The 72,089-nt window shown below is 40.8% G+C and overlaps 1 protein-coding gene across 25 annotated transcripts; it reads left to right on the top strand.

The window, feature by feature from the left end:
- Positions 1-37,814: 37,814 nt before the first annotated feature.
- Positions 37,815-47,444, top strand: LOC123112182 (uncharacterized). 25 transcript variants are annotated; one of them, XR_006455206.1, is made up of 15 exons: positions 37,819-38,412; positions 38,523-38,824; positions 38,933-38,977; positions 39,275-39,357; positions 39,607-39,686; positions 40,315-40,394; positions 40,709-40,723; positions 40,882-41,028; positions 42,683-42,857; positions 44,251-44,316; positions 44,492-44,689; positions 45,066-45,151; positions 45,303-45,333; positions 45,426-45,490; positions 47,137-47,444. XR_006455206.1 is itself a non-coding variant. In XM_044533114.1 (11 exons), exons 3-10 carry the CDS (start codon positions 38,940-38,942, stop codon positions 44,283-44,285), a joined length of 657 nt encoding a protein of 218 aa, XP_044389049.1. In that variant the 5' UTR covers positions 37,815-38,412; positions 38,523-38,824; positions 38,933-38,939; the 3' UTR covers positions 44,286-44,316; positions 44,492-44,814. The 25 variants fall into 25 exon arrangements, 4 of the variants coding, with proteins under 4 accessions (XP_044389049.1, XP_044389048.1, XP_044389047.1 ...); XR_006455205.1 differs by having other exon boundaries at positions 45,066-45,333; XR_006455215.1 differs by lacking the exons at positions 45,066-45,151; positions 45,303-45,333; positions 45,426-45,490 and having other exon boundaries at positions 37,816-38,412; positions 42,683-42,861.
- Positions 47,445-72,089: the final 24,645 nt, after the last annotated feature.

Below are 72,089 nucleotides of genomic sequence, written 5' to 3'. Positions count from 1 at the left end.
TGTTCATCCAGCCCTCCACACCACAGGGTCCTGTTCATCCACCCCTCCACGGGTACCCCTCCACCGTCTACTGTTCATCCAGCCCTCCACACCACGGGGTCTTGTTCATCCACCCCTCCACGGGCACCCCTCCACCGTCTATTGTTCATCCAGCCCTCCACACCACGTGGTCATGTTCATCCAGAGGCAACGCCACCGCTCACTGTTCATCCACCCCCCCTGCAACGCTCACTGTTCATCCAATCGATCGACTTTAGTTAGTAGCAGTAGTGAAGGAATCGCTCGATCGGGTTCAGTTAATAGCCATCGATCGATCGCTCGGGTTCAGTAATGCATAGCCTGCAGTGCAATCACTCGGGTTCAGTTAGAGCCCAACGCCTCGCTCGGGTTCAGTTAGAGCCAACGCCTCGCACACACGCGCATACGTGTACGAGAGAAACACGCATCGCTCGGCCCCCGACCTCCCACCGTAACCGGGAACTCCCCGAAATTTTCCTCGCCCTCGCTTCTACCATGGTTTTTTCCGTCATGGACGGCCCAAAGAATGTCATGCAGCTGCGTCTCCGGCCCGCCCAGGACGAAAAGCCCATTTTCTGTCATGATTTTTTGTCATAGAAGTAGGAGCCCACCACATCTATGATGATACCGGGTTTTGTCACAATTATCGTCATAGAAGTGTCATATGTATGACAGATTTTTTTTTCGTTCGGCCCAAAATGTCACGGATGTGTCTCTTTTTTGTAGTGTTACGTCAAGAAACTTCAACCTGAAAAGCTTGAACCCAAATCGGAAAAATGCGTCTTCATAGGATACCCTAAGGAAACTATTGGGTATACCTTCTATCTCAGATCCCACGGCAAGATCTTTGTTGCCAAGAATGAATCCTTTCTGGAGAAAGAGTTTCTCTCGAAAGAATTAAGTGGGAGGAAAGTAGAACTTGATGAGATGACACTTCTTGACCGGAAAGTAGCACAGCTCAGGAAGATTGAAAGGATCGAGAAGAGGAGTCTAGAGGGGGGTGTATAGACACTCAACACACAAAGTTGACAGTTTTTTAAGTTTCTCAAGTTTGGGTGGAGTTTAAGCACATGTTTAACCATTCACAATACATATCAAGCAAGCATGCAAAGAGTGTATGAGCAGTGAAAAGTAAAGCATGCAACTTGCAAGGAAGTAAGGGGGTGGGATTGGAGTGTGCAAACGCAATTGGAGACACGGATGTTTTTGTCGTGGTTCCGATAGGTGGTGCTATCATACATCCACGTCGATGGAGACTTCAACCCATGAAGGGTAACGGCTGCGCGAGTCCACGGAGGGCTCCACACACGAAGGGTCCATGAAGAAGCAACCTTGTCTATCCCACCATGGCCATCGCCCATGAAGGACTTGCCTCACTAGGGTAGATCTTCATGAAGTAGGCGATCTCCTTGCCCTTACAAACTCCTTGGTTCAACTCCACAATCTAGTCAGAGGCTCCCAAGTGACACCTAACCAATCTAGGAGACACCACTCTCCAAAAGGTAATAGATGGTGTGTTGTTGATGAACTCCTTGCTCTTGTGCTTCAAATGATAGTCTCCCCAACACTCAACTCACTCTCACAGGATTGGATTTGGTGGAAAGCTGATTTGAGTGGAAAGCAATTTGGGGAAGGCTAGAGATCAAGATTCATATGGTAGGAATGGAATATCTTGGTCTCAACACATGAGTAGGTGGCTCTCTCTCAAAAAATGGATAATGGAAGTGTAGGCATAATCTGATGGCTTCTCACGAATGAGGAGAGGGTGGAGGGGTATATATAGCCTCCACACAAAATCTAACCGCTACACACATTACACCAAACTCGGTTGGACCGGATCAGAAATCTCAGTCGGACCGATTCAGTTCATATGTGACTGTTAGACAATTTTGGTGGGACCGACATGTTATCTTGGTGGGACCGATATCATTAGGGTTAGGGCATAACGTAATCTTGCTTGGACTGATTACACAAACTCGGTTAGACCAACTTTGGTAATAAGCAAACCAGAGAGTTGGCCAGGCAAACTTGGTGGGACCGATTCGCTCATCTCGGGGGGACCGAAGCGTTATGAAAAGGAAACAGAGAGTTTGCATTGCAGACTCAGTGGGACCGATCGCTCATTTCGGTTGGACCGAAATGTTAGAAGGGAAACAAAGAGTTTGCAATCCCATCTCGGTTAGACCGAGATCCCTATCGGTGAGACCAAAAAGACTAGGGTTTTTGGTAGTGGCTATGTCAACTGAACTCAGTGGCGCCGAATAAATCAAATCGGTGGAGTCGAGTTTGACTTTAGGTTTAGGACATATGTGGATATGAGAAAGTGGTTGAGGGCTTTGGAGCATATCACTAAGCATTTTGAGCAAGCGAGCCATTAAGCAACACCTCATCCCCTTTTAATAGTATTGGATTTCCTATAGACTCAATGTGATCTTGGATCACTAAAATGGAAAATGTAGAGTCCAGAGATTTGAGCTTGAGCCAATCCTTTGTCCTTAGCATCTTGAAAGGGTTCCACATCCTCTTGTCTATGCCACTCCACTGTTGAACTTATCTGAAAGATACTAGGTAAAAGAGTTAGTCCAAGAAGAGATATGTTGACATGAATTACCAAGAAAAGGTACTAGCCACTCCACTTGTGCTTTCAATCTCCCCCCTTTTTTGTAATTGATCACAACATACAACAAAGCTTTAGATAGATATATAGAGAAAACCAAGTAAAGCTTTGGAAGGACATGTAACATGCACAGGCCCCCCCTACATGTATGCAATCATGTAAATATGGAACATAAGATCATGTGAGTGCATAAACATGACAGAGCAAGCAATGAGTTACATGTATCTTGGCTATATGCATCAGAGCAAATGATGTGAATATGGGAAATGTACCTTCATGCTCATGAGTCCTTCTTGCAAACAATATGTACATCAGCAATAGATTTTCATGCACATGAGTGTGATGCATATACTTTCCTTGTGGTCTTGAACTAGCTTTGGAAGAGATGAACCTGAGTAAACAAGGTTAGACAACACAGAAACATCCACTAAGCTGAGCAAGAGCAGATAACCACAAGAATACCAAGATTTGGGATGACATGTGTAGAGTGAGTACTAGGTACTCTTTTTGAGTGTAGACATGTCCCCAAGGAAAAGAAATGCAAGGAATTTGAAGATTTTCTTCCCTTAGAGGTCTTGGTCCCATGAATCTTATAATGGATATTGGGAGAAGATAGGGAAAAGAAAATCAGAGCAAAGCAAACAAAAAACACAATATGAACATGTCTTTCCCCTCTAAAGACATGTAACTTCTCTCCTCTTTGAATATCAAGCAACTGGGGTCTTTCTTTTGAAAGGAATGTCTATCTCCCTGTTGCTCTCTCTCCCTATTGGAGTAATTAAGCTTTTATGTGAACTCTCTCTCCCCCTTTGACATCAATTTCCAAGAAGGGTCTTCTGGAGTGTGAGTCAAAATAGGTTTGGTCCTGGAGTCACAGAGCAAAGCAACACATAGATCATGATGCTGATATAGGATGAGAATCATCGAGCAGAGATGGAACAAAATATGCAGAATGCAAGTGACAGAGTGGTTTCTCAGCGTTGAAGTTGGCTACAGCGAGTTGATTACTTCGGTGGCACCGAAAATTTTCTGTTTGACCAAAAGAAGCAAGTCAGTTTGTCCAGGTTCATCACAGAGAGAATGCTAGTCACCTCAGCTCACTAAGCAAGTATGATCTCTCAAGGATTTGCAATGACTTAGGATGCAGAGAAATGCAGAGCAGAAATAGAAAGATAAGAAATCTAGATGAAGTTTTTTTTGGAAGGCGGACAAATATGCATGAATCAAAATGCAATAATAAGAGGAAACACTAGAGAACTCCATCTAAAAAGGGTCGGCGACAAAGTCACCTATGTTAGAGTATATTGACTTAGGAGTCAAATGAGGACACTTGATCATAGGTCATACTCATCATTTGAGCTCAAAATGGGGTTGCCATTTTCCGTTTAAGCATCTTGATGTATTCTCATCTTGTTGAGTTGCTTTGACCCATGACTTGGGGTAAAGCTTCTCTAAGATGGAATAACATACCTTCGGTGGTGGTGTTGAACTTGATCATGTAGTTGAACTTGTGTGGGATGCTCAATGTTGTTGTAGTTCTCTTGGAGCACCACTTGTAGATGAAGTTTCTCTTCCTACATGAGTTAGCATTGCAAGGAACATCACTTGTGTATCCAAAATGTCAGTCATGTAATTTGATATAGAAATATGTCAAAGGATATATTGGAAGGGTTTCATGCTTCCTTGTCTTCAACCACCGTAAAGTAGAGACTTGGTGATGTAGAGGTTACTCAAGATGTGAGTGAGTTGCAATCTCATATATTTAGATCCATCCAAGTACCTACAAGGGTTAGATAGCATGCAAGGGTCCAAATGTATCCAAGATATATGATTATCATCATAAGAGAAATATCATGGAATAGTCATAGGCTCATGCATTGCATGTATCCAAATGGAATTCCTACTCCAAGTTTGAAGCATCAATGATGTTCAATTCACCTCTTAACCTGCAAAACACTTTCTCATCAAGTGGTTTAGTGAAAATATCAGCCAATTGCTTTTCGATGCGAACATGCTTAAGGTTAATGTCACCCTTGGCAACATGATCTCGAATGAAATGATGATGAACTTCAATGTGCTTAGTTCGAGAGTGTTGCACGGGATTGTGAGCAATCTTAATAGCACTTTCATTGTCACAAAGCAAAGGAACATGTTTCACATGTATCCCATAATCTTTAAGAGTTTGGGTCATCCAAAGTAATTGAGCACAACATGACCCAGCGGCAATGTATTCCGCTTCGGTGGTGGATAAGGATACCGAGTTTTGTTTCTTCGAGGACCAAGATACAAGAGATCTACCAAGAAATTGACAAGTACCCGAAGTGGACTTTCTATCAACCTTGTCTCCAACATAGTCCGAGTCGGAGTAGCCAACAAGATTAAAGGAGGCCCTCTTTGGATACCAAATGCCAAAGTTTGGTGTATGAATTAAGTATCTCACTATCCTTTTCACGGCCTTAAGATGACACTCTTTAGGGGCCGCTTGGAATCATGCACACATGCACACACTTAGCATGATGTCGGGATGAGAGCCACATAGATACAATAATGAACCAATCATAGAGCGATAGACCTTTTGATCAACGGGTTCACCATCCTTGGTCCAGTCAAGATGTCCACTAGTAGGCATGGGTGTACTCATATGTTTGCATTCTTGCATGTTGAACTTCTTGAACAAGTCTTTGGTGTACTTCGTTCGAGAGACAAAGGTTCCTTCCTTAGTTTTCTTGATTTTCAATCCAAGAAAGAACTTGAGTTCACTCATCATAGACATCTCAAACTTCTCCGACATTAGCTTCCCAAACTTCTCACTAAAATGAGGGTTAGTTTATCCAAATATTATATCATCAACATAAATTTGGCACACAAATAATTCTACATTAACCCTTTTAGTGAAAAGAGTAGAATCAATTTTTCCAATCTCAAAGCATTTTTCAATAAGGAACTTGGTCAAGCATTTATACCATGCTCTAGGAGCTTGTTTAAGACCATAAAGAGCTTTGTGAAGCTTGTAAACATGATTTGGTTTCTTAGGATTAACAAAGCTGGGAGGTTGTTTAACATAAACTTCCTCCTCAATTTCACCATTTAGAAAAGCACTTTTAATGTCCATTTGGTACAAAGTGATATCATGGTGATTAGCATAGGCAAGTAAGATGTGAATGGACTCGAGTCAGCAACGGGGGCATATGTCTCACCATATTCCATACCTTCGACTGGAGTGTAGCCTTGGGCAATGAGACGTGCTTTGTTGTGAACCACTTGTCCATCTTCATCTTGCTTGTTATGAAACACTCATTTGGTACTGATGATGTTGTGGTTGTTGTCGGGCTTCTTGACCAATGTCCATACTTGGTTTCTCTCAAAGTTGTGTAGTTCTTCGTGCATGGCGTTTATCCAATCTGGATCTTCCAATGCTTCTTCAACCTTCATAGGTTCAATGCTAGAGATGAATGAATAATGTTCACAAAAGTTAGCCAAACGAGATTTAGAGCGGGTGATTCTCCCGGTTTGGATATCATTGTAGATTTGCTCGACGGGATGGTCTCTAGCAACTCTTTCTCGAACTCGTGAGAGCTTTTGCTTTGATCAGGGTGGAACATCTTCTTCATCATCTTGTTCTTTTTATTGGCCTTCATTGTTGTTGACGTTGTTGTTCTCTCGTCATGGTGGAGAAGGAGGTTGATGCGGTTCATCTTGGTGCACTTCCTCGTTTTCTCCATCTTGGTGTGTCCCGCTTTTGGATGCTTCCATATCAACTCTTGGTTCACCTTGTTGTGAGGTAGAAGCTTCCACTTGGACGGACGAGGTTCTCTCCTTCACCTCCGTTGGACGAACCTTGCCAATAGACAAGTCTTGGATTGCTTCCGAAGGATCTTTATCTCCTACATCAATTGGCAATTGCTCTACTTGCTAGCCGTTAGATTCATCAAACTTCACATCTACCATCTCTTCAACCTTTCGGGTGAAATTGTTGTAGACACGGTAAGTGTGAGAGTTTGAGCCATAACCAAGTAGGAATCCCACATGAGATTTAGGAGCAAATCTAGAACGATGATGCTTATCAAGAATGTAGCACTTTGAGCCAAATACTCGAAAGTATCCAACTTGGGGTTTGTTACCGGTGAGGAGCTCGTATGTCGTCTTGCCGAGTAGCTTGTGAAGATACAAGTGATTTGTCGCATGACAAGCCGTCTCAACCGCTTCCCCCCAAAAGTGCTTTTGCGTCTTGTACTCATCAAGCATCATTCTTGCCATTTCGATGAGCGTTCGGTTCTTCCTCTCACAAGTCCATTTTGTTGAGGTGTGTACGTAGTCGAGAACTCATGTGAAATCCCTTCTTCATCAAGAAAGGTGTCCACATTCGCGTTCTTGAACTTCGTTCCGTTGTCGCTATGAACCTTCTTGATCTTCACTTCAAATTGATTTTGGGCCTTTGTAGTGAAGTTTTTGAAGATCTTTTGGACCTGCGATTTGTCATCAAGAAAGAACACCCACGTAAATATGAAAAAGTCATCAACTATAACAAGACCAAACGAGTTTCCACCGAGACTTTTGTAAGCGTTGGGACCGAAGAGATCCATGTGAAGTAGCTCGAGAGGTCTCCTTGTGGTCATGATGTTCTTCACGGGATGGCTTCATCCAACCTGTTTTCCTGCTTGGAAAGCACTGCAAAGTCTATCCTTATAGAATATGACATCTTTAACACCAAGGATATGATCACCTTTAATAAGCTTGTCAAGGTTTCTCATGCCCACATGACCTAACCGTCTATGCCACAACCAACCTTTAGAAGATTTAGCAATTAAGCAAGTTCTAGGTTGAGCCTTTTTAGTGAAATCAACAATGTATAGATCACCTTTGCGTATGCCGGTAAAGACCATTTTATGATTATCTCTACGAAACACTTGGCAGTCTGCTTTGGTAAATAGGACATTGAAGCCAAAGTCAGCTAGTCTAGAAACAAAAAGCAGATTATAGCCAAGGGATTCAACGAGCATGACATTTTGAATGGAGCTATCATGTGAGATAGCCACCTTACTGAGGCCAACCACCTTACCCTTTGAGTTATCACCAAAAGCGACAAACTTTCGAGGGACGTTGTTTTCAGCAAGCTCACCATGCATATCTTTATCTCCGGTCATGTGATCGGTAGATCCACTATAAAGGACCCATTCCTTTCCTCCTGCCATGTATCCCCGAAGATTTGCCAAAAGACCAAAGTGTCTCATTGCATCATCAAGATCATCGTCACTATCATCATCCTCATCATAGTATCCATGTTCAACATCGTCATGTGGTGGATAAATTCTTAGAGAGGGTGATTCGTTAGACAAATGAGTTTGACAATAGTCATCTTTATAAATTCTAATAGCTTCGGAAATAATATCGCTAATGATTCCAACATCTCCTTTGGCACGCATGAGATTTGTAAGCTCAAATAGACAATCACCAAACTTAGGATCATTGGAATTCATCTTTCTCAAGGCAATAGACTTATGGAGAATTTCGTCTAGATTTTGCAAGGAATAATTTGGAAATCGTTCCTCAAGAAATTTCCATATGGTGTAGGCACACTCAAGAGTAGGCAAGCAACCAATCAAGTTTCTAGGCAAACCTCTAGTGATAAGATTAACAGTTCTAAGATTGCGAATCATGTCAATTGACTCATCAAGTGTAGGATGCATAGGATCAACATGAGGAGCATAAGGGCTAGTAATGTACTTGTTCAAATGATATTCATTGAAAATCACAAGCATCTCATTTTTCCACTCATGAAAGTACTCCATCAAGTATAGGCACTCTATGTCTAAGACTCCCCAAAGTAGACTCATCCATATTCCTTCAATGGTGTTTCAACCAAGGCAATGGAGACCAATGCTCCGATACCAATTGAAAGGATCAAGAAGAGGGGTCTAGAGGGGGAGGGGGTGAATAGACACTCAACACACAAAGTTGACAGTTTTTAAGTTTCTCAAGTTCGGGTGGAGTTTAAGCACATATTTAACCATTCACAATACATATCAAGCAATCATGCAAATAGTATATGAGCAGCGGAAAGTAAAGCATGCAACTTGCAAGAAAGTAAGGGGATGGGATTGGAGTGTGCAAACGCAATTGGAGACACAGATGTTTTTGTCGTGGTTCTAAGAGGTGGTGCTATCGTACATCCACGTTGATGGAGACTTCAACCCACGAAGGGTAATGACTACGCGAGTCCACGGAGGGCTCCACCCACAAAGGGTCCACGAAGAAGCAACCTTGTCTATCCCACCATGTCCATCGCCCACGAAGGACTTGCCTCACTAGGGTAGATCTTCATGAAGTAGGCAATCTCCTTGCCCTTACAAACTCCTTGGTTCAACTCCACAATCTTGTCGGAGGCTCCCAAGTGACACCTAACCAATCTAGGAGACACCACTCTCCAAAAGGTAATAGATGGTGTGTTGTTGATGAACTCCTTGCTCTTGTGCTTCAAATGATAGTCTCCCCAACACTCAACTCACTCTCATAGGATTGGATTTGGTGGAAAGCTGGTTTCAGTGGAAAGCAATTAGGGGAAGGCTAGAGATCAAGATTCATATGGTAGGAATGGAATATCTTGGTCTAAACACATGAGAAGATGGCTCTCTCTCAGAAAATGGATAATGGAAGTGTGTGCATAATCTGATGGCTTCCTCATGAATGAGGAGAGGGTGGATGGGTATATATAGCCTCCACACAAAATCTAACCATTACACACACTACACCAAACTCGGTTGGACCGGATCAGAAATCTCGGTCGGACCGATTTAGTTCATATGTGACTGTTAGATAATTTCGGTGGGACCGACATGTCATCTCGGTGGGACGGATATCATTAGGGTTAGGGCATAACATAATCTCAGTTGGACTGATTACACAAACTCGGTTAGACCGACTTTGGTAATAAGCAAACCAAAGAGTTGGTCAGGCAAACTCAGTGGGACCGAGTCACTCGTCTCGGTGGGACCGAAGCGTTACGAAAAGCAAACAGAGAGTTTGCATTGCAGACACGGTGGGACCGATCGCTCATTTCGGTTGGACCGAAATGTTACGAAGGGAAACATAGAGTTTGCAATCCCATCTCGATTAGACCAAGATCCCTATCGGTGAGACCGAAAAGACTAGGGTTTTTGGCAGTGGCTATGTCAACTGAACTCGGTGGCGCCGGATAAATCAAATCGGTGGGGCCGAGTTTGACTTTAGGTTTAGGACATACATGGATATGAGAAAGTGGTTGAGGGATTTGGAGCATATCACTAAGCATTTTGAGCAAGCAAGCCATTAAGCAACACCTTATCCCCTTTTAATAGTATTGGCTTTCCTATGGACTCATTGTGATCTTGGATCACTAAAATGGAAAATGTAGAGTCCCGAGCTTTGAGCTTGAGCCAATCCTTTGTCCTTAGCATCTTGAAAGGGTTCCACATCCTCTTGTCCATGCCACTCCACTGTTGAACTTATCTGAAATATACTAGGTAAAAGAGTTAGTCCAACAAGAGATATGTTGACATGAATTACCAAAATCACCCAGGGAGCACTTGTGCTTTCAAAGATGTTTATGTGCTACCTGCACCGACTAGAGAGGAAGTTAATGATGATGATCATGAAACTTCAGATCAAGTTACTACTGAACTTCGTAGGTCCACAAGGACACATTCCACACCAGAATGGTATGGCAACCCTGTCCTAGAAATCATGTTGTTAGACAACGATGAACCTTCGTATTATGGAAAAGCAATGGCGGGCCCGGATTCCAACAAATGGCTTGAAGCCATGAAATGTGAGATAGGATCCATGTATGAAAACAAAGTATGGACTTTGACGGACTTGCCCGATGATCAGCAAGCCATAGAGAATAAGTGAATCTTTAAGAAGAAGACTAACGCCAGTGGTAATGTGACCGTCTATAAGGCTTAACTTGTTGCTAAGGGTTATCGACAAGTTCAAGGGGTTGACTACAATGAGACCTCCTCACCTGTAGCGAAGCTGAAATCCGTCCGAATCATGTTAGCAATTGTTGCATTCTATGATTATGAATCTGGCAAATGGACGTCAAAACGACATTCCTTAATTGTTTCCTTAAGGAAGAATTGTATATGATGCAGCCGAAAGGTTTTGTCGATCCTAAGAATGCTGACAAGGTATGCAAGCTCCAGCGCTCCATCTATGGGCTAGTGCAAGCATCTCAGAGTTGGAAAATTCGCTTTGATGAAATGATTAAAGTGTTTGGGTTTATACAGACTTATGGAGAAGCCTATATTTACGAGAAAGTGAGTAGGAGCTCTGTAGCATTTCTCATATTATATGTGGATGACATAGTATTGATGGGAAATGATATAGAACTCTTGGAAAGCATAAAGTCCTATTTGAATAAGTGTTTTTCATTGAAGGACCTTGGAGAAGCTGCTTACATATTAGGCATCAAGATCTATAGAGATAGATCGAGAGGCATCATTGGTCTTTCACAAAGAACATATCTTGACAAGATATTGAAGAAGTGCAATATGGATCAGTCCAAGAAGGGGCTATTGCCTGTATTGCAAGGTGTGAGATTGAGCACAGCTCAATGCCCGACCTCGGCAAAATATAGAGAAAAGACGAGTGTCATCCCCTATGCCTCAGCCATAGGCTCTATTATGTATGCCATGTTGTGTACCAGACTTGATGTGAACCTTGCCATGAGTTTGGTAGGGAGGTACCAAAGTGATCCTGGAATGGAACACTGGATAGCGGTCAAGAATATCCTGAAGTACCTGAAAAGGACTAAGGATATGTTTCTTGTTTATGGAGGTGCCGAAGAGCTCGTCGTAAAGGGTTATGTCAATGCCATCTTTGACACAGATCCGGATGACCCCAAGTCACAAACCGGATACATGTATATTTTGAATGGTGGGGCAGTTAGCTGGTGCAGTTGCAAGCAAAGCGTTGTGGCGGGATCTACATGTGAAGCAGAGTACATAGTGCTACCTCTTGAGCACTGCGTTGGATTTCCCCGAAGAGGAGAGGATGATGTAGTAAAGTAGCGTAAGTATTTCCCTCAGTTTTTGAGAACCAAGGTATCAATCTAGTAGGAGATCATGCACAAGTCCCTCGTACCTACACAAAACGATAGCAAATGGCAACCAACGCGATTAGGGGTTGTCAATCCCTTCACGGTCACTTATGAGGGTGAGATCTGATAGAGATGATAAATAATATTTTTGGTATTTTTGATATAGAGATGCAAAGTAAAAAGTAAAAGGCAAAGTAAAAACAAAGCAAGTAATAAAGTAATGGAGATTGATATGATGAGAATAGACTCGGGGGCCATAGGTTTCACTAGTGGCTTCTCTCAAGAGCATAAGTATTCTACGGTGGGTGAACAAATTACTGTTGAGCAATTGATAGAAAAGTGAATAATTATGAGATTATCTAGGTATGATCATGTATATAGGCATCACGTCCAAAACAAGTAGATCAAAACTATTCTGCATCTACTACTATTACTCCACTCATCGACCGCTATCCAGCATGCATCTAGAGTATTAAGTTAAAAACAGAGTAACGCCTTAAGCAAGATGACATGATGTAGAGGGATAAATTCATGCAATATGATAAAAAACCCATCTTGTTATCCTCGATGGCAACAATACAATACGTGCCTTGCAACCCTTTCTGTCACTGGGTAAGGACACCGCAAGATAGAAACCAAAGCTAAACACTTCTCCCATTGCAAGAACTACCAATCTAGTTGGCCAAACCAAAGGATAATTCGAAGAGATTTGCAAAGATAACTCAATCATACATAAAAGAATTCAGAGAAGAATCAAATATTGTTCATAGATAAGCTGGATCATAAACCCACAATTCATCGGTCTCAACAAACACACCGCAAAAAATAAGACTACATCGAATAGATCTCCACAAGAGAGGGGGAGAACATTGTATTGAGATCCAAAAAGAGAGAAGAAGCCATCTAGCTACTAGCTATGGACCCGAAGGTCTAAAGTAAACTACTCACACTTCATCGGAGAGGCTATGGTGTTGATGTAGAAGCCCTCCGTGGTAGATGCCCTCTCCGGCGGAGCTCCGGAACAGGCCCCAAGATGGGATCTCGCAGATACAGAAAGTTGCGGCGGTGGAATTAGGTTTTTGGCTCCGTTTTTGATCTGACGGAGGTACGTAGTGTTGGGGAACGTAGTAATTTCAAAACAATTCCTACGCACACGCAAGATCATGGTGATGCATAGCAACGAGAGGGGAGAGTGTTGTCCACGTACCCTCGTAGACCGTAAGCGGAAGCGTTGGAACAACGCGGTTGATGTAGTCGTACGTCTTCACGGCGCGACCGATCAAGCACTGAAACTATGGCACCTCCAAGTTCTAGCACACGTTCAGCTCGATGACGTCCCTCGAACTCCGATCCAGCCGAGTGTCGAGGGAGAGTTCCGTCAGCACGACGGCGTGGTGACGATCTTGATGTTCTATCGTCGCAGGGCTTCGCCTAAGCACCACTACAATATTATCGAGGAGGACTATGGTGGAGGGGGGCACCGCACACGGCTAGATCTCAAGGATCAATTGTTGTTGTGTCTTTGGGGTGCCCCCCTGCCCCCATATATATAGGAACAAGGGGGGAGGTGGCCGGCCTATGGAGGAGGTGCACCAAGGGGGGAGTCCTACTCCCACCGGGAGTAGGACTCCTCCTTTCCTTGTTGGAGAAGAAAAGAGGAGGAGAGGGAGAAGGAAAAGGGGGCTCCCCCCTTGTCCAATTCGGACCAGAGGGGGGGCGCAGGCCTCCTTCCTTTTGGCCTCTCTCCTCTATTCCCGTATGGTCCAATAAGGCCCATATAATTCCCGTGACTCTCCGGTACTCCAAAAAATACCCGAATCACTCGGAACCTTTCCGAACTCCGAATATAGTCGTCCAATATATCGATCTTTACGTCTCGACCATTTCGAGACTCCTCGTCATGTCCCCGATCTCATCCGGGACTCCGAACTCCTTCGGTACATCAAAACTCATAAACTCATAATATAACTGTCATCGAAACCTTAAGCGTACGGACCCTACGGGTTCGAGAACAATGTAGACATGACCTAGAACTATTCTCAGTCAATAACCAATAGCGGAACCTGGATGCTCATATTGGCTCCCACATATTCTACGAAGATCTTTATCGGTCAAACCGCATAACAACATACGTTGTTCCCTTTGTCATCGGTATGTTACTTGCCCGAGATTCGATCGTCGGTATCCAATACCTAGTTCAATCTCGTTACTGGCAAGTCTCTTTACTCGTTACGTAATGCATCATTCCGTAACTAACTCATTAGTTACATTGCTTGCAAGGCTTATAGTGATGTGCATTACCGAGAGGGCCCAGAGATACCTCTCCGACAATCGGAGTGACAAAACCTAATCTCGAAATACGCCAACCCAACATGTACCTTTGGAGACACCTGTAGTACTCCTTTATAATCACCCAGTTACGTTGTGATGTTTGGTAGCACCCAAAGTGTTCCTCTGGTAAACGGGAGTTGCATAATCTCATAGTTACAGGAACATGTATAAGTCATGAAGAAAGCAGTAGCAACATACTAAACGATCAAGTGCTAAGCTAACAGAATGGGTCAAGTCAATCACATCATTCTCCTAATGATGTGATCCCGTTAATCAAATGACAACTCTTTTGTCCATGATTAGGAAACATAACCATCTTTGATAAACGAGCTAGTCAAGTAGAGGCATACTAGTGACACTATGTTTGTCTATGTATTCACACATGTATGTTTCCGGTTAATACAATTCTAGCATGAATAATAAACATTTATCATGATATGAGGAAATAAATAATAACTTTATTATTGCCTCTAGGACATATTTCCTTCAGTCTCCCACTTGCACTAGAGTCAATAATCTAGTTCACATCATCATGTGCTTTAACACCAATATTCATATCTGTATATGATTAACACCCATAGTTCACATCGTCATGTGATCAACACCCAAAGAGTTTACTAGAGTCAATAATCTAGTTCACATCGCTATGTGATTAACACCCAAAGAGTACTACGGTATGATCATGTTTTGCTCGTGAGAGAAGTTTAGTCTATGGGCCTGTCACATTTAGAGCCGTATGTATTTTGCAAATATTCTATGTCTACAATGCTCTGCATGGAGCTACTCTAGCTAATTGCTCCCACTTTCAATATGTATCCAGATTGAGACTTAGAGTCATCTGGATCGGTGTAAAAGCTTGCACTGATGTAACTTTTTACGACGGGCTCTTTTATCACCTCCATAATCGAGAAGTATTTCCTTGGTCCTCAGTAAGGATATTCTTGATCGCTGTTCAGTGATCTACTATTAGATCAAAATTGTATTCTTTTGCCAAACACAGAGCAAGGTATACAATAGGTCTGGTTCACAGCATAGCATACTTTATAGAACCTATGACTGAGGCATAGGGAATGACTTTTCATTCTCTTTCTATCTTCTGCCGTGGTCGGGCTTTGAGTCTTACTCAATTTCACACCTTGCAGCACAGGCAAGAACTCTTTCTTTGACTGTTCCATTTTGAACTATTTCAAAATCTTGGCAAGGTATGTACTCATTGAAAATCTTATCAAGCGTCTTGATCTATCTCAATAGATCTTGATGCTTAATATGTAAGCAGCTTCACCGAGGTCTTTCATTGAATTTTTTTATTCAAGTATCCTTTTATGCTATCTAGAAATTCTATATCATTTCCAATCAACAATATGTCTTGCACATATAATATCAGAAATGCTATAGAGCTCCCACTCACTTTCTTGTAAATACAGGCCTTTCCAAAAGTCTGTATAAAACCACATGCTTTGATCAACTCATCAAAGCGTATATTCCAACTCCGAGATGCTTGCACCAGTCCATTGATGGATCGTTGGAGCTTGCACGTTTTGTTAGTACCTTTAGGATTAACAAAACCTTCTGGTTGCATCATATACAACTCTTCTTTAATAAATCCATTAAAGAATGTAGTTTTGACATCCATTTGCCAGATTTCATAACATGTGACAATTGCTAACATGATTCGGACAGACTTAAGCATCGCTATAGTTGAGAAAATCTCATTGTAGTCAACACCTTGAACTTGTCGAAAACCTTTTTGTGACAAGTCGAGCTTTGTAGATAGTAACACTACTATCAGTGTTCGTCTTCCTCTTGAAGATCCATTTATTTAACATGGCTTGCTGATCATCGAGCAAGTCAATCAAAGTCCATACTTTGTTCTCATACATGGATCCTATCTCAGATTTCATGGCCTCAAGCCATTTCGCGGAATCTGGGCCCATCATCGCTTCCTCATAGTTCGTAGGTTCATCATGGTCTAGTAACATGACTTCTAGAACGGGATTACCGTACCACTTTGGTGCGGATCTTATTCTGGAAGACCTACGAGGTTCGGTAGTAACTTGATCTGAAGCTTCATGATCATCATCATTAATTTCCTCACTAATCGGTGTAGGCATCACTGGAACTGATTTCTGTGATGAACTACTTTCCAATTTGGGAGAAGGTACAATTACCTTATCAAGTTCTACTTTCCTCCCACTCACTTCTTTCGAGAGAAACTCTTTCTCTAGAAAGGATCCATCTTAGCAACGAATCTTGCTTTCAGATCTGTGATAGAAGGTGTACCCAATAGTTACCTTTGGGTATTCTATGAAGACACACTTCTCCGATTTGGGTTCGAGCTTATCAGGTGAAAACTTTTTCACATAAGCATCGCAGCCCCAAACTTTAAGAAACGACAACTTTGGTTTCTCGCCAAACCACAGTTCATAAGGCGTCGTCTCAACGGATTTTGATGGTGCCCCTTTTTAAAGTGAATGCAACTGTCTCTAATGCATAACCCCAAAATGATAGTGGTAAGTTGGTAAGATACATCATAGATCGCACTATATCCAATAAAGTACTATTATGACGTTCGGACACACCATTAAGCTGTGGTGTTCCAGGTGGCATGAGTTTGTAAAACTATTCCACACTGTTTTAATTGAAGACCAAACTCGTAACTGAAATATTTGTCTCCGCGATCAAATTGCAGAAACTTTATTTTCTTGTTACGATCATTCTCCACTTCACTCTAAAATTCTTTGAACTTTCCAAATGTTTCAGACTTGTGCTTCATTAAGTAGATATACTCATATCTGCTCAATTCATCTTGTGAGGTCAGAAAATAACGATACCGGCCACGAGCATCAACACTCATTGGACCGTATACATCGGTATGTATTATTTCCATCAAGTCAGTAGCTCGTTCCATTGTTCCGGAGAACGGAGTTTTAGTCATCTTGCCCAAAAGGCACGGTTCGCAAGCATCAAATGATTCATAACCAAGAGATTCCAAAAATCCATCTTTATAGAGTTTCTTCATGCGCTTTACACCGATATGACCCAAATGGCAATGCCACAAATAAGTTGCACTATCATTATCAACTTTGCATCTTTTGGCATCAATATTATGAATATGTGTATTACTACGATCGAGATCCAACAAACTATTTTCATTGGGTGTATGACCATCGAAGGTTTTATTCATGTAAATGGAACAACAATTATTCTTTGACTTTAAATGAATAACCGTATCGCAATAAACATGATCAAATCATATTCATGCTCAACGCAAATGCCAAATAACATTTATTTAGGTTTAACTCTAATCCCGAAAGTATAGGGTGTGTGATGATGATCATATCAATCTTGGAACCACTTCCAACACACATCGTCACTTCACCCTCAACTAATCTCTGTTTATTCTGTAACTCCTGTTTCGAGTTACTAATATTTAGCAACCGAACAAGTATCAAATATTTAGGGGCTACTATAAACACTAGTAAGGTACACATCAATAACCTGTATATCAAATATACCCTTGTTAACTTTGCCATCCTTCTTATCCACCAAATATTCAGGGCATTTCCACTTCCAGTGACCATTTCCTTTGCAGTATAATCATTCAGTTTCAGGCTTTGGTCCAGCTTTGGGCTTCTTCGCGGGAGTGACAACTTGCTTGTCATTCTACTTGAAGTTTCCCTTTCTTTCCCTTTGCCCTTTTCTTGAAACTAGTGATCTTGTCAACCATCAACACTTGATGCTCTTTCTTGATTTCTACCTTCGTTGATTTCAACATCACGAAGAGCTCGGGAATCGTTTTCGTCATCCCTTGCATACTTTAGTTCATCACAAAGTTCTACTAACTTGGTGATGGTGGCTAGAGAACTCTGTCAATCACTATCTTATCTGGAAGATTAACTCCCACTTGATTCAAGCGATTTTAGTACCCAGACAATCTGAGCACATGCTCACTAGTTGAGCGATTCTCCTCCATCTTTTAGCCATAGAACTTGTTGGAGACTTCATATCTCTCAAATCGGGTATTTGCTTGAAATATTAACTTCAACTCCTAGAACATCTCATATGGTCCATGACGTTCAAAACGTCTTTGAAGTCCCGATTCTAAGCCGTTAAGCATGGTGCACTAAACTATCAAGTAGTCATCATATTGAGCTAGCCAAACGTTCATAACGTCTGCATCTGCTCCTGCAATAGGTCTGTCACCTAGTGGTGCATTAAGGACATAATTCTTCTGTGCAGCAATGAGGATAAACCTCAGATCACGGATCCAATCCGCATCATTGCTACTAACATCTTTCAACACAATTTTCTCTAGGAACATATGAAAATAAACATATGAAAGCAACAATGCAAGCTATTGATCTACAACATAATTTGCAAAATACTACCAGGACTAAGTTCATGATAAATTCAAGTTCAATTAATCATATTACTTAAGAACTCCCACTTAGATAGACATCCCTCTAATCCTCTAAGTGACTACGTGATCCATATCAACTACACCATGTCCGATCGTCACGTGAGATGGAGTAGTTTCAACAGTGAACATCAATATTTTGATCATATCTACTATATGATTCACGCTCAACCTTTCGGTCTCCGTGTTCCGAGGCCATATTTGTTATATGCTAGGCTCGTCAAGTTTAACCTGAGTATTCCGCGTGTGCAACTGTTTTGCACCCGTTGTATTTGAACGTAGAGCCTATCACACCCGATCATCACGTGGTGTCTTAGCACGAAGAACTTTCGCAACGGTGCATACTCAGGGAGAACACTTCTTGATAATTTAGTGAGAGATCATCTTAAAATGCTACTGTCAAACTAAGCAAAATAAGATGCATAAAAGATAAACATCACATGCAATCAATATAAGTGATATGATATGGCCATCATCATCTTGTGCTTGTGATCTCCATCTCCAAAGTACTGTCATGATCTCTATCATTACCGGCACGACACCATGATCTTCATCATCTTGATCTATATCAATGTGTCGTCACATGGTCGTCTCGCCAACTATTGCTCTTGCAACTATTGCTATCGTATAGCGATAAAGTAAAGCAATTATTTGGCACTTGCATCTTATGCAACAAAGAGACAACCATAGGGCTTCTGCCAGTTGCCGATAACTTCAAAAAAACATGATCATCTCATACAACAACTTATATCTCATCACGTCTTGACCATATCACATCACAACATGCCCTGCAAAAACAAGTTAGACGTCCTCTACTTTGTTGTTGCAAATTTTACGTGGCTGCTACGGGCTGAGCAAGAACCGTTCTTACCTACGCATCACAACCACAACGATAGTTCGTCAAGTTAGTGTTGTTTTAACCTTCTCAAGGACCGGGCGTAGCCACACTCGGTTTAACTAAAGTTGGAGAAACAGACACCCGCTAGTCACATGTGTGCGAAGCACGGCGGTAAAACCAGTCTCGTGTAAGTGTACGCGTAATGTCGGTCTGGGCCGCTTCATCCAACAATACCGTTGAACCAAAGTATGACATGCTGGTAAACAGTATGACTTGTATCGCCCACAACTCACTTGTGTTCTACTCATGCAAATAACATCAACGCATAAAACCTAGGCTCGGATGCCACTGTTGGGGAACGTAGTAATTTCAAAAAAATTCCTACGCACACGCAAGATCATGGTGATGCATAGCAACGAGAGGGGAGAGTGTTGTCCACGTACCCTCGTAGACCGTAAGCGGAAGCGTTGGAACAACGCAGTTGATGTAGTCGTACGTCTTCACGGCCCGACCGATCAAGCACCGAAACTATGGCACCTCCGAGTTCTAGCACACGTTCAGCTCGATGACGTCCCTCGAACTCCGATCCAGCCGAGTGTCGAGGGAGAGTTCCGTCAGCACGACGGCGTGGTGACGATCTTGATGTTCGATCGTCGCAGGGCTTCGCCTAAGCACCACTACAATATTATCAAGGAGGACTATGGTGGAGGGGGGCACCGCACACGGCTAATAGATCTCAAGGATCAATTGTTGTTGTGTCTTTGGGGTGCCCCCTGCCCCCATATATATAGGAGCAAGGGGGGAGGCGGCCGGCCTATGGAGGAGGCGCACCAAGGGGGGAGTCCTACTCCCACCGGGAGTAGGACTCCTCCTTTCCTTGTTGGAGAAAAAAAGAGGAGGAGAGGGAGAAGGAAAAGGGGGCTGCCCCCCTTGTCCAATTTGGACCAGAGGGGGGGCGCAGGCCTCCTTCCTTTTGGCCTCTCTCCTCTATTCCCGTATGGCCCAATAAGGCCCATATACTCCCCGGCGAATTCCCGTAACTCTCCGTTACTCCGAAAAATACCCGAATCACTCGGAACCTTTCCGAACTCCGAATATAGTCGTCCAATATATCGATCTTTACGTCTCGACCATTTCGAGACTCCTCGTCATGTCCCCGATCTCATCTGGGACTCCGAACTCCTTCGGTACATCAAAACTCATAAACTCATAATATAACTGTCATCGAAACCTTAAGCGTGCGGACCCTACGGGTTCGAGAACAATGTAGACATGACCTAGAACTATTCTCAGTCAATAACCAATAGCGGAACCTGGATGCTCATATTGGCTCCCACATATTCTACGAAGATCTTTATCGGTCAAATCGCATAACAACATACGTTGTTCCCTTTGTCATCGGTATGTTACTTGTCCGAGATTCGATCGTCGGTATCCAATACCTAGTTCAATCTCGTTACTGGCAAGTCTCTTTACTCGTTACGTAATGCATCATTCCGTAACTAACTCATTAGTTACATTGCTTGCAAGGCTTATAGTGATGTGCATTACCGAGAGGGCCCAGACATACCTCTCCGACAATCGGAGTGACAAAACCTAATCTTGAAATACGCCAACCCAACATGTACCTTTGGAGACACCTGTAGTACTCCTTTATAACCACCCAGTTACGTTGTGACGTTTGGTAGCACCCGAAGTGTTCCTCTGGTAAACGGGAGTTGCATAATCTCATAGTTATAGGAACATGTATAAGTCATGAAGAAAGCAATAGCAACATACTAAACGATCAAGTGCTAAGCTAACGGAATGGGTCAAGTCAATCACATCATTCTCCTAATGATGTGATCCCGTTAATCAAATGACAACTCTTTTGTCCATGGTTAGGAAACATAACCATCTTTGATAAACGAGCTAGTCAAGTAGAGGCATACTAGTGACACTATGTTTGCCTATGTATTCACGCATGTATTATGTTTCCGGTTAATACAATTCTAGCATGAATAATAAACATTTATCATGATATGAGGAAATAAATAATAACTTTATTATTGCCTCTAGGGCATATTTCCTTCACGTAGGTATATATAGGAGGAAGGAGTATGTCGGTGGAGCAACAGGGGGCCCACGAGGCAGGGGGCGCGCCTAGGGGGCGCCCTCCACCCTCGTGACCTCCACGGCTGTTCCTTGGAGCAGGGTCCAAGTCTCCTGGATCACGTTCGGTGAGAAAATCACGTTCCCGAAGGTTTTATTCCGTTTGGACTCCGTTTGATATTCTGTTTCTTCGAAATACTGAAATAGGCAAAAAACAGCAATTCTGGGTCGGGCCTCCGGTTAATAGGTTAGTCCCAAAAATAATATGAAAGTGGAAAATAAAGCCCAATATAGTCCAAAACAGTAGATAAAGTAGCATGGAGCAATCAAAAATTATAGATACGTTGGAGACGTATCAAGCATCCCCAAGCTTAATTCCTGCTCGTCCTCGAGTAGGTAAATGATAAAAAAGAATTTTTGATGCGGAGTGATACTTTGGCATAATTTCAATGTAAATCTTCTTAATTGTGACATGAATATTCAGATCCGAAAGATTCAAGACAAAAGTTCATATTGACATAAAAGTAATAATACTTCAAGCATACAAATTAAAGCAATCATGTCTTCTCAAAATAGCATGGTTAAAGAAAGTTATCCCTACAAAATCATATATTCTGTCTATGCTCTATCTTCATCACACAAAGTATTTAATCATGCACAACCCCGATGACGAGCCAATCAATTGTTTCATGCTTTAGAAATCTCAAACTCTTTCAACTTTCACGCAATACATGAGCGTGAGCCATGGACATAGCACTATAGGTGGAATAGAATGGTGGTTGTGGAGAAGACAAAAAGGAGAAGATAGTCTCACATCAACTAGGCGTATCAATGGGCTATGGAGATGCCCATCAATAGATATCAATGTGAGTGAGTAGGGATTGCCATGCAACGGATGCACTAGAGCTATAAGTATATGAAAGCTCAAAAAGAAACTAAGTGGGTGTGCATCCAACTTGCTTGCTCAGGAAGACCTAGGGCACTTTTGAGGAAGCCCATCATTGGAATATACAAGCCAAGTTCTATAATGAAAAATTCCCACTAGTATATGAAAGTGACAACATATGAGACTCTCTATCATGAAGATCATGGTGCTACTTTGAAGCACAAGTGTGGAAAAAGGATAGTAGCATTGTCCCTTCTCTCTTTTTCTCTCATTTTTTATTTGGCCTTTCCTTTTTTTTATATCCACTCTTTTTTATCTTTTATTTGGGCTTCTTTGGCATCTTTTATTTTTCATAAAGTCCGGAGTCTCATCCCGACTTATGGGAGAATCATAGTCTCCATCATCCTTTCCTCACTGGGACAATGCTCTAATAGTGATGATCATCACACTTTTATTTTTCTTACAACTAAACAATTACAACTCGATACTTAGAACAAAATATGACTCTATATGAATGCCTCCGGCGGTGTACCGGGATATGCAATGAATCATGAGCGACATGTATGAAAATTATGAAGGTGGCCTTGCCACAAATACAATGTCAACTACATGTTCATGCAAAAAGCAATATGATAAAAGTAATGCATGTCATATGAACGGAACGATGGAGAGTTGCATGGCAATATATATCGGAATGGCTATGGAAATGGCATGATAGGTAGGTATAGTGTCTGTTTTGAGGAAGGTATATGGTAGGTGTATGATACCAGCGAAAAGTGCGCGGTATTAGAGAGGCTAGCAATGGTGGAAGGGCGAGAGTGCGTATAATCCATGGACTCAACATTAATCAAAAGAACTCATGCACTTGTTGCAAAAATTTAGAAGTCATCAAAAACCAAAGCACTAAACGCATACTCCTAGGGGGATAGATTGGTAGGAAAAAGACCATCGCTCGTCCCCGACTGCCACTCATAAGGAAGACAATCAATAAATAAAATTGTGCTCCGACTTCATCACAAAGCGGTTCACCATACGTGCATGCTACGGGAATCACAAACTTCAACACAAGCATTCTTTAAATTCATAATTACCCCAACTAGCATTGCTTTGATATTATCACCTCCATATCTCAAAACAATTATCAAGCATCAAACTTATCTTAGTATTCAACGCACTCAAAAGAAAGTTTCACAAATCTTGAATACCAAGTATAATATATTTAAGCAAATTACCATACTATTAACAACTCTCAAAATAATCTAAGTGAAGCATGAGAGATCAATAGTTTCTTTAAAAAAAATACACCACCGTGCTCTAAAAGATCTAAGTGACGCACTAGAGCAAAAATTATTACGTTCAAAAGATATAAGTGAAGCACTATGAGCAAAACTATCAAGCTCAAAAGATATAAGTGAAGCACTATGAGCAAAACTATCAAGCTCAAAAGATATAAGTGAAGCACTATGAGCAAAACTATCAAGCTCCAAAGATATAAGTGAAGCACTATGAGCAAAACTATCAAGCTCAAAAGATATAAGTGAAGCACATGGAGTATTCTAGCAAATTCCAAATCATGTATGGCTCTCTCAAAAGGTGTGTACAGCAAGTATGATTGAGGCAAACTAACAAGCAAAGACGCAAATAATACAAGACGCTCCAAGCAAAACACATGACATGTGGTGAATAAAAATATAGCTCCAAGTAAATTACCGATGGAAGTAGACGAAAGAGGGGATGCCTTCTGGGGCATCCCCAAGCTTTGACTTTTTGGTGTCCTTGGATTATCTTGGGGGTTCCATGGGCATACCCAAGCTTAGGCCCTTGCCACTCTTTGTTCCATAATCCATCAAAAGAATTCACCCAAAACTTGAAAACTTCACAACACAAAACTCAATAGAAATCTCGTGAGCTCCGTTAGTGAAAGAAAACAAAAGACTAATTTAAGGTACTGTAATGAACTCATTCTTTATTTATATTGGTGTTAAACCTACTTTATTCCAACTTCCTTATGGTTTATAAACTAATTTATTAGCCATAGATGCATTGAAATAAGCAAACAACACACGAAAAACAGAATCTGTCAAAAACAGAACAGTCTGTAGCAATTTGTAACTAACGAAAACTTCTGGAACTCTAAAAATTCTACCAAAATAGGACGTACTGGAAAATTTGTTTATTGATCAGCATCAAAAATAATCAATGCAAAAGCACATTTATGTGATTTATTGAATTTTTTCTCGTGAGCGCAAAGTTTCTGTTTTTCAGCAGAATCAAATCAACCATCATCATAGTTTATCCTATAGGTTCTACTTGGCACAAACACTAAACAAAAGATAAAAACACATCTAAACAGAAAGTAGAAACAAAATTTATTCCTAAACAGGAGCAAAAACAAAAAAACATAAAGAAAAATTGGGTTGCCTCCCAACTAGCGCTATCGTTTAACGTCCCTAGCTAGGCATTGATATTTCAATGATGCTCACAAGAAAGACAAGAATTGAAGCACAAAGAGAGCATCATAAAACACTTGATAAACACATCTAAGTCTAACATACTTCCTATGCATAGGCATTTTATAGGCAAACAAATTATCAAGGCAAGCGAAAACTAGCATATGCAAGGAGGTGGAAAGAAACAATAGCAATCTCAACATAACGAGAGGTAATTTATTATCATAAAAATTTCTACGACCATTTTTTCCTCTCTCATAATAATTACATGTGGGATCATAAGCAAATTCAATAAAATAGCTATCACATAAAATATTTTCAACACAATCCACATGCATGCAAAGTTGACACTCTTCCGAAATAGTGGGATTAACATTAACTAAAGTCATGACCTCTCCAAACCCACTTTTATCAAAAATTTCATAAGAATGAATATTCTCCAAATATGTGGGATCTAGAGTTGACACTCTTTCAAACCCACTTTCAATATTATTGCAAACAATATTATCAATCTCATATTCATCATGGGGATTAAATAAATTTTCAAGATCATAAGAAGAATCACCCCAATCATGATCATTGCAACAAGTAGTGGACATAGCAAAACTAGCATCCCCAAGCTTAGGGTTTTGCATATTATTAGCACAATTGACATCAAGAGAATTTATAGTAAAATCATTTAAATCATGCTTTTCGTTGAGGAAGCTATCAAGCATGGGTGCAATAGCAACGATCTCATTTTTAACATAAGGAACTATAGCAAATTCGTCTTTATAAATATTGGCTTCATGGCCATAAGAATAGCAAGCATCATGTTCATCAAGGGATATTTCAATAAAATCATCGGAATCATCATTATCTATAGATTCATGCATATCATTATTTTCTTCCAAAGCAACGGTCATTCTTTCAATAAATTCTTGGACATAGACATTATGAGCAAGGTTTTCACTGCAATATTTAAGTATGACGAAATTTTCAGATTTGTTGAGAGTAAAATCATACTTTTCAATCAAAGAAGCAACTTCATGAGGACCCTTAAAAACGACAAATTCTTCAATTTGTTCGATATCATAGTAATTATAAAGACCCTTTGCATAAGAAGATAAGATTTCATTATCACTGAACTCACATAGGTAGGAAAGGTGTTTTTTAGGGTTCTTAGAGCAACAAGTAAAATCACACATTTCACAAAGATTCCAAGCATAGCATAGCAAACTATTTATATGATACCGTAAGAGTCTCCCTTTTTCAGATAAACGATGACGCACAAAATGAGCATGCTCATCTAAAGATTTCCCATCAACTAGGCTAGTTGGGGTTTCAACACGAGCGCATAAGGATCAAAGATGATCCAAGTAGAACACTTTAAGTGGATCCATATCAATAGATTTTTAGCAAGCAAAGATGCAAGCATATAGAAGGCACATGGAAACACAAACAAATATACATACGGGAAGAAGGTGAACGAAAAAGAGAGGGCGAATAAAACGGCACGGGTAAAGTGGGGGAGAGGAAAATGAGAGGCAAATAATGTAATGCGAGAGATATGGATTGTGATGGGTACTTGGTATGGTTGACTTTTGTGCAAACTCCCAGGCAACGGCGCCAGAAATTCTTCTTGCTACCTCTTGAGCACTGCGTTGGATTTCCCCGAAGAGGAGAGGATGATGCAGTAAAGTAGCGTAAGTATTTCCCTCAGTTTTTGAGAACCAAGGTATCAATTCAGTAGGAGATCACGCACGAGTCCCTCGTACCTACACAAAACGATAGCTAATCGCAACCAACACGATTAGGGGTTGTCAATCCCTTCACGGTCACTTACGAGGGTGAGATCTGATAGAGATGATAAATAATATTTTTGGTATTTTTGATATAGAGATGCAAAGTAAAAAGTAAAAGGCAAAGTAAAAACAAAGCAAGTAATAAAGTAATGGAGATTGATATGATGAGAATAGACCCGAGGGCCATAGGTTTCACTAGTGGCTTCTCTCAACATCATAAGTATTCTACGGTGGGTGAACAAATTACTATTGAGCAATTGATAGAAAAGCGAATAATTATGAGATTATCTAGGTATGATCATGTATATAGGCATCATGTCCAAAACAAGTAGATCAAAACGATTCTACATCTACTACTATTACTCCACTCATCGACCGCTATCCAGCATGCATCTAGAGTATTAAGTTAAAAATAGAGTTACGCCTTAAGCAAGATGACATGATGTAGAGGGATAAATTCATGCAATATGATAAAAAAACCCATCTTGTTATCCTCGATGGCAACAATACAATACGTGCCTTGCAACCCTTTCTGTCACTGGGTAAGGACACCACAAGATTGAACCCAAAGCTAAACACTTCTCCCATTGCAAGAACTACCAATCTAGTTGGCCAAACCAAATGGATAAATTGAAGAGACTTGCAAAGATAACTCAATCATACATAAAAGAATTCAGAGAAGAATCAAATATTGTTCATAGATAAGCTGGATCATAAACCCACAATTCATCGGTCTCAACAAACACACCGCAAAAAAGAAGATTACATCGAATAGATCTCCATAAGAGATGGGGAGAACATTGTATTGAGATCCAAAAAGAGAGAATAAGCCATCTAACTACTAGCTATGGACCCGAAGGTCTGAAGTAAACTACTCACACTTCATCGGAGAGGCTATGGTGTTGATGTAGAAGCCCTCTATGGTAGATGCCCTCTCCGGCGAAGCTCCGGAACAGGCCCCAAGATGGGATGTCGCGGATACAGAAAGTTGCGGCGGTGGAATTAGGTTTTTGGCTCCGTTTTTTGATCTGATGGGGGTACGTAGGTATATATAGGAGGAAGGAGTACGTCGGTGGAGCAACAGGGGGCCCATGAGGCAGGGGGGCGAGCCCAGGGGGGCGCCCTCCACCCTCGTGACCTCCACGGCTGTTCCTTGGAGCAGGGTCCAAGTCTCCTGGATCACGTTCGGTGAGAAAATCACATTCCCGAAGGTTTTATTCCGTTTGGACTCAGTTTGATATTCTGTTTCTTGGAAATACTGAAATAGGAAAAAAAACAGCAATTCTGGGTTGGGCCTCCGGTTAATAGGTTAGTCCCAGAAATAATATGAAAGTGGAAAATAAAGCCCAATATAGTACAAAATAGTAGATAAAGTAGCATGGAGCAATCAAAAATTATAGATACGTTGGAGACGTATCACATAGCTGCTTCACAAGCAGCATCAGAGGCAGTCTGGAGGAAGGAGTTTATCACTGACCTAGGAGTGATTCCCAATGCGTCGGGCTCGTTGACTCTCTTCTGTGACAACACTGGAGCTATTGCCCTTGCCAAGGAGCCCAGGTTTCATAAGAAGACCAGGCACATCAAGCGTCGCTTCAAATCCATTCATGAATATATTCAATATGGAGACACAGATATTTGTAAGTACATACGGATCAGAATGTCGCAGATCCGTTGACTAAACCTCTTCCATGAGAGAAACATGATTAGCACCAAAACTCTATGGGTGTTCGATTCATCACAATGTAACTAGATTATTGACTCTAGTGCAAGTGGGAGACTGTTGGAAATATGCCCTAGAGGCAATAAAAAATGGTTATTATTATATTTCCTTGTTCATGATAATTGTCTATTGTTCATGCTATAATTGTATTAACCGAAAACCGTAATACATGTGTGAATACATAGACCACAACATGTCCCTGGTGAGCCTCTAGTTGACTAGCTCGTTGATCAATAGATGGTTATGGTTTCCTGACCATGGACATTAGATGCCATTGATAATGGGATCACATCATTAGGAGAATGATGCGATGGACAAGACCCAACCCTAAGCATAGCACAAGATCGTGTAGTTCGTTTGCTAGAGCTTTTCTAATGTCAAGTATCTTTCCTTAGACCATGAGATTGTGCAACTCCCGAATACCATAGGAATGATTTGGGTGTATCAAACGTCACAACGTAACTGGGTGACTATAAAGGTGCACTACGGGCAGAGACGAAGCTAGAAAAAATGGGCACCGGTCTCAATGTTGCCCACAATAGCACCGATATTAGCAGTGCAATATGGATAACATTTTAGGGCAATATAAAGAGTCAAAATATGCAATGAGCCAATGATATAAATTTTATTATATTACAATTATTTTCATACCCGAGTACTTGTTGGGCAAAGTCAAAAAACTAGTTGTTCGCATATTCAGTAAAAAATAAGAAAAATAAAATAAAATGTAAGTTGGGAGTATTTAATTTCTAACTTAGTGAAAACAATAAATAAAAGAAATAAATTATTTTTACAATAATGTATGGAACGAATGATACATAAAATAAATACGATTAAGAAAAAATATAAAATGATGTGAGACTCACATGTTATAACTTCCTTCTCGTCCTTTAATCTTCTTTATTCAATAAATCAGTCATAGAATTATTTGTAGTGATAGTAAATATATATTTATCCACATAGCAAATCAGGGGTATCACTCATGAACTGGTCACCCATTTTGTTATGCAAAACACTCTTGACAATATTCATTTCTGAAAAGCATCTCCTCATCGATTTTGGCAACTGTCAAAATTAGCACCATTTTTAGAAGTTGATATACCAAAGGAAAAGCAAGATGTTTCTTAGTGTTAGTTAACACTTCAGCAAGATCTGCAATGTGATCCAAATTGGCAAATCCTTGGTCTATTTGGAGATTGCCAATTTACGTTTGAAGTTCATGATCAAGATCCATCAATTATGTTGAATAAAAGTCATCAGGATAAAACTCAGCTAGTTTGCATAAATACTCAAAGTTAAAAGAATCAAAAGATATTTGAAGTCTGCATTGTCTGCAAGGTCCTGTAATTAATTATCTCGGTTTGATCTCTAATTAAATATTAGTGTCTCATGTCCGCTTCAATAGAAATCTATCTATAATCTTCTAGTCCTAATTGAATCAAGGAGATAAATTAAAATTTTCAATCTTAGTATTGCACACATGTATCAGCGCCTTGGGTACCTAGGATGAACCGAAGTGGAGAATCAATAATCGCAAGACTACAGATTAGGGTGACGCGGCCGGCGGGTGGACATCACCGAACCAAAATTAGTGTCGTACACCGTTGTGGAGGATTTGGGGATCGATGTCATTGAGGAGGAAGCCAATCACTCGAGAGAGGCATGCGTCCTGACCTACTACGACCTGGCGGCCGGCTGCGTCCAGGAATTAGTAGGTTTTTTTGGCACCAGATAGATTGGGCCTTGTGGACTGTGTGCTAGGTTAGCAAACAGATCAATACTTCTTCTTTATTTTGTAATTATCTAACTGGGCTAAGACTTTGGGCTTTTGTTCTGTGGTGGGATGGGGTCAATCAATCTTTTGTGCTGGGGTCAAAGGCACAAATCGGTAAAGCTATTAGCTGAAGCATCGAATGGCATTGGTGTCAACTGACACCAGTGCCTACACATGAGCTCCGTCCCTGACTACAGGTATCTCCAAAAGTGTCTGTTGGGTTGGCACTAATCGAGACTCGGATTTGTCACTCCGTATGACGGAGAGGTACCTTGGGCCCACTCAGTAATGCATCATCATAATGAGCTCAATGTGACTAAGGAGTTAGCCACGGGATCATGCGTTATGGAACGAGTAAAGAGACTTGCCGGTAACGAGATTGAACGAGGTATGGGGATACCAACGATCGAATCTCGGGCAAGTAACATACCGATGGACAAAGGGAATTGTATACGAGGATTGATTGAATCCCCGACATAGTGGTTCATCCGATGAGATCATCATGGAACATGTGGGAGCCAATATGGGTATCCAAATCCTGCTATTGGTTATTGGCTGGAGAGGTATCTCGGTCATGTCTGCATGGTTCCTGAACCCGTAGGGTCTATACACTTAAGGTTCGGTGATGCTAGAGTTGTAATGGGAATAGTATGTGGTTACCGAAGGTTGTTCAGAGTCCCGGATGAGATTCCGGACGTGACGAGGAACTCCAGAATGGTCGGGAGGTGAAGATCGATATATTGGACGATGGGTATTGGAGTCCGGAAGTTTTCTGGAGGTACCGGGCTATGGCCAGCATAACAGAGAGGTGTTTTCGGGGGCCCTGACAAGTGTTGCAGGGCCTCATGGGCCAAGGGGAGGGGGCAAACCAGCACACTAAGGGGTTGTGCGCCCCCACACCCTTTCCCATGTTGCTTGGGGAGGTGGGGCACCTCCACCTGGCTTGGGAGGCAAGCCTCCACCTGCTTGGCTTGGGGGCAAGTCTCTCTAGGGTTTCCCTAGGGAGATCCAATTTGCCGTAGCCGCCGCCCCCTAGGGGAAACCCTAGGGCCCCTCCTCCTCCCTCTTCCCCCTATATATAGTGAGGGAGAGAGAGGATGCCGCGCCCTAAAACGCCCTGGTGATGCCCTTCCTCTCCTTCCTACACCTCTTCATCCTCCTAGTGCTTGGCGAAGTCCTACCAGAGAACCACGAGCTCCACCATCACCACGCCGTAATGCTGCCGGAGTTCTCCGTCAACTTCTCCTCCCCCTTGCTGGATCAAGGAGGAGGCGTAGTCGGGTTGTACATGTGTTAAACGCGGAGGTGCCGTCTATTCGGTGCTTGGATCAGATCTTCCATGATTTGAATCGCTGCAAGTACCACTCCATCAACCGCGTTCTTGTAACACATCTGCTTAGCGATCTTCAAGTGTATGAAGATGCACTCCCTTCTCTCTCTCGTTGCTAGCATCTCCTAGATTTATCTTGGTGACACGTAGGAAAATTTTGAATTATTACTACGTTCTCCAATAGTCCAGTGACCGTATGGTGCTTTCGCGTGAAATATAGTGTCCGTCACGCATGAATGTGTGAGGGGCATGCATACTTTTAGAGGGCCAAGAGATAGTTTGTGTTCATACGTGAAAGGTGGTGTATGAAGAGGGGGTGTCCGGTGGAGACAAGGAGAGATATGCCCTTTGTTTCTCTTTCCCGTGACTACTATTTTACCAGAAAATACAAACATTCACAATGCAGAACAAATATTGTTGGATGCACCATGCAATTAACTATCATGTATAATACTGTACTATTGTATATGCTTATTTTTATTTTCTTAGTGGCCGATTGCGTGTGGGGTGTGGTGGGCACATCATTTCTAGTTGTGGTGGGTCAACGTGAGGACTCATGGGACGGTTCCATCCTGCACCACATAGGTTGGACCGAGACGCATTATATGAAGACCCATGTGGAGGAATCGGCGTACAAAACAAAGCTACCAGAGTCGTGAAGAACTCTATCCACACTGATGATAAGCCGACTATATATGATTTGTAACCCTAGGCCCCGAGTATGTTATAGAAGCCCGGGGGCTAGTTTGTCTATAGTATACACACACACACACAATGCCTGGTATTCACGTGTACTTTGTACACACCCCTATCACAAATATATAGTACCAGGAGTAGGCTTTTTCCTCAACTACAAGGGCCCAGACTTGGGTAAAACTTTGCCTCATATTACCATCCAGCCTAACAATCATGGATGTCCTACCGAATGATCTGATGGAGTCATATCTGCCAACTACTAAGAGAGAGGTGTGTGTGGGGAGGGGGGACAATGTGTGCGAGAGAGGCCTAAAGATAATATGCGTGCCGGAGACACGTAGGAACATATATGTGCCTATAGAGGGCTAGTAGAGACCACGCGTGTGTATATATGCATGTGAGAGAAATAATGTTTTCCAACTAAGATTAGTGAAAAGAGTGGTACATAGTAGTAAGAAAGAGAGAGGGAGATATATACAGAGTGTGTGCGTGAGACACCTGACACCCTCGGAGAGATTGTGAGGATGTGTGAGAGAGAAATGTGGATGTATATAAAGTGTGTGCACTTATGCTTTAGATAGAGAGAGATATAGCGCGTGTGTGAGAACGGGTGAAGGCATAGTGCATCTACGTGTAAAAGGCGGGTCTACGCATTAAATTAGCATATTAATGGCATTATTATTTTTGGATGAGATCATGAATTTTGCAATTTGCGTATGAACGAACATCGGTCTATCAGACACCCATACTCTATTGAATTATAGCATGTGCATGTGTTTATTTCATATTATTGATCCATAGAGTGAGAGTGGTTTGAAATCTAGACAATGCATTACTTTTGCAATTCATATATAAACATTAATTAGTGCACTCCATGTTGTTAGTGTGAAGCACTTTATACATTTGTCACTTACATGGATACATTCCAAATTTCTAGCTACAAAATAGAATACATGTTGAATTCAACATAAAGGGGGTTTCGAAGATTCGAATTCATAGGAAGTGCACTCATCTATTTGAATCCAAGATAATGGCATTTGTAAATCAGATCTAAAAGGGAGCATGAATCTTTGTTGTGCGTTTGAACATGCTATATATTCATACACATATCTAGCTATTTTTTTGCAACCAAGGAGATTATATCCGGAACCATGCATGAACTGAGGTAAGATGCATATTTTTTTAATATAACCTAGTGTACAATGTATATTCAAATTCACCCCCTCCATTCCAAAATAATCGTAGTTTTAGGATTTTCAAGAGTCAAGATTTGTGAAGTTTGAGAAATCCTGAAAGTTCAATTCAAGAGAACCGAAAACGTTAATGCTTCTGCTCCCAAATATTGAATGAAGCGCCAAATAAGCCTCTGGTCACCCGAAGCCGCGCGAGATTAATGTTTGATGGTAGGAAATTACTGTCCTGACTCTGGCCCGTGTAGCCTATCGGCCCGATGTCCAAAGGTCTAAACTAGGGTGGTTTGTAACTTCACCAAGACGCCAGTCTCAACCGCCTCCAAGAAGCATTCATACGCCATGGGCGCGTAAACACCCATGCGCTCGGCCGAAATCTATGCCGCCCACCATTTGGGACACCTGAGATTACTTTCCTACCCCTAGCCCTCAACATGTCTGAAATTTTAGATGGGGGCAAAGTTTGTAACTTTCCCCAAATATCAAACAAGCGCGTCTCAAATCAAAACATTGTTCCCCCTTAGTTCCCTATGTCCTCCATTTCCCCATTTCATACTCTGTGGGCGCCAAAATGCCATCTCCACCAACCGCGAAACTCGAGCCTCCTCCGTCCTCCACCCCATCACGCCCAATCCACCGTCGCCCTCCTCCATCACACCGGAGCTGGTACCCGGACATCGTCATCCAACACAACCGCAACCGCAACACCCTTAAGGACTTAGCAGCTCAAGTCGAGGCAGAGTTGCCAGCATGATGCCGACACCGACGTGCACCGTACCAGAACCACTTCGACCACGCCGTCCTGCGCCTCACCGCTGCCGCTCCACTATTGCAACCGTCCATCATACTGGAGCTGTTCCCGCTACGCTGTTGTTTGCCGCCTTAGATCTGGTTCCCCGCCGCCGACAGACGGCCACCGCACCACACTCAACAACTTGGCCATGGGTTCGTCCAAGGCTCCATCATCCTCCACAACTTCTCATTTCCAGTGAACCACAAGAAGATAATTGGAAAAACAGAATGAGGACACATCACTGCCAGCAGAAAGAGGTACTCCTCTTCCCTTAGTCGTGCAAATCTTATGTCTCTGCTCACACCGTATTCATCCCACAAAAGAAACTAGTTGAACGCTTCTTACTGCATCTTCTCTGTGATACTAAATGTGCAAGGTTTCCTCCCATTTACTATTTCACCTTGGCTAGAGGTTAGTGCTACGTCTTGAGCTTGCCTTGGTTTTCCTTGAAGAGGAAAGGGTGATGCGGCATAGTAGTGTAAGTATTTCCCTCAGTTTTTGAGAACCAAGGTATCAATCCAGTAGGAGGCTCCTCAAAAGTCCAACGCACCTACACAAACAAACAAGAACCTCGCAACCAACGCGATAAAGGGTTGCCAATCCCTTCACGGAAACTTGCGAAAGTGAGATCTGATAGAGATAATATAATAAGATAAATATTTTTGGTATTTTTATGATATAGATTGGAAAGTAAAAGATGCAAATAAAAGTAGATGGTAAACTTATATGATAAAAGATAGACCCGGGAGTCATAGGTTTCACTAGTGGCTTCTCTCAAGATAGCATAAGTATTACGGTGGGTGAACAAATTACTGTCGAGCAATTGATAGAAAAGTGCATAGTTATGAGATTATCTAGGCATGATTATGTATATAGGCATCACGTCCAAAACAAGTAGACCGACTCCTGCGTGCATCTACTATTACTCCACACATCGACCGACTCCTGCCTGCATCTAGAGTATTAAGTTCATGAAGAACAGAGTAACACATTAAGAAAGACGACATGATGTAGAGGGATAAACTCATGCAATATGATATAAACCCCATCTTTTTATCCACGATGGCAACAATACAATACGTGCCTTGCTGCCCCTACTGTCACTAGGAAAGGACACCGCAAGATTGAACCCAAAGCTAAGCACTTCTCCCATGGCAAGAAAGATCAATCTAGTAGGCCAAACCAAACTGATAATTCGAAGAGACTTGCAAAGATAACCAATCATACATAAAAGAATTCAGAGGAGATTCAAATATTTCTCATAGATAAAATTGATCATAAACCCACAATTCATCGGATCTCGACAGACACACCGCAAAACATAGTTACATCGAATAGATCTCCAAGAAGAGGAAGGAGAACTTTGTATTGAGAATCAAAAAGAGAGAAGAAGCCATCTGCTAATAACTACGGACCCGAAGGTCTATGCTAAACTACTCACAACTCATCGGAGAGGCCTTGGAGATGATGTAGAGGCCCTCCATGGTGGATTCCCCCTCCGGCGGAGCGCCGGTGACGGCTCCAAGATGGGATCTCGCGGATATAGAAGGTTGCGGCGGTGGAATTAGGTTTTTGTGGTCGCTTCTGATGGTTTCAGGGTACGGGTGTATATATAGGAGTTAGAAGTACGTCGGTGGATGATCAAGGGGCCCACGAGGGTGGGGGCGCGCCCAAACCCAGGGGGCGCGCCGGGCACCCTCGTGGCTGCCTCGTTTGTGGCTTGACGTCCACTCCAAGTCTCCAGGTTGGCATTTGTTCCAAAAAGATTGTTTCCGAAGGTTTCATTCCGTTTTGATATTCCTTTTCTTTGATATATTGAAATAGGCAAAAGAAACAACAATTCGGGTTGGGCCTCCGGTTAGTAGGTTAGTCCCAAAAATGATATAATAATGTAAAGTAAAGCCCATAAACATCCAAAACAGGTAATATAATAGCATGGAACAATCAAAAATGATAGATACGTTGGAGACGTATCAAGCATCCCCAAGCTTAATTCATGCTCGTCCTCGAGTAGGTAAATGCTAAAAACGGAATTTTTGATGTGGAATGCTACCTAACATATTTCTCAATGTATTTCTCTTTATTGTGGCATGAATGTTCAGATCCAAATGATTCAAAATAAAAGTTCATATTGACATAAGAAATAGTAATACTTCAAGCATACTAACAAAGCAATCATGTCTTCTCAAAATAACATGGCATTAGAAGGTTCATCCCTACAAAATCATATAGTTTGGCTATGTTTCATTTTCATCACACAAAATCCTCCCATCAAAAACAACTCCAGTTTCAGCCAAGCAATTGGTTCATACTTTTTAACGCGCTTCAGCTTTTTTCAACTCTCACGCAATACATGAGCGTGAGCCATGGATATAGCACTATGGGTGGAATAGAATATGATGATGGAGGTTGTGTGGAGAAGACAAAAAAGAACAAAGTCTCATATTGACGAGGATAATCAACGAGCTATGGAGATGCCCATCAATTGATGTCAACATGAGGAGTAGGGATTGCCATGCAACGGATGCACTGGAGCTATAAATGTATGAAAGCTCAACAAAAAAAAACTAATTGAGTGTGCATCCAACTTGCTTGCTCACGAAGACCTAGGGCATTTTGAGGAAACCCATCGTTGGAATATACAAGCCAAGTTCTATAATGAAAAATTCCCACTAGTATATAAAAGAGACAACAAATGAGATTCTCTATATGAAGAACATGGTGCTACTTTGAAGCACAAGTGTGGAAAAAGATAGTTACATTGTCCCTTTTTTATTTTCTTCTCTTTTTGGGCCTTTTTTTATTTGGCCTTTTTTTCTTTGGCGTTTTTTTGCCTTTCCTTTTTTTATTAGGGACAATGCTCTAAAAATGATTATCATCACACTTCTATTTAATTACAACTCGATACTAGAAAAAAGTATGACTCTATATGAATGCCTTCGGCGGTGTACCGGGATATGCGATGACTCAAGAGCGACATGTATAAAAATTATGCATGGTGGCTTTGCCACAAATACGATGTCAACTACATCATCATGCAAAAAGCAATATGACAATGATGATGCATGTCACGATGAACGGAACGGTGGAAAGTTGCATGGCAATATATCTCGGAATGGTTATGGAAATGCCATAATAGGTAGGTATAGTGGCTGTTTTGAGAAAGATATAAGGAGGTTTATGTGTGATAGAGCATATCGTATCACGGGATTTGGATGCACCAACGAAGTTTGCACCAACTCTCAAGGTGAGAAAGGGCAATGCACGGTACCGAAGAGGCTAGCAATGATGGAAGGTGAGAGTGCGTATAATCCATGGACTCAACATTAGTCATAAAGAACTCATATACTTATTGCAAAAGTTTTATTAGCCCTTAAAGCAAAGTACTACTACGCATGCTCCTAGGGGGGAGGTTGGTAGGAGTTAACCATCGCGCGCCCCCGACCTGCACACAAGGGAAGGCAATCAAAAGAGCACTCCATGCAATAAATTTGTTACACCACTTTTACCATACGTGCATCCTACGGGACTTGCCAACTTCAACACAAGTATTCTTTAAATTCACAATTACCCAACTAGCATGACTCTAATATTACCACCTCCATATCTCAAAACAATTATCAAGTATCAAATCTAACATATAAAGCCTCAAAAAGTGCTAGGCACAACCAATGCCTCGAGCGCACGGTACCACGCGCGAGGGAAAAAAGACCACCGCACCGCGCCGCGCGTGGGGGTGCAGCGCACCACGCGAAGGAAAAAAACACCGCGCTGTGGTGAGCCCCGCGCCGGTCCGCTACTCCGCTTTCTCCTCCGTCGCTCTCGTCTTCGACCCTAATCTTTTCCCCCAGCCGCCTTTTCAAGCTCCTCATCCCCTCCACTACCTCGACAACGGTGGCGGCGGCCCCCTCTGCTGGCGAAGGAGGAGGGGGGAGATGGTGGCGCGGCGGCGACCTTCCCCTCACGCATCCCATCCCCCCTCGTCATCCCGGATCCCACCGGACCCGAGGCGTGCGGGCGCGGCGGCGATCTGCAAGGGAAGGGCGACGGTCGAATCGATCCAGTGGATCCTAGACCCCCCCCCCCCCCCCCCCCCCCCCAATCCCCTGTCCGCCCCTCTCTCCTCGCGCATCCTCTTTCCTCTCCACATCTGGCCGGAGGAGAACGCGGCGGCGGTGGCATCTCCTGGCGACGGCAGTGGGGGCGGGCGAGGTTGCAAGGTGACGGCCCGAGGTGGCGGTGGAGGACCTGCTCTTTGGGTCGAGGTGGGGCTCGCGAGGCTTCAAGGCGACGGGCCGAAACAAGGGTGCAAGGATCCGGTTGGTCTATTGTTACTGCTGGCGATGGACGGAGGAGGTGCTCTCGGATCGAGGTGGCAGCGCCGTCGGTGATGCTAAGGTGAGCTTCTCTGCATCCTTCTCCCCCTTCGCTCGTGATCTCTATCACTCTCTCTTTCTGCCCATCTATGCAATAATGTGCAAGTGTACCTCTGACGGCCAGCCCAACAGGGAGAAGGAATGGGCAAGCGAGGCCAGCAGGGGAAGGAATTGGGTGTGGCATCACACGCTGGCTTGTTGCTTGCACCTGAAGAAGACAGATACCAGCAGCCGATGGACACCATCTGGTGTTGGTTACAGTAGGCTCTGAGGCAGGATGTGATTCTTATCTTTAAAGAGTGGCAAGCTCGAGTTGTGAATCTGCTGCTATACATTGTCTGAGGAAAGCAATAGGCATACACATGACATTCAGCAATCTCTCGGATGTAAGGCCAATGAGATTTGCAGGCTTCATGCAGTAACACTCTAAATAGGTATAGATTCAGACCTCACCATAGACATGTTCATCTTATTGCTTGCTTTGCTATTCCATATTCATTTCTATTTCGTGCTAATGACGTCCTTGCTGGATTAATTACAAGGTGTGTTATGCTGGAGCAGGAGGCTGGAATGAATATAGTACCATGGTGAACATTTTCTTCACTCATACCAAAATACATTAAAAAATTAGCTTTGGCTCTTGCCCTGATTTACATGAGAAACTGCGATCTTTTATGCAGTAGACGCTGGAGAAAGTAGGAAATTACTCGAGTAATCCTATACTTATTTTTGTTTACCATCCCGGCAGAGGTATGGGATGAGTGCGGGCATCCCGTACTTTAGTGACAGCAATCCAATCTTTTTCAGTATCGATATTCCTATTGCAATAACCCCCCTATAGGATCTTTAATTTTGAGTAACCGTGTCCTTTTTCTGTTTTCCAGGAAGGTAGAAAGGCTAAGACAAAGAATGATTTTAGTGGGAGGTTCAACCTGGGAGAGGTGCGCTGAACTACTCAAGAAAAGAGGTAATCGCTATAATAAATGACATATTTCACTTTTTTATTGTGGCAACTCGCATATGAGGTCTTTTAATGTTTCTGTAAGGAACTCGACAGTTTCACATTCTAGACCCAGCCTGCTTTATTTACGAATGTGAAATTGCATTGTTACTTTATATTAGTGACAAATTCCTGACCATTCTTTGGTTCTCTGAACTTTGTTCAAAGTGCTTCTTCCGTTATCAACTATGTTGTTGAATTTTCCCGATTTTATAGTAGACTCACATCATTGGCCGATGCATATTCTACGACATGAAAAACACCTCAAGGAATTGTTGTTTCCAAGGTGGGCTGAGGTGATTACTGAATTCTCTTCTGCTGCAAAACAGATTCCGTATTCACTTATATTTGCATGGGGCCAAGGATAGTTCTCTTTATGTTGCAGTACCGCTTACACATGTATATTCTAATGAAATGAAGCGGATAATTTAAAGGGTGCAATATAACACCGAGCTTATTCATTTTGCTTCTTTTGTGTTGTTGAGTATGTGATTAAAAGGATGAGCAAGGTCCGCTTCTGATTGTTTTCAGCTATTTGTTGTAGTTTGTTTTTAGGGTTCAGTAAATTCTGCATCAATATTTAAAGTTTTCCTATCAAGCGAGAATGAGCAAGGTCCGCTTCTGATTGTTGTATGCCAACCCATGTTTTCTATTTGTAGATGGTTGTGTTTTTTCAGTTGGCCTACATCTAATAATTAGTAATTAATGTCTGGATTACTTTTGACCAAATATTTCGAAAGTTCCTTGTTCTTTTGTACGTACCTGTGTTGGATTATCAATGCATGGTCTAATTATCGTTTTCTTCATACCGATATCCTATTAATTACTACTAAATCAAGGGACATCTTCATGTTGTTGGTTTCATTACAAATCCACTCGTTGCTTGTGGACATGATGGTTTAATTTCTTTGATATTTCCTTCAGTTTAGGGACGGCAGCAGTTCTACCACCGATGGTGTTGCATGTAAGCTGGATGTTCTCATTGTTCTGTTGGCCCTGATCGGGTGAGTTCTTCCCTATTTCCTTTTTTGATGCCTCTGTATGCACAACCTATCATGGTTTTAGTTTTAGTGTGAATGTTTTACAGTTTATATATTTTTTGTGTTCTCTAGCAGTGTGGATGCTATGAAGTTAAGGTTCTTTAGATGAATGCTGTTTATAGAAGGTAGATACAGTTTTGTCATTCATTCATGATCATATTTGGCCTCTCTTAGTGGCCAGTCTATGGTAAATCTAATAGTTGCTCTTGATAGTGATGCATGATGTGAGGTACAACTATGAAAGTGACATTAATTTTGGTTTTGCTTCCTATCCGCAGCCTCTTCTACACTAGGTGAGAAACTGGTTAAAAGAGTACATTTTATTACTTTCCTAAAAATATCTTCCGTGAGATATGATTATTGTGTTCAGTAGTGTTGCTTCTCTACTCCAAAGGCACATGGAATTTTACAGGAAAAAATAATCTTACAATTGTTTTTGTTGGATCTTCAGAAAAGGAAAACACTCAACGATCTGGCTCTGTCTCGGGTATGTGCTCCCTTGCCCGCAAGATCTGCTCTCTCCCATTTACGCATCGCGGCAGCACTTCATCTCCTCTTGTGGATTCTCACCAGATCAGGCCACCTCACTCACCTTCAGGTAAACCTTGAGCGACGACACAGTATGTTTTCGCGAACTAATCTTCTTTAGTCAACCTATCGATCCTTGTTGCGTGTGCTTCTTAATCGACATGTGAATAATCTGTTGATGCATGGAAATACATGCTGATCTCTTATTTTCTTGCTGCCTGCAAGATAGTATATGCATTAATCATGTTCAACTACAACAACCTGAAAGCCCTGTTATTCTCAGAAAAATTATCATCTACGGTTGTATGCATATGCCTCTTGATATTTACCAGCTCTCCTTTAAGATTGCCCAACTAGCATACATATCCTAGCTAAAACATAAAAGTTTGAATTTGTACATGTGAACTGCACATTAAGTTATAATCACCACTTTTTAACAACACTGTTGATTATGACTCAGGTTTGTAATCAGTCATCCATACCATATGTACGTATGTTAATGCAGAAGCACTACTACTGAATTAGATGTAGTAACTGCGTCAATCTGAACATTTTAGCAAGTTCATGCATTATCCTTAGGGTCCATCGATGAAACAAAGCCAATCATATGAACTAAAAGAGCTACTGAAATAAATGGATAGAAAAAATAGAAAATTGAAGATTATCTATATGAAAATTCAGAGAATGGGACAGGAGAGGTTGTTCTTCCCAACTGGAAAAAGAGTGGAGTATACTGTTATCCTGCCTTTTCTACTACAATCCCAATTAGCATAATAATGCGACATGAAAAATCATATTATCGATTTAATTATGATTCAAGCAACACGAATAATTATCCGTGAAATTCACTTCTAAACCCTGGTTTTATTTAGTTCTAACTTCAGGATAGACATTTACTCTATTGTAATTGCCAGACTTCCAAAATTCTACTATTATCATTGTTTAACAACACTGTTTTTTGTCACGGGAAAATAATAGATGGATAAACGTCTCAAATCATACACTATAAAGCTTCCAACACTTGCTTACAGTGTCTTTCTTGTGTAATCAGTCTGTCGTGATGGACAAAATTAAGATCCCAACAAAAAGTGCTTCTTGATGCTATGATGCAGCAACGTAACCTTCCAAATTGCAGTTTACTAAACAGAAAGTGCTTCTCGATGCTATGATACAACTTCTATGATGCTATGCCGCAGAAACTTGATGCTATGGGCAAGTGATTATGCTGCTCTTGGTTCTTCTGTATACTTAAAATAAGGAACAATATTCGAAAGTATGGTAGTGTTTGGTTAAAACATATACCTCGGTCCATTACTTCACTTCCTATTTTCTGCTTTTCTACTTCTTTGCTCTGCTTTACACAATTCACATGGCATTCGAGTCCTGTTATTTAGGACCAGGGAAAAAACTCTAATTGTTAACTTTGTATGTTCCCACTGACTAGCGCATATCTTGCCTAAGCGCATGCCTAGGCAACCTTAAGCAATGCGTTCTGTTCTGGCCTAGCGCCTAGGCGCTTACACCCTTTCCCCCTTTCTCGCTTTGTTGTTCAGAGCACAGAAGAAGTATGTACAAGTATACATCACCCCTGTTATTTTACTTGCTTGCAATTACAATGTATTTTAAAACACACAATTGGCGAACATCTGCTCGTGCTTACAATGCTCTATGAGGGAAATAATAGATCAACACTTGCTTTTTTGCTCCTTATGAACGGTTGTCAGGACCTCGCCGGCAGATCCCTCAGCTATCAAGGAAGGCAGCCATCAGCGGAGATTGAGGGTGCCTCTCTGGCGAGAGTGCACGTGTCCGGGTGGTTTCCCATCAGCAGCGTGGGTGAGGCGGTGTCTTCTGCAGCTAGGTCTACTTGCTGGCTACCTCACCATCACCAGCCCATCTGTAGGTATGCTAGCTCCTCTTCTATTAATGCAAAAAGGAGATGCTCTAATGGATTGAGTGGTACCTTCCTGAAAGTATTATAGGGATGTACATATGGATTGATTGGTAGGCCCCTGAAAGCTACACATAATAACTTTAATAAGAATGTGTATCCCAGCTCCTTTTATAATCTTGAATCCTTCTTGGTCCTACTAAACTGTAACTCATGTTTTGTTTTGGAATCAGTATTTTGGACATTCCTAACCTGGCCAAGGGAATGTATTGCCCACCTACAGTGAGAGACACATACGAAATAGGTCCTACTAAACACCTAAAAGGATGAGTTACAGTAGGTGTGCATACTATACTAACATTTTTGCTATCTTTATGCTCCTCCATATGGATGGGAACTAAAAGGATGATGATATTATTCTACCTTTCAATATTTGGTGGTGCATATTTAAGAAAATCATAGTGACTGATAAGCATGTCATTTTCTAGAAAGGCGCTTGACTGGAATGTATATGTATGTAGTTAATAAATCATAGTGACTGATTGTTCAGTTCCTCCATTTAGATTAGAGGTGTCTGCATGCATATTAGCCAAGTGATCGGTCTTTCCAGCTTAAAAGAGAAAGTGGCCGATGTTTTGGCATATTTTCCTATTAGGAATAAATGGACATGCCCATGCACGTATGCACACACATTTAAGGTTACAGTTTAATTAGCAAACATATGATACCTCATTGTGTCGTCTTGGTCTGAGAAGAGGGGATATACTTGGTGAATGTATATGTTCCACCCGACCATTGTGTTTCTTGGTGTGCAATGTGCTCGGTCTACCTTTTTACTATTTTGGTTGGTGCTCGATCAAGAGGTAGTAGACACAGATGCAAAAAGAGAGGTGCAGATTTGAGAACTGGCTGACTACAAAAAATAACTCTATATGAAGATTAATTGTAAGGATATAATGCTTTAAGAAATAGTGTGCATAATAGAGTCTGGTGCTTTTAACTAGACATGTTGATATGGCCATTATTTCCTGTTGTGCTTCACCGGCGTCGATGCCACCAACTTCAAGTTTGTCCATCTTGTGATAATGTTTTTGGATTATAGAGCATTTGTAAAGGGCAGTTGATCTTCTTTTTGGTTTTACTGGCGTTGTATGCAAGGTCTAAAAAGGTCTGCTGTTCTTGGATGGTGCGGGTGGTATAATACCAACTTTTCTTTTGTTACATGCTTTTATCATCATTCACAGTAATTTCTACTTGCGCCTCTTGTCATGTGCTCCACCATTCCTCTCCTGTTCCAGGTCCACAATGCTTTGTTTAATTGTATTGTGCCTGTTGTTTCACGGTTGCATCCTTTTTGGTGATCTATTTAAATCTTTGTTCTCCACTCACTGCCTTAGATAGCTGCAGATGAGGATGTACGAAGGATTTGGCCGTGAACTCAATCAGACCATTGGATTGAAGCTAAAGGTATACTTTGGCTGCTTTTCCTGTCGTTTGTGTTCCTCTTTTCATGTGTGTTCAGGATATTCTCCCTCCTTTTTTTGGCTTTAGAGCCTCAAATTTGACAAGCATATGTTGCCGATTAGTGAGTAATGAATTGACAATACTTTGATCTATATTGACTCTCATTCTCTATTTTCAGGGGGCATTGCAAAGATATGAAGGAATGGCCTTTCGTTCAGAACCTGGTCAGCTACATAACTTCTGGTCGTACATGTTTCTGTTGCAGCGGCCCAGTCACGCGGAGAAGAATGGCAGACGCTGAGAATTGTGTCAGCTGATTTTCTAATTCATGTTCAGCTCATGGATTCTCATTTATCTCTTCCATTTACACAACGAGGTGCATTATCAGCTCTTATGTATTTTCTTAATAATCGTTGATTGGAATGACAACTATGTTGAGATGTGGTAAACCATTGACTGACTTTTGGTCCAGAATGAAAAATATAGGCATAATTATTGTAATTTTGTTGCTGCTAATTTCTTTCAAACGAAGCATGGTTCTAATCCACAAAACAACACTCCCAAGTCGATAGTGGAGGCATAGATGGTTCTGAGCCTATTCAGAGACATTTTCCCTGTGCGATACCATTTTTCAAATCATGAATGTTGTTTCAAAGTTTTAATGTTTATAAAATCTTGAATGCTATGGTGATTTGATTGATTTCATACTCTCTTTTTTTGGATGTGTGATCCCCGTTTCTACTTTGGGCCAGCGGCCTTCTTATGAACAAGCAAATATCTGCCTCGGCCTTCTCTTTTATCCTGCGGCACCCACCAAATCGTATCCTATGTTTGCCGGGTTCGTCTTCTCACTCTATGCCGGGAGCTCTTCTCTGCGTTGACTGATTCTGCAGGCGCATAGATCCATGTCATTCCAAGTTACAACAATGATCTTTCTACTCATGAGTATCTTCTTTAAACTGATGAATTTTGATGCATACTGTGTGCAGAAAATAAGGCCTCTAACAAAAGTACAATCAGGTAGCAATGGAAGTAATCCGTTCTAAAACAAGTAATATCTCTGAATTATTACACTAGACTGCTTTACATTTGGTCCCTTCTCCTTTTCTTAGGAACTTGGCATAAGCTATACGTATGCAAATAGAGGTTCAGACACAGCTCCATGAACACCTTATAGGTGCCTTCTCTGTTCCATTTTTCAAGCTCTGATTGGATGGTGTTGTTGTCGGCATATTTTTTTTTATAGTAGGAGCATTCTTTTTCTAGCTTCACAATATTTACTGCCCTTTGTGTGGCTATGAACCCAAATCCATATTTAAATGGGTGCTAAATGTTTCTGCGGCATGGTGGACTTTCTAATCTGGTCATATGTAGTTAGTGTACAGTATGGTCCTTTTTCTGTAGTGTGAGATGTACATATAATGTTCTGTTTGGGGTGTTATCTAAGAAAAGATATATGTCACCCTACTTGATTATAAGCCCAAAAGAAAGAAGATCAAGGCTGGAGATGTTGCGTCTCCTGATTCACCTCCCTAATAAAATGAAAGAAAGATCCATATCTTTATTAGTGGTCCATACACGATTGACTGGACGACGGGCATGGGTAGTTCTCCTATAAAAGGGCCTAGGCTACCTGCCCACCTGAGGCACTCGCAGTCGCTGCTCCTTCCGGTCCACTCGATTCCCTTGCTCGGCTGAGCTATGTGCTCTTTCTACTGTTCAGGCTTAGTTAAAAGGGAGTCCTGTAGGCATTTGAATGGAAATACACACTTCCTGATTTCGTATTTTGGGTTCTATTTGCGAAACCAGAAAATTAGCATCCATGGTAGGACACTAGAGTTTGTCATGTGGGTCGACAAGGAGTCGCCAAAATAATTATGCATTTTTTAGTTTTCAAGCTACTGAAAGTAACTAAACTGCGCTATGTTTTTTTTTTTGAGGGATAACTGCGCTATGTTAGAATGGTTACATGTGTTAATTAGTGGTGCACATTATTTTAGACCGTCCAAACTTCTAATATAAAATGCTTATATGAAATTGATAGGTACCTTAAACTTCTTGTGCTTGAAACTAAATAGTGGTATGCATATTGGTCATATGTTACTGCTTATCAATAGATCTCTTATGAAACCTTTTACTTAACTTTGCAAAGGTTATTCCCTTGGGTTTATTCCCAGATATAAACATCTTAAATTTGGAAGCAAAATCAGTGTTGGTTTTAGATGCAGTTGGTGTGTTTCATTCTGATAGTGCAAATGATTAAATATATAAAATGTACAGTTCATAATACTCCATCCATTTCATAATTCTTATCCTGTTTTTATAGTTCAAAGGAGTAACAAATTATATGCTGTGTTCCTTAAAAATAGTGTACTACTACGTTAGTGGATCACTTGTTTAAGTTCTAGCAGTACCAAGTGTCTCCTAACAACATATCCGCACTAATTGCTTGGTGTGGCAACTTGCTCCTTTTTATTTATTAGATGTTTGAGGATTTTTTTTGGGGGGGGGGGGGGGGGCGGACTTTGTTCCTTTTTATTTCTCTCGAATGGGAGCGACTACAATAGAAGAAGGGTCACAGTTACAAAAATAGAAAAAACATGTCTGAGCCATCTGATCCTGGTTGAAGGGCCCAGATTCTTGTGGGTGGATCAGAAAACACATGTACTACATCAAGTTTTTACTTTGTCATCTATGATTTAGCAAACGCACTTGAATTGCATTCTTAATTGTTCAATACATACATGATCAGGATTAGAGAACATAGTTTTCCTATTTCTTTCCTTGTAATGTAAACTATATTCTTTTTCCTTGTATTTGTAGATGCATGATGCTCTGACAAGCGGAAACATCAGGACTACAGACAGATAGAAGAAGCTTTTATCAAAGTCTCCCCTTTCTGACAATTGAGAGAATTTTTATGCAAGATAAATTTAACTCTGTTCTTGGTCATGAATCTTTACGTGTCTGTGCTCAACTGAATCGTGTTTCCTTGGTGTGATCTCTCCCAGAGCAAGAAGTAGTATAACCGGCGGGAAATGCTAGACTTTTTTGCTATGTACCATCAAGATAGTATGGCTTATCATTTTAAATAGCAATGCCTAATGAGTGCTGATCATATTAGTCCTTAATACTCTGTCTTGCTGGCCATGTACTAAAAATGGCACTTCCACGTCTAATGAAGATAAGTATGCTTGTGATATGCTCAATCTGGGATTGTCCAGTCTGATGTTTACTTATGCTTTATAAATAGGAGGGAGTGGGGGGAAAGAGCTATAGAAGAATACACCCTGTTATCACTCCTAATTCAATAGTATGGTAGTATTCATAAGGAAATATAAGTAGGCATCGGTCTCTAAATATTCTAACTTTCATGGTTTGAAAGCCTGGTTCGCTCCCGCTCTTTGCGACTTATTTCTATATGTTTCATTTTATGTTTACATATCTTAATGTACACTCTTTCAATGCATGGCTTACACTCGGCCTTTGCGCCATGGGCGCAACGGGTCATCTAGTTGATCATAACATCAAATTCACTTTCTATGATAGTTTTTATTATACCCAACTTGGATGCCCATCATTCTAGGATCAATTTTATAACCATAGCAAATACCATGCTGTTCTAAAAGACTCTCAAAATAATATAAGAGAAGTAAGAGAGATCAACAATTTACACAAAATTAAACCACCGCCGTGCTCTAAAAGATATAAGTGAAGTACTAGAGCAAAAATATCAAGCTCAAAAGATATATAAGTGAAGCACATAGAGTATTCTAATAAATTCCAAATCAAATATTTCTCTCCCAATAGGCAAAAATATCAAGCTCAAAAGATATATAAGTGAAGCACATAGAGTATTCTAATAAATTCCAAATCAAATATTTCTCTCCCAATAGGTGTGTACAGAAAGGATGATTGTGGAAATATAGAAAGTAAAGACTAATATCATACAAGACGCTCCAAGCAAAACTCATATCATGTGGTAAATAAAAATATAGCTCCAAGTAAAGTTACCGATAGACGAAGACGGAAGACGGGATGCCTTCCGGGGCATTGTAGCATCCCAAATTTTCAATTTGGATGTTTATAAATAGATCATTCATATGCATCCATGATTTATGCATTTTCCCCATTTGTATTATTTGATTTTGATCCAAGGAATTTTGAGCACCTCAAGGACCAAAAGAGAGAGTTGGAAGTTTCCCTAAAACCCACTTCTGAAATTTCAAAGTTGGGATATGGATCAAATTTGATTTAACCAAAAATTCATTTCCATTATATCAAAAATAAAATAAAGAGAGAAGATAAAATGACTTCTTCAAAAACACAAGGAAAATATTGGAAATTGAATTTGGAATCAAAATATATTTATTGGGTTTTATTTGCAATTTATTTTATTAGTTTAGCAAAAATGTTTATTTTTAAAAATTTGCTTTTTAGGACGGATAAATGTTCACAATGTCATATATAAGACCATATTATTATGTGAACATTTTTCTTCAGATCTAAATAATAATTCTGGGAGAGCGAACGATTTATTTATTGATTATCTAGTCTAATATTGTTATTAGTTAAAATTTCTCTCTGTCAGCCTATCTAGCCCATCTATCTCTTCTAAAAAAAATCTCCTTTGCCCTTGGCCCAACTTCTCCCACTAAGGCCCATATCTTCCAGCCCAACCGATGGCCATCTTCCTCCTCTCATCGTTACAGGAACATGAACAGAGAGCAACAGCCATGGACTCCTGTACCTCAATCCCTCCCTTCCTCTCCCTCTCCCAACTCAATAACTGCCGGAACCGGTTCCCCTTACCTCCCTCGACTCCTCCCCTCCAGTACTGCGCCTTAAGGCACCCTCTAATGGCCATTAGAGCTTGAGGAAACTGCTGCTTCTACTGCTGTCATTAACACCCATGAAACCGCTCGATTCTGACCTCCCCTGCTCCTATAAAAGGGTACCCTGATGAGAGCCTCGAAGCCACTCACTATCCCATCCTAAAATCCCTCTTTTAACCTCCTCCTCTGCGAGCAATTGCTCGTCGGAGTTCGGCAACTTCGGCGGCCGCTCCACGCCCTCATGGGACAAGTCCGAGCCTGTGATCTTATCCAAAGGACTCCCTTTGTCTACCTTTTTGCCGTTCTGCTACTACTTGACGTTGGGGGACTTCTTCCTCAACTCCGGCGACCTTTTTCCCCAGCTCCGACGATTAGCTCCGGTGAGCACTATGTAAATCCCGTAATTGTTTTTCAGAAAAATACTTAAACTTTGGAAAATCATATCTCCTAAACTGTATGCCCAAATTCGACAAATTTTATATCCCCAGATTCCTTGGAACATCTAGTTTATTATAAAAATACGAGATCTCAGTTTTTGGCAAGTTAAAGTTTAGTTCTGTTTAAATATTAAATTGAGTATTTTTTTTCTATATCTTCTAATCTATAAATCATATAAAAATGTTTATTATATGAAAGTTCGACCTTAGGACATCACCTTTCTGTTGGAACTCATGGCATAATTTTTTCAGCAAGATTTAGTCACTGTTTTAACATCAACACCTTAAATTGACCTTCTCGATAATTGTTTAATAACTTTTGACACGAAGTTAAATCTCTTAGGTTGATCCCTAGAAAATCTCTCTGGTCACATGTCATCATCATACAAATTTGGACTTCGGAAATGTTACATAAATTTTTGTAACATAAACCCTATGGCATCAACTCCATCTATCATTTTCATTGGACCCAAGTCAAATATTCCAATCAAACCCATTATAGACTTTGTCGTAGAACCTTGCCTCACATCTCTTCAAGCCGTTCACTTTGACTCAACCCTAGAACAAACCCTATATCATATTTTCATTCTTGATCTTATCTCAACCCGTAACCAAGTCTTAACAACTTATGTAGGAATGTTTTTTTTGTATTGTAATTTGAATATTTTATTTGGATCTTTATTTAGATGTTGTTGTGTGCTGAAGTACTTTCTTATATCGTTAGATATATCGTAACGAGAAGGAGAGACGACTCAATATAATATTTCATCTTCATCAACAGTACAAGGCAAGTTACATCTTGGTCATGCCCTTTTATACCTATGTTTTATATATGCATTTAGTCCTTTGATGTAAGGTTTGCATGAATATGTTAGTTGGCTATATTATAAACCCAGTGGTGCAATGAGGTAGGTCTGAGCCTTTACTTCTTTGTCACCAACGTTGTAGGGATTTTGCTATGCCATTGTAGACGGGTATTGGTATGTGAGATCATGAAAGTTGCGAGTGATATAATAATTAAGGGTAACATTAAGGTGGCAACATTAACACACATCTGGGTGGATTGGTAAGGGGCACCCTGGAGAAACCATTGGACTTGCCCGAGCACCCTGGAGAAACCAGTGGACTTGCCCAGGGGATCCCGGAGTACCCGTGTGATCACCCCATGGACTGCCACCTAGGCTTAAAGGGATTCATCAATTTTTTCATGACTAGAAGCTTACCTGCACAGCCACAAGCTATTATGGGCTCTGGCTTAGTTGAGTACATTGTGTGACCTCTTACCGTGGTAGACTAGCAGATGTAGTTATATATGTATGTGTACCGGTCTACCCAGGGTTAAGAGGGAACACTTCAGAAAGACTATGTCTCAATCTTCCGATTCCCAAACACCAGGCAGTGCGAGGACTACAAAGGAGGTGATCGAGTCTTGTGGGGAAAAGTGTGCAAACCTCTGCAGAGTGTAAAACTAATCGATTAGTCGTGCCCCCGGTTATGGACAATTTGAGCATCTGGAAAGTGGGAATTGAGCGATCTCATCACTCTTAATTAATTTAATGGGTTTTAATGAATTTGGGTATAGATTGAATGGAGCAACCATCTCAATCATATTATGATGAATTATGTAGTAACAATATGATGTTTTTTTGATGATAAGGAAAAATCAGCTTTATGCAAATTAAATTTAGAACCATCCACCAGCCATATTGCATGTATAAATAGGACATTTATTCATCTCTTATGGTGTGACTTACCAGTACATTCAATGTACTGACCTACATGACTGCCACATATTATGTTGCAGGTATTATCCGACGAGTAAGTGATATGATAGGGTTATGGTCCGCACTCAACTTGTCGATGGTGTTGATGGGACTCCATACCCGTTTGCCTGTTTCCGCTGAGATTCTTAAGGTATATATCAGTTTTTTGTTACTTATACATGTGATTGCACTTTGATATATACATTGATGTACTGTGTGTGCTAGCATACCGATCCAGGGATAGCACAGATATACAGAGACTTGACCGTCTGAGGTCGGATCGCTATAGAAATGGTATCAGAGCACATGTTAACTGTAGGACGTGACCCTAGGAAATGGCTTAGTACCAGCAAGACCCCGAGAGAACAATTTTTGCCTTGGAATTTTCCCTCATCTTTTGAACCCTTGACCAAAACTCTTCTTATTTCTAAATTTTAGATGGAGAATTTCACCCTGAACACCAGAGAGCACTACAAGGACATTCTTTGTGGTCCAACCCTCATGGTACTGGTCAGAATGCTGAAGTTGCCGATACCGGAGATCAAGGTGAAGAAGAGAAGAACTGGAACATGGGGCATTAAGGCTCGAGTTTTTGGACGTCAAGGAGACCCCAAGAAAGGAGACATCACATATGAGATGATAGCCCGCAACAAGGATATGGGCATCAACACTGCCATTCATGATGCAATTGCACGCCTGTGCTATCTCATCGTAATGAGCTAAGCAAGAACAGTTTTGGAAAGATTGGATGGCAGAAAGCTGATGGAGCACATATCTTACTAACGAAGGAGCAAAAGCTGAAGTTTTCACCTCTGACGGTGTATAACCAAGACTTGGAGCATTACATCAAGAACCTCTAGATGGACCTTCTCGAAGTCTTCTTCGATAAGGAAGCACTGCATGAAGAACTCAATGCCCAGAAGCTAGAGGTAACCAAGCATGCAGAGGAAGACCTTGAAGTTCGGAAACTTCGTCAGGAACTGGAGAACAGCAGGACCATAGCTCGTACCAAAGATGTTGAGATCCAGAAGCTCAAGAATCAACTCCAAGACATACTGGGACGCCACAGGAAACTCCATCTCGACAGAGATTATCTGGTTGATATCCAACACAAGCAGAAGAAGCCCCGTGGAGATCAGAACCAAGATCTGGAGAAGTTAGTTTAGTAGTAGACCACCATGAGAAAATAAGTTTGAATGTTTACGATTTGAGTATCTGATCATACCAACTTATGTGGGTGGCAGTACTATATTAATGTTTGATTGAGTGAATGTGTGAATCATGATTGACTTGTGCGATGTGTGTATCTCTCTATTCCTCCAACTCTATCTCATCTCAAAACCCTTGGACCCAATAGATGATGAATGAAGATGGACTCAAATTCTTGGGACCCAAGACTAATTTGGAGATCGAGCAATGGATTCGTAACATGGAGAATCACATGAGGATCAACCTTGTTGAAAGAAAGGATGAAGTACCATACGCTCTTCAATACTTTGAAGGAAGTGCCGCAAAATGGTGGAAAATGCATCAAGACATACAAGGATGGAATGGAGCAAAGACTTGGGAAGAATTCAAGACGACTCTGCTAAGGTCTCGTCTTACCCGGAAGCCCTACGATAGTAAGATGATGAAGAAACCTTGTGCATGTAAGATTTGCGGAGAAATTGGACACACCCATAAAGAACACAAGGACGGATGCCCACATTGTGAAGAAAATCACCTAGCCAGAGAATGCCCAACCTGGCAGGTTACATGTTTCTTATGTGAAGGAACGAATCACTACCCTGCTCAGTGTCACATTTATCTCGTGGCACAACAAACTACCCGGAAGCAAAAGGAAGGAATGAAGGAAACCCTCCGAGAAGGTATGAAAGAACCTGTGATGAAGGACGATGTTGAAGACCGTGATGGAGAAGGCCTAACCAGATTTTATTCCAAAGCCTGCTATTCATGTGGAGAAAAAGGACAATTTTCACAGTATTGCACCAAGGAAAGAAAAGAGAATCTAGAATACTTCCCAATAGAAGAAGTGGAATTTGATCCACATGAAATAGAAGCCCTGATCGGTACAAAGAAGTCCCCGAAGAGGAAACGAATACCTCCCGAGAGTAACCTAATATCTGCAGAGAAGGACCTGAGTCATATCATATGTTTCAGGTGCAAGAACTCATGGCACTACTACCATGAATGTTCGGACAAGAAGCCAAGAACCCTAGGAGTCAAGAAAATCACAAGGAAGCCTGGAGACAAGTCGGAAGCCATTTGTTTTTGTTGTAAGGAAGTGGGACATTAGGCTAGGGAATGTACGGACCAAAAGAAAGCTAAAACTGAGTAGTCGAGATTATGATATCAGTAATAAGTAGTAGGAAGCAATTTTATTTTCATGAGTAGGTTGAGTTGACCTATGTAATGGAAGTGTTGGAGAATGTAATATTTCATGGATCAATAAAGTTGAATCATTAGTGCCATGTTGAATTGTAAGAGTTGCCACTCTCTTAGACTTTAATCATTTTCGAGGATATGAGAAATATGGTCTATGGATGAATTAGTACAATTCCTTTTAAGTGTGGTAGTATTTCGTAAAACCACAGGGTCAAAGGAGAAAGAAACGTGTTGTTCATGCCGATCCGTAGAAAGGAGCTGGATAAAAATAAGTTGCAGTTTGATTTTGTTATGTTGGTTACCATAAGGAGATGAAGGAAATGAAGTAGTATGAGAATTACCGGAGAATATGGATCAGTTGTAACTCCAAGGATGAGTAAAATCTCTACAAGTGTTGAAGTGGGCCATAACCCACATGCCCAGGATTTACCGAGGAACAAGCACAGTCTTGTTGAAGGAAGAATTATGAAGGATCCATGAAACGTCTACCGATCAAGTTATAGCTACTCCATAGGAGGATACATAAAACCAGAGGGTTTTGGTGAAACGATGGTTGTTTTTGTTTGGCTTGTAGAATCGATGGATTTATTCGAACCCATTTCATGGACAAGAGAAATCTGCAATGCATGTGAGGATGCCCGAGTGTTAGAATGCGAGATTCACTAAACCTTATACAGGGTAATGATTTGGGTGCGACATGGCTTGGCCACCATGTCGACTTATTCTTATCATTCGCTCTTGTTATTTGGAATGGTAAATCCGAGTGACTTACCCATAGTAAAGTGTCGACGCCCGTAGAAGCCTTGCTTAAGCCATAGAATGGTATGATGAGGAACCCATGTACATGGCAGCAGTTGTGAATCGTAGGTTACACGGTGAGAATGAAGCCAAGACCCATTTCTTGCAAGGAACCAATAATGGCAGACCTGCATGAGATTTTTCGATAGTTATTTAGCATTGTCACTAAACCAGTCAGATGAGAAGATACAGTCTCGGAAGAATTTCATTTCGATGCAAAGACCCATGATATTGAAGGAAATGTTATGCCTTTAAAGCATCAATGAAGGAGTTATTACAAGAAATTTGAGGAGAAATGTGTTGTCAACACTATAGAGGTGGTGCATGAGTTTATTTTAAGTGTGTTAGCACCCGGGACCTTCATGATGATCAACAGAATTGCAAGGAGACCCCAACCCTAACCTTTTCTTTCTAGCCTTTCTGAATCTCGAGGACGAGATTCATTTTAAGTGTGGTAGGTTTGTAACATCCCAAATTTTCAATTTGGATGTTTATAAATAGATCACTCATATGCATCCATGATTTATGTATTTTTGCCCCATTTGTATTATTTGATTTTGATCCAAGGAATTTTGAGCAACTCAAGGACCAAAAGAGAGAGTTGGAAGTTTCCCTAAAACCCACTTCTGAAATTTCAAAGTTGGGATATGGATCAAATTTGATTTAACCAAAAATTCATTTCCATTATATCAAAAATAAAATAAAGAGAGAAGATAAAATGACTTCTTCAAAAACACAAGGAAAATATTGGAAATTGAATTTGGAATCAAAATATATTTGTTGGGTTTTATTTGTAATTTATTTTATTAGTTTAGCAAAAATGTTTATTTTTAAAATTTGTTTTTTAGGCCAGATAAATGTTCACAAGGTCATATATAAGACCATATAATTATGTGAACATTTTTCTTCAGATCTAAATAATAATTCTGAGAGAGCTAACGATTTATTTATTGATTATCTAGTCTAATATTGTTATTAGTTAAGATTTCTCTCTGTCAGCCTATCTAGCCCATCTATCTCTTCTATTTTTTTCTCCTTTGCCCTTGGCCCAACTTCTCCCACTAAGGCCCATATCTTCCAGCCCAACCAATGGTCATCTTCCTCCTCTCATCGTTACAGGAACATGAACAGAGAGCAACAACCATGGACGCCTGTGCCTCGATCCCTCCCTTCATCTCCCTCTCCCAACTCAATAACTGCCGGAACTGGTTCCCCTTACCTCCCTCGACTCCTCCCCTCCAGTAGTGCGCCTTAAGGCACCCTCTAATGGCCATTAGAGCTTGAGGAAACTGATGCTTCTACTGCCGTCATTAACACCCATGAAACCGCTCGATTCTGACCTCCCCTGCTCCTATAAAAGGGTAACCTGACGAGAGCCTCGAAGCCACTCACTATCCCATCCGAAAAGCCCTCTCTGAACCTCCTCCTCTGCGAGCAATTGCTCGTCGGAGTTCGCCAACTCCGGCGGCCGCTCCACGCCGTAACGGGACAAGTCCGAGCTTTTGATCTTATCCAAAGGACTCCCCTTGTCGACCTCTTCGCCGTTATGCTACTACTTGATGTTGGGGGCCTTCTTCCTCGACTCCAGCGATCTTTTTCCCCAGCTCCGGCGACTAACTCCGGTGAGCACTGTGTAAATCCCGTAATTGTTTTTCAGAAAAATACTCAAACTTCAGAAAATCATATCTCCTAAACTGTATGCCCAAATTCGACAAATTTTATATCCCCAGATTCCTTGGAACATCTAGTTTATTATAAAAATACGAGATCTCAGTTTTTGGCAAGTTAAAGTTTAGTTCTGTTTAAATATTAAATTGAGTATTTCTTTCCATATCTTCTAATCTATAAATCATATAAAAATGTTTATTATATGAAAGTTCGACGTTAGGACATCACCTTTCTGTTGGAACTCATGGAATAATTTTTTTAGCAAGATTTAGTCACTTTTTAACATCAACACCTTAAATTGACATTATCGATCATTGTTTAATAACTTTTGACACGAAGTTAAATCTCTTAGATTGATCCCTAGAAAACCTCTCCGGTCACATGCCATCATCATACAAACTTGGACTTAGGAAATGTTACATAAATTTTTGTAACATAAACCCTATGGCATCAACTCCATCTATCATTTTCATTGGGCCCAAGTCAAATATTCCAATCAAACCCATTATAGACTTTGTCATAGAAACTTGCCTCACAACTCTTCAAGCCGTGATCTTCACTTTGACCCAACCCTAGAACAAACCCTATATCATATTTTCATTCTTGATCTTATCTCAACCCGTAACCAAGTCTTAACAACTTATGTAGGAATGTTTTTTTTGTATTGTAATTTGAATATTTTATTTGGATCTTTATTTGGATGTTGTTGTGTGTTAAAGTACTTTCTTATATCGTTAGATATATCGTAACGAGAAGGAGAGATGACTCAATATAATATTTCATCTTCATCAACAGTACAAGGCAAGTTACATCTTGATCATGCCCTTTTATACCTATGTTTTATATATGCATTTAGTCCTTTGATGTAAGGTTTGCATGAATATGTTAGTTGACTATATTATAAACCCAGTCGTGCAATGAGGTAGGTCTGAGCCTTTACTTCTTTGTCACCAATGTTGTAGGGATTTTGCTATGCCATTGTAGACGGGGATTGGTATGTGAGATCATGAAAGTTGCGAGTGATATAATAATTAAGGGTAACCTTAAGGTGGCAACATTAACACACATCTGGGTGGATTGGTAAGGGGCACCCTGGAGAAACTAGTGGACTTGCCCGGGCACCCTGGAGAAACCAGTGGACTTGCCCTGGGGATCCCGGAGTACCCGTGTGATCACCCTATGGACTGCCACCCAGGCTCAAAGGGATTCATCAATTTTTCATGACTAGAAGCTTACCTGCACAGCCACAAGCTATTATGGGCTCTGGCTTAGTTGAGTACGTTGTGTGACCTCTTACCGTGGTAGACTAGCAGATGTAGTTATATATGTAGGTGTACTAGTCTACCTAGGGTTAAGAGGGAACACTTCAGAAAGACTATGTCTCGATCTTCCAATTCTCAAACACCAGGCAATGCGAGTACTACAAAGGAGGTGATCGAGTCTTGTGGGGAAAAGTGTGCAAACCTCTGTAGAGTGTAAAACTAATCGATTAGCCGTGCCCCCGGTTATGGACAATTTGAGCATCTGGAAAGTGGGAATTGAGCGATCTCATCACTCTTAATTAATTTAATGGGTTTTAATGAATTTGGGTATAGATTGAATGGAGCAACCATCTCAATCATATTATGATGAATTATGTAGTAACAATATGATGTTCTTTTGATGATAAGGAAAAATCAGCTTTATGCAAATTAAATTTAGAACCATCCACCAGCCATATTGCATGTATAAATAGGACATTTATTCATCTCTTGTGGTGTGACTTGCCAGTACATTCAACGTACTGACCTACACGGCTGCCACATATTATGTTGCAGGTATTATCCGACGAGTAAGTGATATGATAGGGTTACGGTCCGCACTCAACTTGTCGATGGTGTTGATGGGACTCCACACCCGTTTGCCCGTTTCCGCTGAGATTCTTAAGGTATATATCAGTTTTTCGTTACTTATACATGTGATTGCACTTTTATATATACATTGATGTACTGTGTGTTCTAGCATACCGATCCAGGGATAGCACAGATACACAGAGACTTGACCATCTGAGGTCGGGTCGCTACAGACGAAAGAGGGGATGCCTTCCGGGGCATCCCCAAGCTTAGGCTTTTGGTTATCCTTGAATATCTTGGGGTGCCATGGGCATCCCCAAGATTAGGCTTTTGCCACTCCTTATTCCATAGTCCATCAAATCTTTACCCAAAACTTGAAAACTTCACAACACAAAACTCAACAGGAAATCTCATACGCTCCGTTAGGGCAAGAAAGAAAAACCACCACATAAGGTATTGTAATGAACTCATTCTTTATTTATATTGGTGTTAAACCTACTTTATTCCAACTTCTCTATGGTTCATACCCCCTGATACTAGCCATAGATGCATCAAAATGAGCAAACAACACACAAAAAACAGAATATGTCAAAAACAGAACAGTCTGTAGCAATCTGTAACTTTAGAATACTTCTGGAACCTTAAATATCCTACCAAAATAGGAAGTCCTAGGCAATTTGTATATTGATCTAAAGCAAAAAGAATCAACGCAAAAGCACGTTTGTGTGATTTACTGATTTTTTTCTTGTCAGCGCAAAGTTTCTGTTTTTCAGCAGAATCAAATTAACTATTACCGTAGGTTATCCTATAGGTTTTACTTGGCACAAACACTAATTAAAACATTAAAAAATCTAACCAGAGACTAAATAAATTATTTATTACTAAATAGGAACAAAAAGAAAGAAACAAAAATAAAATTGGGTTGCCTCCCAACAAGCGCTATCGTTTAACGCCCGTAGCTAGGCATAAAAGTGAGAATAGATCTAAGTATTGCCATCTTTGGCATTCAATTCATAAGTGGCTCGCATAATAGATTCATATGGTAATTTTATTTTCTTTCTAGTAAAGTGTTCCATGCCTTTCCTTAACGGAAATTGAAATCTAATATTCCCTTCCTTCATGTCAATAATTGCACCAATCGTTCTAAGGAAAGGCCTACCAAGAATAATAGGACACAAAAGATTGCAATCAATATAAAGAACGATAAAATCTACGGGCACATAGTTCCTATTTGCAACAATAAGAACATCATTGATCCTTCCCATAGGTTTTTTAATTGTGGAATCCGCAAGGTGCAAATTTAAAGAGCAATCATCAAATTCATGGAAACCTAGCATATCACATAAAGTTATCGGAATCGTGGAAACACTAGCACCCAAATCACACAAAGCATAGCATTTAGGATCTTTAATTTTAATTTTTATAGTAGGTTACCACTCATCATAAATTTTTCTAGGTATAGAAACTCCCAAATTAAGTTTTTCCTCATAAGATTGCATCATAGCATCAACGATATGTTTAGTAAAAGCTTTATTTTGGCTATAAGCATGAGGAGAATTCAACACGGATTGCAACAAGGAAATACAATCTATTAAAGATAAATTATCATAATTAAATTCCTTGAAATCCAAAGTGGTGGGTTCATCACTATGCAAAGTTTTAATTTCTCCGATTTACCAATTTTAGCATCAAGATCATAATACTCCAAATCATCGGAACTCTTTTTGACTAAAGTTGATCTACTTCCAGTCCCATCATTATCAAGATTCATATTGCAAAACAAAGATTTAATAGGGGACACATCAATAACTTTTAGATCTTCATCATTATTACCACGGAAACTAGAAGAACACGCTTTTACAAAGCAATCTTTCTTAGCAGGCAATCTAGCGGTTCTTTCTTTGCACTCATCAATGGAAATTCTCATGGCTTTGAGAGACTCATTGATATCATGCTTAGGAGGGGTAGATCTAAGTTTCAAAGAATCAACATCAAGCGAAAGTCTATCAATGTTCCTAGCCAAATCATCAACTTTAAGCAATTTTTCTTCAAGCAAAGCATTAAAATTCTTTTGAGAATTCATAAATTCTTTAACACTATTCTCAAAATCAAAGGACATCTTATTAAAATTTCCATAGGAGTTGTTGTAGGAATTTCCATAATTATTAGAGGAATTATTAGGAAACGGTCTAGGATTGAAGTTTCCTCTATAAGCATTGTTAACAAAATTATTCCTACCAACAAAATTCACATCCATAGATTCATTATTATTCTCAAGAAAAGTAGACAAAGGCATATCATTAGGATCAATAGGAGCACCCTTAGTAGCAAACAATTTCATAAGTTCATCCATCTTTCCACTCAAAACATTAATTTCTTCTATAGCATGCACTTTTTTACTAGTAGATCTTTCGGTGTGCCATTGAGAATAATTAGCCATAATGTTATCAAGGAGTTTGGTAGCTTCTCCTAAAGTGATTTCCATAAAAGTGCCTCCCGCGGCCGAATCTAAAAGATTTCTGGATGCAAAATTTAATCCGACATAGAAATTTTGTATGATCATCCATACGTTCAAACCATGAGTAGGGCAATTACGAATCATTAATTTCATTCTTTTCCAAGATTGGGCAACATGCTCATGATCAAGTTGTTTAAAATTCAATCATTATCTGTATCTTTCTTCTTTTGCATCTCACACAAATCAACAAAGTTGTTTAGATGGGTAGCGGCATCTTCACTCGGAAAGCCGAAGAATTAATCTTTCATAACAAGATTCAACAAAGTAGCATTGATTTCACAAGTTTCAACATCATTAAGAGGAGCAATCGGAGTGCTAAGGAAATCATTATTATTGGTATTGGAAAAGTCACACAATTTGGTATTATCTTGCGCCATAGCGACAAACAATCCAACACACAAGCACACACAAAAAGGCAAGCGAAAAGAGAGAGGAGAAGAAGATTGGGAAAGAGAGGGCGAATAAAACGGCAAGTGTGAAGTGGGGGAGAGGAAAATGAGAGGCAAATGGTAAATAATATAATGCAAGGGAGATGAGTTTGTGATGGGTACTTGGTATGTCTTGACTTGAGCGAAGACCTCCCCGGCAACGGCGCCAGAAATCCTTCTTGCTACGTCTTGAGCTTGCGTTGGTTTTCTTTGAAGAGGAAAGGATGATGCAGCACAGTAGCGTAAGTATTTCCCTTAGTTTTTGAGAACCAAGGTATCAATCTAGTAGGAGGCTCCTCAAAAGTCCCACGCACCTACACAAACAAACAAGAACCTCGCAACCAACACGATAAAGGGGTTGTCAATCCCTTCATGGAAACGTGAGAAAGTGAGATCTGATGGAGATAATATAATAAGATAAATACTTTTGGTATTTTTATGATATAGATTGGAAAGTAAAAGATGCAAATAAAAGTAGATGGTAAACTTATATGATAAAAGATAGACTCGGGAGCCATAGGTTTCACTAGTGGCTTCTCTCAAGATATCATAAGTATTACGATGGGTGAACAAATTGCTGTCGAGCAATTGATAGAAAAGTGCATAGTTATGAGAATATCTAGGCATGATCATGTATATAGGCATCACGTCCATAAAAATTAGACCGACTCCTGCATGCATCTACTACTATTACTCCACACATCGACCGACTCCTGCCTGCATCTAGAGTATTAAGTTCATGAAGAACAAAGTAACACATTAAGAAAGATGACATGATGTAGAGGGATAAACTCATGCAATATGATATAAACCCCATCTTTTTATCCTCGATGGCAACAATACAATACGTGCCTTACTGCTCCTACTGTCACTAGGAAAGGACACCGCAAGATTGAACCCAAAGCTAAGCACTACTCCCATGGCAAGAAAGATCAATCTAGTAGGCCAAACCAAACTGATAATTCGAAGAGACTTGCAAAGATAACCAATCATACATAAAATAATTCAGAGGAGATTCAAATATTTCTCATAGATAAACTTGATCATAAACCCACAATTCATCGGATCTCGACAAACACACCGCAAAAAAGAGTTACATTGAATAGATCTCCAAGAAGAGGAAGGAGAACTTTGTATTGAGAATCAAAAAGAGAGAAGAAGCCATCTAGCTAATAACAATGGACCCGAAGGTCTATGGTAAACTACTCACAACTCATCAGAGAGGCCTTGGAGATGATGTAGAGGCCCTCCATGGTGGATTCCCCCTCCGGCAGAGCGCCGACGACGGCTCCAAGATGGGATCTCGCGGATACAGAAGGTTGCGGTGGTGGAATTATGTTTTCGTGGTTGTTTCTGATGGTTTCAGGATACGGGTGTATATATAGGAGGAAGAAGTACGTCGGTGGACGATCGAGGGGCCCATGAGGGTGGGGGGCATGCCCACCCCCAGGAGGCGCGCCGGGCGCCGTCGTGGCCGCCTCGTTTCTTGCTTGATGTGCACTCCAAGTCTCCAGGTTGGCATTTGTTCCAAAAAGATCGTTCCCGAAGGTTTCATTCCGTTTGGACTCCGTTTGATATTCCTTTTCTTCGATATACTGAAATAGGCAAAAAAACAGCAATCCGGGCTGGGCCTCCGGTTAGTAGGTTAGTCCCAAAAATGATATAAAAGTGTAAAGTAAATTCCATAAACATCCAAAACAGGTAATATAATAGCATGGAACAATCAAAAATTATAGATACATTGGAGACGTATCAGTTAGTAGCCCGCCTAGATTTCAATTCAGGTCAGTTGATTCGCAATTAAAAGAAGCAGCACTCGCTTAGGCGCGAATCACCTAGTCCGCCTGTTCACCGACGAAGTGGCGCATCGGTATCTATCATAGATGTGTGGGGCGCATGAGCTTCTTGCGCCCGATCTGGAGGTCGGCGGGGCTTGAAGGGATAGCCGGGGGTGGTGCCAAGCAGGGCAGTGCGATGAGGTGGAGGGGGGAGTGGAGGCAGGGGACTGGGCTGGCGGCCGCTGGCGTTTCGAGGAATATCGTCAACACTGACTGGCTGGAGGTAGATGAAGGCGATCTGCCCGTCTTTGTACATCGGATGGTGCAGAAAAAATGGACTGACCTATTTGTTTTCAGTCGACTATTATTTTCATAGGACCAAACCTTGTGGTGTGCTAGAGGAGCATCTGCATTTCCCAGCCATCCCCGTGCTCATATTTCACAATCCTAGAATCTAGTAATTTTGCGTGCCATGAATGTTGTAGAGCTATCATATGTCTCCCGTCATTTATTTCTCACCAACCTGCTATCTGCTACTTTTACACTGTACTACTTGTGCACACACTTCACCCATACTCACACTATTGTTTTTTTATGCATGGGTATTTCGGACTCTAACGCAGTGTTGATGCATACACAAAAGAAAAGACAGAAGTTGCTCCAGTGTAATTTGAAGATAAGCACTAAGCATTTCAGCGCTCTAAAGGGTGTAGTATAAGCAGATGGAGACAATAAACGTAGCTCTGTTGTTGATCTCAATTGCCACACACAACCATCCCAGGTGCTTGCTTTGACTTTGCACTATCAAATGTGGTTGCATGTTGCATATGGTGTCTAGCTTGCATTGCTTCCAATTTGGTTAAATTGCATCTGCTTACTTTACACATTATACCTTTGATAATGACATGCCTTCCTGTTTTTGATACATACTACATATGTCTATTAACCATGTTCGTACATCAAACTAATGCTCTTTTGTATCCTTCATCAATCACTTATGATGAGACAGTCACCCCAGTGGGTTACAGTGAGACACGCTACTTGTTTAAAGAGTGCAGGGTCATCCTCCCCACATGATTCTCAAGAAACAACAAGGCTAAATGAAAATAGTTAACATAGCTCTCTAGTTGATGACCGCAATTCCCCTACACCACCATCAAAGGTGCTTGCTCTTACTTGGCAATGTGATATGTGGTTGCATGTTGCATATGGTGTCTACCTTGTAATGCTTCTAATTAGGATAAATTGCATCTGCTTAGTTAACACATTATACCTGTGAATATGACATGCCTTCCTGTTTTTGGTACATACCACGTCTTTCTATTAACCATGTTCTTACATCATAATACTTTTCTTGTGTATCCCTCATCAATCACTTCTGACGAGACACCTTAAAGTTGACAGTGTAATATTGGTTGCATCTTGCATATCATTTCAAACATGTATTGCCTCTAATTTGTTGAAGTGCTACTTATAATGAGACACATCTAACTTGGTAGAATGATTCTGGTTGGATCTTTCATATGGTGTCTAGATTGCATTGCTTCCAATTTGTTGAAATGCCTTCTACTTAGCATTTTTCGTACATATTCCATCCTCCTACAATGTGGTTGCCTTACATAAAAATTGTGTTCGTCAGTACCATGCATCAACAAATTTGGAAGTGCGAATTTCATTCCTTTTTCTTGTGTGTTTACTTGACAAGAACAATCTAAAAGGACGAAGGCATGAATTGATGGTGGTCCTTTGGAGAAACCGAAACAGATGATCTCTGCAGATTCTCCTGCTACTCCTACTGCAGTGCAAGTTCCAAAACTCATCTCCCCTACTCCATAGCCCCATGTGCTTGCTCTAACATGGCAGTGTGATATCGGTTGCATGTTGCATATTGTGCCTAGCTTGTATTGCTCCTAATTTGTTAAATTGCATCTCCTTAGCTTACACATTATACATGTGAATATGACACGCCTTGCTGTTTTTGGTACATACTACATCTGCCTATCACACCATGTTCTTACAACAAACTACTATTCTTGTGTATCCTACATCTATCACTTATGATGAGATAGTGACGCCCGTGGGTTAGTATGAGACGCGCCACTCTTATAAAGAGTGCAGTTTCATCCTCCCACATGATTCTCAAGAAACAGCAAGCCTAAATGAAGATATTGAATGTAGCTCTGTACTTGAAGACCGTATTTACCCTACACCAATATCGTAGGTGCTTGCTCTAACTTCGCAGTGTGATATGTGGGTGCATGTTGCATATAGTGTCTAGCTTGTAATACTTCTAATTAGGGTAAATTGCATCTCTTAGTTTACACATTATGCCTGTGAATATGACATGCCTTCCTATTTTTGGTACATAATACATCTATCTGTTAACCATGTTCTTACATGAAACTACCTCTCTTCTGTACCCTGTATCAATCACTTATGATGCGACACCTTTATTCGTTGCATATTGCATATGATTTCTAGTCTGTTGCCATGTATTGCTTCTAATTTGGTCAAATACATTTATGAGGCCAACCTTTTAATTTGGCAAAGTGATATTGGTTTCATCTTTCACATGGTTTCTAGCTTGCATTGCTTCTAACCAGTTCAAACACCCTGTGCTTAGTTTACACTTTATACATCATACATGTCAATATGTCATGTTGTCCTGTTTTTCATACATATTCCATCCCCCTATCATGTGGCTGCCTTACATGAAAGTAGTGTTCGTCGGTATCATGCATCAAGGAGTTCTGAAGAGCAAATTTTATTCCTTTTCCTTATGGGTTTGACTTGACAAGGCAAAATCAAAAAAGAGGAAGGAAAAGAGTAAGGAAGGCGATGATGGTGGTCCTCTGCAGCAACATAAACGGAGCATCTGTACAGATTCTCCTCGTACTGCTAGTGCATTACAAGTTCCAAGTCTCCGCTCCCCTACTCCACTATCCAAGGTGCTTGCTCTAACTTGGCAGTGTGATATCTAGTTGCATGTTGCATATGGTGTCTAGCTTGTATTGCTTCTAATTAGTCTAAATTGCATATGCTTAGCTTACACATGATACGTATGAATATGACACGCCTTCCTGTTTTTGGTACATACTATATCTGTCTGTCACACCATGTTCTTACATGAAACTACTCTTCTTGTGTATCCTGCATCAGTTACTTATGATGGGACACCTTTAAGTTGGTAGTGTGATATTTGTTTGCATCTTGAATATGATTTATAGCATGTAGTGCTTCTAGTTTGATGAACGCCACCTATGACGAGACAATTTTAACTTGGCAGAGTGATATTGATTGCACCTTGGATATGGTGTCTAGCCTGCAGTTCTTCAAATTTGTTGAAGTGCCTTCTGCTTAGTTACCACATCATAGGTGTGAATATGTTAAGCTGTCCAGTTTTTCATACATATTCCATCCTCGTATCATGACTTTGCCTTTCATCAGAGTAGTGTTCGTCAGTATCATGCATGAATGAGTTCTGATGAGCGGATTTTATTCCTTTTTCTTGTCGGTTTGACCTCACAATGCAAAATCAATAAAGCAGAAGGAAATTGGTAAGGAATTGGATGATGGTGGTCCTTCCGAGCAACTGAAACGGAGGGTCTCTACAGATTCTACTCCACCATCCTCCCAACAAGATTTGCAAGACAACGCAAGGCTAGACAGTCAACGTAGCTGTGTAGATGACGAGCACATCTCCCCTACTCCACCATCACAGATGTTTTCTCTAACTTGGCACTATTATATGTGGTTGCATGTTGCATATGATGCCTAGCTTGTATTGCTTCTAACTTTGTTGAATTGCATATGCTTACTTTACACATAATGCCTGTGAATATGACACATGTTCTTGTTTCTTGAACATACTGTATCTGATCACACCATGTTCTTACATCAGACTACTATTCTTGCATATCCCGCATCAGTCACTTATGATAAGGCACCTTTAAGTCACCACTATGATATTGGTTGTGTCTTGCATATGATTTCTAGCATGTACTGCTTCTAATTTGTTGAAACGCCAGACAATTTGAACTTGGCAGAGTGATATTGGTTGCATCTTTCATATGGTGTCTAGCTTGCAGTGCTTCTAATTTGTTGAAATGCCTTCTGCTTAGTTATCACATCATAGGTGTGAATATGTCACGCCTTCGTGTTTTTCGTACATATTCCATCCTTGTCTCATCACTTTACATTTCATCAGAGTAGTGTTCGTAGTATCATGCATGAATGAGTTCTGATGAGTGAATTTTATTCCTTTTTCTTGTTGGTTTTACCTCACAATGCAAAATCAATAAAGAGGAAGGAAATTGGAAAGGCATTGATGATGGTGGTCCTTCCGAGCAACTAAAAAGGAGGGTCTCTACAGATTCTACTCCACCATGCTCCCAACAAGATTTGCAAGACAACGCAAGGCTAGACAGTCAACGTACCTGTGAAGATGATGAGCGCATCTCCCCTACTCCACCATCACAGGTGTTTGCTCTAACTCGGCACTATTATATGTGGTTGCATGTTGAGTATGATGTCTAGCTTGTATTGCTTCTAACTTTATTGAATTGCATCTGCTTACTTTACACATATTGCCTGTGAATATGACACGTGTTTCTGTTTCTAGAACATACTATATCTAATCACACCAAGTTCTTACATCAGACTACTATTCTTGCATATCCCGCATCAGTCACTTATGATAAGGCACCTTTAAGTCGCCACTGTGATATTGGTTGCATCTTGCATATGATTTCTAGCATGTACTACTTCTAATTTGTTGAAATGCCAGACAGTTTGAACTTGGCAGAGTGATATTGGTTGCATCTTTCATATGGTGTCTAGCTTGCAGTGCTTCTAATTTGTTGAAATGCCTTCTTCTTAGTTATCACATCATAGGTGTGAATATGTCATGACGTCCTGTTTTTCATACATATTCCATCCTCGTATCATGTGTTTGCCTTTCATTCGAGTAGTGTTCGACAGTATCATGCATGAATGACTTCTAAAGAGTGAATCTTATTACTTTTTCTTATCGGTTTGACTTCACAATGCAAAATCAATTCAGCTGAAGAAAATTACTACGATAGTGGATGATGGTGGTCCTTCGGAGCAACTCAAACAGAGGGTCTCTACAGATTCTACTCCGCCATCCTCCCAACAAGATTCGCAAGACAACACAAAGATGGACAGTCAACGTAGCTGTGTAGATGATGAGCACATCTCCCCTACTCCACCATCACAGGTGCTTGCTCTAACTTGGAACTGTTATATGTGGTTGCGTGTTCCGTATGATGTCTAGTTTGTATTGCTTTTGATTTTGTTGAATTGCATCTGCGTAGCTTACAACTTATACCTGCAACAATCACTTACCCATAAGACACATTTAACTTGGGAGTGTGATGTAGGTTGCATCTTGCACTGTCTTGTAGCTTCTACTATTACTAATTTCTTGAAATGGCACTTACGACAAGACACTTTTTACCTGATAGAGTGATGTTGGTTGCATGCTCATATGGTGCCTAGCTTTCATTTCTTCTAATTTTGTTGAAATGCCTTCTGCTTACTATTTTTCATACATATTCTGTCCTCCTATTGTACCTGTGAATATGCAATGATGTATTTTTTGTATATATTCCATCCTCCTATCCTGCGCTTGCCTTACATCAAAGTAGTGTTTGTCTGTATCATGCATCAACCAGTTATGCAGAGCTAATTTTATTCATCTTCTTGTGGTTTTGACTTCATAAGGCAATATCAGAAAAGAGGAAGGAAAAGAGTAAGTTAGGGGATGTAGGTGGTCCTCCGTACCGACGCAAACAGAGACTCTTGATTTGCCACTACTACTGCTAATGCAGTTGAAGTCCCAAGTCTACATGATGAGTTCATCTCCCGTGCTTGCTCTAAGTTGACAGTGTGATAATTGGTTTCATGTTGCATATGTTGTCTAGCCTGTATTTCTTCTATTTTGATTAAATTGCACCTGCTGAGTATATATGTTATACATGTGCATATGACATGCCTTTCTATGCCTAGAATACACTGCATCTATCTATCATACCATGTTCTTACATCAAAGTACTGATGTTGTGTATCCCGCATCAGTCACTCATGATTGGGCGCTTTTAACATGGCAGTTTGATAGTGGTTGCATCTTGCATTGATTTCTAGGTTGTACTGCTTTTAATTTTTTGGAATGCCACTTATGACAAGACACTTGGCAGAGTGATATTGGTTGCATCTTTCATATGGTGTCTAGCTTGCATTACTTCCATTTTCTAGAAAACCCTTCTGCTTAGTTTACACATCGTAGATGTGAATATGTCATGCCGTCCTATTTTTCTTACATATTCCATCCTCATACGGTTGTCTTACATCAAAGTATTGCTTGTCTGTATCATGCATCAATGAGTTCTGAAGAGCGATTTTATTATTTTGTGTTCTGGGTACGTCTTGACATGGCAAAGTCAATAAAGAGGAAGGAAAAAATATAGTAGGGAATGGTGTTACTCGTCGGGTGCAACGGAAAAGGATCTGCTTTTGAGATTCTGCTGGTACTTATAGTGCAGTAGAAGGTCCAAGTCCACCGACTAAATCTACAAACACAGTATCACCTACTCCACCAGTTGCAACATCTGCTTCAACTGTACCAGCATCTCAATGAGTTACTCATTCGTTTGCTCCGCAACTGGCTAGTTCCCAAGCTGCCTTCACACCGAACACTACTTCCGAAGCACTGCTGACACAATAGGACTTGGCAAGATCAGATGAACCTCATGAGCATCAACACCAAGATGGTACCTGACCGAGTCAAGTTGCAGTTGCATGATCCTTTATATGTACTCTCACATTTTGATGTGCACTAACACTTTCCATATTCGTTGTTGAACTAGCACCATGGCGCAAGCGGAAAAAAACATCGCGGATAATGCTTGACAGATTAACAAAATCTAAAGGAGGAAGAATGGAGATCCATTTTGAGGCAGGTTTAAAAAGGCCACGTGATGCTACAGAGTCATCCAAGTTAGTATCAGAGGCATCCGTTGCCGTTAGGTGTCATGCACGTATCCTCCCAACGTGGATCTAGTACAGGAATGAAAAAGACGATATTGAGTTGAACACCTTGACCATTTATCTGTAAGTAATGTTATTCATCGCAATTTCTAATATTGTCTTGCTATGTCCCATACTTTCTAGCTTCCTCCTAATAAGACTCATATTCTTTTTTCAACAGATGAGGTTCAAGTTGGATCCAAAAGATGATGCAACTAAACAAGCATGCACTCATGTTTTTCAGTCTGCTCTGCGATAGTATCGGTATCACCTTAGAAAAACTCACTTTGAAGGCAAGGCTAACAATGAAATCACCCAAACATCTCAAGTGGAATGTATTACAAATGAAGACTGGACAGCCCTTGTTAAACACTGGTCTGATCCAAAGTATCATGTAGGGTATATGTATTTGATCTGATCACATATTGAACTTGTATTTACGTATGTGCCTTACAAGTGTATCTTCTTCTAGGCTAACTATTTGAAGAACAAGACCAACCGTTCTAAAGTGAAATTCCAACAAACAACAGGGTCTCATAGCTATATTACACACTGCGAGGCTCTTGTAAGTAGTTGTCACTTCCTTCTTTTTTCTGTGTAATAGTATTGTATCTATATTGACTCATTCCAAATATAGAGGAAATCCCGTGCGGACCAAAAAGAACCTGAACCGAATGCAGTGCAAATCTTCAAGGATTGCCACACCAGCAAGATGAAGGGCATGAGCACACAAGTTCAAGCCGCTGTTGTAAGTCCTTACTCCTCTTGCCTTTGAACTGCTTTTTATTGTGACGTGTTCATTTAACTGCTTGGTTTGCAGCCAATGTTAGTTACTCTGTTCACTTCTATACACAGTTGTCTTAATGTATCATTTGACCTTACACGGTTGAAAAGAGAGGAAGGATATTATTTTGGTCTTGATGTGTAATCTAGTTGCGATGTTCACGTGCCCACACAATGATACAATAGCCTGTTTGTTTGATATCTGTTTGCCCATGATATGAATGATGTCATACTATGTTCATCCTACTTTAAACCATGTCTATTTGTCCTTAGGTGTCAACGAATGTGAGGAAATAGAAAATACAGTAGGCATGCTACATGGACATAAGTTCTGAAAGTGATTTTATTATGTAGTTGGCACTACAATACATGCTAATGTATTACAATAGTTCACCAAAATAAGTTATGTATAAACATGAAACCTACTCTGTTTGTTTTGTCTCATTTGTAACTTATCTGGTACACTAATCTAGATGTTCAAACTTTTAGCAAGCTATGGAACAAATGATTGAACAGCCACAACCACCTGAAGGTGACGAGGCTATCACGAGCACAATGTCACCTCTTGCTGCAGTGCGTCAGTATCTCTCCACTAACAGTGCCAAAAGCACCTTCATGTGTAATTCTGGGTTGGTTGGCAAGGTAACCTCAACCAAATCGCCTACTAAACAAAATCTTCTAGCTAGACAGAGTGATATATATATGTGCTACACACACAAGTCCAATCCCTAATGGACGTCATTTCGGGAACAAGAATAGTGGTCGACAAATGTCGTCAAGATATGAATTGTTTTGGAACCAGACTATCAGACATTTGCTTCGTTATTCAAGAGCAATGGCGGAAAAAGGGGATGATCATGCTGCTCCATCAGATTCTACAGCCTGAAACATTGGCACTCAGGTCAAATGATCTATGCTTCTATACATCTGATGGTGCTTTTATCTGCAAAGACTGTAAATTTATGCCAACAGGCCTTTTGTTGTATGGCTGGAATTTATTTTGTTCTGATACAACATTTATTGTGCTGCCAAAGGCTGTACAAATTATGATGCTATTTTTTTATAGTGTAGGAGCCCAACGTGCCAACATCCGTTAGGCCCATTCCAATTGGGCTAAAAACGATTATGGGTCGTAATTTGCATGTAGCCCACTAAAAATATATGGGCCTAAATCAGCATAAGCTTTCATATTTTTGGTAGGCCTATGCACCTAGTGGGCCTTTAATAGGCCTAAACATAATTTGGGCCCTCAGAACAATGGACCTTTAACATGTGTAAATGTCTCGAACACATAAGTAACATGGGCCTTTAATAGGCCGAAAGTGAGATTGGGCCCTGATTATGCCAAATAACCCATTGGCCATTAGCAGGCCGAAATGTTAAGCTCTACATTCACATACAACAGGTGCAAGCCAGTTTTGCACGTGCAAAATACTTGGGTTAAACTTGTCAAGCCTAGCATATGCAGATACGGCCTCGGAACACTGAGACCGAAAGGTCGAAC

This window comes from Triticum aestivum, chromosome 5B, assembly GCF_018294505.1.
Source record: "Triticum aestivum cultivar Chinese Spring chromosome 5B, IWGSC CS RefSeq v2.1, whole genome shotgun sequence".
NCBI classification, from domain to species: domain Eukaryota; kingdom Viridiplantae; phylum Streptophyta; class Magnoliopsida; order Poales; family Poaceae; genus Triticum; species Triticum aestivum.
This window is presented reverse-complemented; position numbering and strand designations above follow the sequence as displayed.

Bases quoted from the DNA above. Each gene is read 5' to 3' on its own strand.
- LOC123112182 (XM_044533112.1), top strand. From the start codon at position 38,940: ATGCTGGAGCAGGAGGCTGGAATGAATATAGTACCATG. The intron at 39,358-39,606 runs GTAATCGCTATA...CCGATTTTATAG, and splicing joins TGAACTACTCAAGAAAAGAG to TAGACTCACATCATTGGCCG. The intron at 39,687-40,314 runs GTGATTACTGAA...TATTTCCTTCAG, and splicing joins TGTTTCCAAGGTGGGCTGAG to TTTAGGGACGGCAGCAGTTC.